Here is a 72089-nt window from a genome sequence, read left to right as displayed (position 1 = left end):
GCAGCACATAACATCGGGCCTTAATGTTCAACCCTTTATCACAATCATTGCCTTGCATAAGAACTCAACTAAGCCATGGGAGTGATAATATCCAAGCGTTAGCAGTCTTTGGGTAGTTATGAGAAGAAGATATCACTCAGTAGTATGTCTAATTCTTATTTCTAGTAGGTCTGAGAGAGTAAAATCTGAATGAAAGGAAGTGGAAATGAAAAGGCACTTTAATGCAGAGTGTACTTATATCGTTGGTAATAAAGCAGGGAGAAAAAATGGTATGGTCTCTAAGAACCGACGTTTGTTCTTCAAGGAGCATGTGCATACATGTGTGTATATTCTGTGTTTCTGAGAGAAAAAAAAAAAAGGTCTACACTGAGTAGACTCAATGGGTTATTTACTTCCATGCTAGTGGGAATGCCTCATGAGAAACTGCACTGTTACGTACCAAAGCGCCAGATAGATTCTCCTGCTGTAGGACCTAGAAACTTACCATCAACTACTCGGGCCTAAAGAGCGTTTTGATGAAGGGGAAGGAGAAATCCCAGAGCAAACTTAAATTCTGTAGATGTAGATGTTTAAAAAGTGAGTGGATAATCACATTATGGAGGTCTAAAGAAGATACTTTAGCAGGGAAAGAGGTAGACCTATGGATAAGTAAGGGAGTTCAGGAATTTTACCTTCCAGAAATATACTTCCAGCAACTATGTGTCAATATTTCATCTCTCTCCTACCCCTGGCATACACTTGTTCCTTAAAAGTTGGTTAAGTGTGAAGAAAAAACATCCTTTCAAACCTTAGAAAATATGTTAAAAGATCTTTGTTTTACAATGTTATTAATAGACTTTTCTGGAATATATTTAGCATTTCTGATTTTGATGAGTTTAAGTTTTTTCTTAGAAGTTAAATTTTCCTTACCCAGCTAATCATCATCATTCTCTTAGTAAGCCAAATGACTTTTAACTAGACATTTCTTATACCTAGCTAACAATATTTTCTGTCCACTTTTAGTTTCCCATAAAATCCACCCAAAGAGAAATGTCTACTCTCTTGCAGCAAGTTTGAAATAAAATTTTGACGTGTGTTCACAATCAATTTGTCTGAAAAGTTGCTTTAAAAATAGACAAGTATCTATTTTTTATTATAAAGAAAACATATGGTAGAATTTACTTTATGACTGCAACCACTTTCCTATAGTCAAATAGAACTCTCTAATTCAAAGTGTGGCAGAGAGTGCTGGAGAAGCAGGAGAGGATAAACTGTTAGGTCAACAATTGCTCAAGAGTAGAGGTTAACTTGTGGGATTGGTCCTTGCACATGTGTGTAAAAGCATTTAAATCTCTATCTGTCCATTTAGGCATATGTAGAAAACTCCTGTATCCAACTTGGTAATTGAAAGTTTCCTATACGGCCCTCAGGAAAAAAAAAAAAAAAAAAAAAAAAAAAAGCCATTTAAGGATTGGAGAAGCCTCTTGTAGTCAATTCATGGCCATCTAAAAATTTTCTCTAAGTATATCAAATAGAGTTCATCAGCTACAGTTTTTAACTGGAAATAAATTTGCCCTCCATCCACCTCTTCTGAGATACTTGGCAACGTCTGGAGACATTTTTAGTTGTCAAGACTGGGGAGGCAGAAGGAGTGTCATCGATATGTGCAAGAATGCTGCTAAATATTTTATAGTGCACAGGATAGTCCCTTACAACAAAGAATTGTCCAACCCAAAATGTCATTAGTGCCAAGGTTGAGAAACCCTGAGCTAAAAATGTGAATATAATAACTTAATGGTGACAGTGTCAAAGCTGGCCTGGGTAAGTATGTGAAGTGGGTGAGAATGGTTAGAAGTGAATGACAAATGAACTATCATGTTTCTCAAGGTTTGACCAAGAAAAGTCTTATGGAAATGATGTTATCCAAACACAAACTAAACTTTAGAAGAGTAATAGTACATCAAATAGTAGACTCTTCCCTCTTAAGTGGCTACTCTTCGAAGAGTTAATTTGAGTAGGAATGGAAATGAATATCATAACTACTGAAGGTGAGGGAGGGAAGACAGAGGGAAAGGGAGAGAAAAAGAGAGAAAGGAAGAGGGTGAGTCTCCCGCAATTAATAATATCCAGCCAAATGGAGTTAGCTGGGTTAAGATTCTGGCTGCTATTGCCTGGGAAAAAGGTCTTTCTCTCTCAGGGAGGAAACCAGTGACCAAGTTCAGGACAGTGTCAAATTAAGGTTGTATTCCAATAGAGGGGCTATGAGTGGGAGCCAGAGAAGCAGATTATTGGGGAAGCTGGGGGGAGGGGCGCCAAGATAGCCAGCTGAGTGCAAAAGAACTAGAAGCAAAGCCAGGATAAGCAGAAAGTCACATGGAACACAGCACAGGAACTGAGTGGTAAATTTGGCAGCTGGTTTCAGAATCCCAGGAGAAATACTCTGTGGATCAGTCTGTGGGCACAGCCACATAATGTGCTTGTGCCCACGGCCCTCAGTCGTACTCTTCTGGCTCATCAGACCTAGTCTAATTTTATCCCAATGAAAACTAAAAGATCTCATTTGACATTTCCTTGGACGTCCTTGTACAATGTGTAACGAACCCAGACAGGAATAAATCTTGTTAAGGCTTAATTCTCAATGGAGGCAGTTACCTGCTCTATTCATTCTGGACCCCAGAATATTGGTATAAAAATCAGGTGCATTCATATGTACAGGCATTTTTTTCTAGAATAATATCTTGAGAGCTATTATATTCAGTTAGCTATTAAGGCAACAAGAGGATTGATTGAAAATGACTGAAGTATAGCATTTAACTCTTTAATTATTTTACTCCAAGAATAACCCAGGTTACTCTTGTAACAAAAAGGAAAAGAATCCAAGAAAGTTTAATAAAATAACTTTACCAATAGGAAACAGGGAAAACAAACTGAACTGCAGAAATTTCGAATGTAACAGACCTTGAAAAAGAATAACAAATTGAACCAGTGAAATGGGCATTGTGTCATGCACATTATAGAACTTTGTTATTTTATTCAGTCTTTCTAACCTGCAAGAACCCATGTTGCTTTAATATGTATTGTAGGAAACCAACCTACAAATCATGTAGGTAGGCATGAGACCAGCAAAATACTTGGGAGCAGTATTGCATGTATAGTGGTTTATTTGTTTGGTGTCAATAAAAGAACCACATATGGGCTTCAGACTTTAAAAAGCAAAAGTGTTTGAGCATCATAGTGAGAAAATTGGGCAGTAGAAATAGACCCTCACCTCAAAAATAAAGACACACATCCTAAGAAGATACATGATCAATACAAACAGTGGACACATTTCTTGATCTCATGATAGCAGATTGATTCTCCTTACCTAGGTGTGGAGAATGGAGGATACTGAGACAATCCATAAATAGTGTCTGTGGGCAAAACCCAGATCTATAGATCTTTATTCAGTTAAAGAAGAGGAAAAAACAAAAACTCGAAGACATGGGGAATTTGAGCCATGAATAGAAAGGAGGCCCCGGAAGACACAGAAGATAAGGATGTTTCTGTAAATTGTTAACGACAAGCATCAAGATACAGGAAAAACCCATATATCATATTTAGAAGCTAGATTATGTGAAGTAAAAAACAATCAAATATCAGTGGCATACAACTAATAAATGTAGTTCTTGTTCATACTACTTATCTAACCCAGGTCAGCTTGAAAATTCTGCTTATCTTTGTGCCTTGCATGGCTTAGGCTGATAGAACTTCCTTTTCTCCTCTGGCTTCCTTGACTGCAAAACCAGGAAAAAGGAGCATGGAAAACTAAACATTGACTCTTAAAGCTTTCATCCAGAAGTGACATGCAACACTTTCACTCACATTGCACTTACTAAAGCAAGTCACTGAGCCAGGGCTTAGAGCAAGTTAGTTTAGAACAGTCCTACTTTGTGCTCAAAATGAGGAAATTGATATTTGTCACAAATTTCCCTAACAACTATCATAATAAACCTTTCTAATTACAAATATATGGTTGACTTTTTTCTTTTTCTTTTTTTTTTTTTTTAAGATTTTATTTATTTATTCATAAGAGACACAGAGAGAGAGAGGCAAAGACATAGGCAGAGGGAGAGGCAGGCTCCTTGCAGGGAGCCTGATGCAGGGACTCAGTCCCAGAACTCAGCATCATGTCCTGAGCCAAAGGCAGATACTCAACCACTGAGCCACCCAGGCATCTCAGTTGACTTTTCTATCAGTAAGTTATACTTGTCCCCATCCCAAGTCCTATCCAATTACTGTATTATACTTGCCTCCTTCCTAAGACATATCCAATCACCACCTTGGGATAAATTTCTATATGTATCTTTTCTTGGTTTGGAAATCCATGAACCAAAATGGCAATTATCTATCCTTCATTTTCTTGAAATGAAACTGCCAAAAAGATCAGGTTATCCAAATAAACATTCCAATTTAGAAAAGAGAGGGAGAGATTCTATAGACCCTGGTCCAAAGCAATTCTGAAATTCCTCTAGGTTATTACAAGGATACTCTATTCTGAAGGTAGAAAATGCTCTTTCATTAGCACTTGATTATTCTGTTCTCTGAAATAGTTTCCAAGTTCTTGACTTTTGAGGCCCCTCAGGGATGTCCTTCTTTTTATTATCCTCTTTGGCCATATGTGGAGAGATCACCAAAGCTCTACCTTTGAGACTGATTAGCTTTCTCAGGCTGCTTCCTAGATGTAGAATTTTGTGGGATCAAAGGATCTTACTTGCAATTGGCAAATATTAAGGTAATTAGGAATGATCAAGCGATAAATGTTCAGAATCTATATATGTATGTATGTATGTATCTATCTATCCATCTATCTAGAGATATCTAGAGATATTGATAAAGGTGTCTGTCTCTGCAAATATAGAATAGATCCTGGATATTCATTGTACCTACTTATTTATTTATAGATAGTATAGATACATTGAAATATATATCTCTGACCTTTATATATATCGTATATATACACATATATGTATATATATACATGATATATACACATATATACACATGTGTGTGTATATATACACACATACATATATACACATGAATAAATACACTATAAAAATATTTACCTTGATTTATCATGGAACTGAAAAGTTTTGTATAATATTTAGATAGAAGATATAAACATAAATATAGCCACAGACTTTTTGAAAACAAAATGACACTGAAAAGATACATCCAGATTGAAAACTTAATTTTTAAAAATCTGTAAATGTACGTAAATACATAGAAATGGAAGTAGAAGGACACATTCCAAATTCCTGAGAGACGATACTGTGAGAAGGGTAACTGGAATGAGAGGGTTTTATTTTTTTATTTTTTATTTTTTGAATGAGAGGGTTTTAATGCTACCATGTATGCTATGAATGTTTTATAATTAAAGTAAAAATGAATTGATGGAACTTCTAGTTCTGTCCAAGATGGCATTTCAGCAAATGGATTTACCTTGCATCCTAAACAACCAAAAAATGACCAAAATATATGAAACAGTAGTTCCAAGATACTGGACATCAGCAATGAATGATAATAACCCCCGAGGAAAAAAGGAACAAGTGAAATGAACACTATCATTGTCTCACATCACTGCCTTGGAAAGTTTCCAGGATACAGCAGAAGATGGCAAGTTGAGTCTGGTGCACTATTGAGGAGATAGAGCTGAGAGTTTAGGGAGACTTTGAGATAGGAGTCTGCAGGACAGAGTACTGGAGAGGAGAGAGCTGCACAATGACTACTCTAGACATTTAAGATACTTCCCCTCCAGTATTCAGCTAAGCACTGGTAAGTGTAACCACATGAGAAAACTCCCAGTTTGGCAGTAGGATCACACAAAAGATTAGCAATAATTGTGCCCAGCACTCATATAGGACTGAAATAGTGCCTATTCTCGCCAGCCGGAATCTCAAGATTAATGGGGCATTGGGCAGAGTACACATGAGCATCTTGCCTCAATAGTTGGGAATTATCAGCCCCAGATTGACCACTACTTTGATTCCCTCTGACAAATCTTAAAAGCAAAATTCAAAAGGCTGAAGCTGTTTCAAGGAACTTAACCACACTGCAGAACAAAAGCCAGAAATATCTATGAGAATACAAAAATATCCCACACCTCAAGTTGTAAAATTCACAAGATCTAGCCTTTAATCAAATATTACCAGAAATTCAAGGAAGCAGGAAAATATAACCCACAATGAAGAGGAATATCAATTACTCAAATTCAACACAGAACTGACACAGGTATTAGAATTAACAAAGAAATTAAAACAGTAATTATAACTGTATTCCATATATTCAAAAACCGTAAGTAGAAACATGAAAATATTTTTAAATACTCAAAGAGAAGTAAGTTTTAGAAATTAAAACTACAATTTGTGATTTTTAAAAATATACGGGAAAGGATCAATGAACCTGGAGATATACAATAGAAACTATCAAAAAAATATCACAGAGGGAAAAAAAAAAGAAAGTGAGAATGGTACATCTGTGAGCTGTGGGAAAACTTCACAGTTTAACATATATGGTATTGTTGTCCCTGGAGAAGAGAGTTAGTGACAGAAAAAAAATATTTGAATAAATAATGGCCAAAGTTTTCCAAATATGATAAAAATGATAAATTCATGGATCTAGGAAGATCTACAAATCCCAAGCATAAGAAACATGAACTATATCAAGGCACAATATATCACATTGCTCAAAGCTAGTGGTAAAGATAAAAATCTTAACAGCAACCAGAGGAAATTTTAAGTCAAGTATAAGGGAACAAAGACAAGAATTATATGAGGTTTCTTTTCAGAAACAATGTAAATGAGATAACAGTGGAGCAACGTTTATTAAGTAATGAAAAAAACCCACACACACATCAACCTAGAATTCCATATTTAACAAAAAAATCCTTCAAAAAGTTCAGATAAAGATGTTTTTCAGACTTGACAATATGAAGATTCATGTAAATAAAGGAAGGAAGGAAGGAAGGAAGGAAGGAAGGAAGGAAGGAAGTCCTTTACACAGAAGGAGAAATTCGGGTCTATACAAAGGAATCAAGAGCACTGGAAATGTAAACTCCATGAGTAAATCTGTATTTTTTTCCTATTATGTCAATCTCTTTATAAAATAATCAACCTTTTACACAAAAATCGAATGAGGATTCATAATATTTAGTATACAAAAACATGTAAAAGTAAATATATGACAATAACATGGGAAGGTCAGGAAGGGGGAAATGGAAGTTACTAATATAAGTCTTTTATACATGAGAAGTGGTACCACACCACTTAAAGGATACTGTAATAAATTAAAGATGTATGTTATAATTATAAATGACAAAGTTATAGCAAATTTCTAGCTAATAAGCTACAAAGTAGATATAAAATTATGATAAAAATATTAATAAATTTTTAAAAGGCAGAAGATGAAGAAACCTGGAAGAAAGAACAAATGGAACAAATAGAAAGCAAATAACAAGATAGGATAGTTAACTTTAAACATGTTAGTACTCACATTAATTGTAAATGGTCTAAATACCCCATTTAAAAGGCAGAAATTTTCAGGACAAAAATAGCAAAACAAGATCCAGTTGTATTTTGCCTATAATAAATGTACTTTAAAACAAAGACAAAAATAGGTAAAAGTAAAAGGATGGAAATATACATATATTATGCTAATATTAATTAAATCAAATCTGGAGTAGTTATGTTAATATCAGACAAACCAGATTTCATAACAAAAAATATTATCAGGGATAAAGAAGACAATTTTATAATGATAAATGATACAATCAATCAAGAAAACGTAATTGAAGTCTATTGACCTAATAACAGAGCTTCGACATACATAAAGCCAAAAGTGATAGGACTTCATGAGAATCAGGTAAATCTCCAATTATAGTCAAAGATTTCAGTATTCCTTTCACCATAATGGAGACAACAAATAGAAATTTAGGAAGATCTATATGAATACTATCAACCAAGTCACTTCTTGACATTTATAGTAAACTCCACCCAACAACAGCAGAATATTCATCCTTTTAAAGTGCATGTAAGATACTTACCTACATAAACCATAATTTGTGTTAATAAATTTAAAATAATTCAAGTTATACAAAATAGTTCACTAAACACAATGGAATCAAATTAGAAATCAGAACAGAAAGATAACTGAAAAATCTGCAAATATTTGTAAACTAAAAATAGTTCACAACATTTTTAGTTTATAAAAATAGACTAATATACTACTTACATAATTAAAAATTATTTAAGATATTGAAAAGAAATGAAACTACTAGAGCATCATTAACATTACTCAAACATGTCAGGAGTTAAAAAATAGAAGGAACATAATAGAAAATCAGCTGATAAAGACAAATAATGTTTCCAGTTCACAAAGAATACAGGAAAAAAAAAAAGTGAGCAGAAATAATGATAGATAATGTAGCATGTAAATGATTAAGAGCTAAGTCTAAACTTCAAAAAATTGTATTTCTGGAGAAAAAAAATGGTACAAGTCTAGAAACATGTGTTCACATTAAAAGAAAACACTTTCCTGAGTGGACTTTGTTCAACAATTTTGCCAGCCTGTAGGAATGATGCCATTAAAAGCCATGGAAACTATCTATTAAAATCACCTCAAATGATGTAATGGAGGTGTGAAATTGAAACATCATGGCAAATTACTTTTATGACAGAAGATAGTATATACTATTCAGATCACCTCATTCATATACAGCAGAAACCTAGCTATAAGGTTGTTTCTGTTACTATCTTCAAAATGGAGCATGTCTTGATATGCAGGCTTGTGAAAAATAATCATCACTTAAGCTGTGTATTAAAATCTATGTAATAGCCTGTATCAATATTTTTCAAGATATGTCTCCTGAGGCAAGGGAAATAAAAGCAAAAATAAATTATTGTGGCTACATCAAAATAAAAAGCTATGCACAGTGAAGGAAACAATCAACAAAACTAAAAAGCAACCTGCTGAATTAGAGAAGATATTTGCAAATGACATATCTAATAAAGGATTAGTATCCAAAATATATAAAAAACTGATGCAATTCAACAGCCAAAACTCCCCAAATAATCTAACTGAAAAATGGGCAGAAAACATGAACAGACATTTCTTCAAAGAAGACATTCTTTCAGATGGCCAACAGACACATGAAAAGATGCTCAACATCACTCATCATCAGGGAAATGTAAATCAAAACCACAATGAGATATTACCTCAAATCTGTCAGAATGGCTAAAATCAAAAATATAAGAAACAACAAGTGCTGGTGAGGATGTGGAGCAAAAGGAACCCTCATGCACTATTGGTGGGAATGCAAACTGGTGTAGTCACTGTGGGAAACAGTATGGAGATACCTTAAAAAGTTAAAAATGGAACTACCTTATGATCCAGTAATTGCACTACTGGATATTTACCCCCCCAAAAATAAAAAAAAAAAAACAGTAATTCAAAGGGATACATGCATACCTGTGTATAGCAGAATTATTTATAATAGCCAAATTATAGAAACAGCCGAAGTATCCCTTGATTAGATGCGTGAATAAAGATGTGGTGTGTGTGTGTATGTATAATGGAATATAATGGAATATTATTGCACCATATAAAAGAATGAAATCTTGCCATATACAACAACATAGATGGAACTAGAGAGTAAACTGTTAAACAAAATAAGTCAGTCAGGAAAGACAAATATGATTCCATTCATATGTGGAACTTAAGAAACAAAACAAACAAGCAAAGAAAAAATAGAGAAGGACAGCGGGAGAGAGAGAGAGAGAGAAAGAAAGAAACATGTTTAACTATAGAGAACAAACTGATGGTTACCAGGGGGGAGGTAGGTGGGGGGGAGGTTAAAAAGATGATGGGGATTAAGAAGTGCACTTGTGATGATCATTGGATGATGTATGGAATTACCGAATCACCATATGGTACACTTGAAACTAATATAACAGTGTACGTTAACTATTCTGGAATTAAAATAAAAAATTTAAAAAGTAAAAAAAACCTCCTATAATAAAATCTGAGTGGTATGTGTAATGTTATTTTGAGTACACAGTAAGAGGACAATAGGAAAACCACTTTGACTAGTCCTTGACTTTCTTGAATGATTTCAATATTGGCCTCACTTCGAAATTAAAAGAATAAAATGTTAGTCTGACCTAGAGAAGACAGTCACTTCCAAGATTCTGGAAAATGCTCAGTAGAGTTGGCAAAGTGGTGGACAGAGTGCAATGTGCTAGATCTGTGGTTTTCAGTTCGGGGTAATTTTGTCCCCCAGGGTACATTTGGCAAGGTCTGGAGACATTTTTGGCTGTTACCACTCAGGGTGGAGGGGGTTGCTACTGGCATTTACCAGGTAGAAGCCAAGGATACTGCACAGCATTTAGCAGCATATCCACAGGTATGAAAGAAATTAAATATTATAAATGAATGCTATATAAAAATCTATTTGTAATACTAGTTAAGTAAAAATTTTATAATACAAAATAATATGGTGTATTTTTATGGAGGCATTTATACATAATCAAATATAAAACAATATTATATGCAGCCTCAAAATAGGGATTCCCTCCAGGGAATGAGAGAGGGAAGGATGGAGTTGAGACTTTAGCTCCATGTACAATAATTTATTTTTAAAAATAGGATGTGAAACAAATTCAACAGAATGTTAACATCTATGAAATCTGGGTGGTCAGTATTTGGGTGTCTGTTATTTCATGTTCTGACCTTTTTAGAGCATATGAAATGTTTCATAATTCAAAATAGAGAGAAAAATTTTAAATAGCTCTTGTCATAGAGTTTTGGCAATGGTCTTTTAAACAGCTACATAAATTAAATCTGCTGATTTTTCTCAGGCTATTTTTGCAAATAATTCAAATGGATTAATCAGTGATGATTTCTATTTTTAAAAAAGATATTACCTCGTGATTTCACTTTGATAAGCTGTAGTAGGTTAAGCATTTTCTGAGAATACTCATATCCAATAAATGTTACAGATTTAAATTATGAATCCCTTTCAAAAGAGTTGAGGTGTTTGATCTTACTGATTATTGGACCACCAAAACCAGGTATGAGCCAAAAAAAAAAAGAAAAGAAAAGAAAAGAAAAGAAAAGAAAAGAAAAGAAAAGAAAAGAAAAGAAAAGAAAAGAAAAGAAAAACAGGTATGAGCCAAGCTCCTAGTCTGTGGCAGTTACCATTAGTACTATCTCTCCTCTCATTAGCCATGTTCCTGCCAAGCCTGCCCTTGCCATCACTCAGGCATGACACTGTGTGAGGACAGAGTTGTCTGCCCCAACAGTCCTGTTGCCAACCCCAGATCTAATCACTAAAATCTTCACTACTGTTCTCAACACCTCTTGGTTAAATAGCTGACCTACATCTGTACCTTGCAGGCGCTCCCCTCTCCTCTTCTCGCTCCAAGTTCTGTCTGCCATTTACGGAAACTATCTAAGGCCTCTTGCTTCTCTCAGTCTGTGGGGATTTTCACCAACCTCAGGCAGACCACATTTTTCCCCTCTTTTTTACCTTCAGCTTTCTTCTCCTTCTTCCTATGAGCCATTCAGTTTAACTCATACCAAATATGCCTAGATTCTCCCCAAAAAGAAGTTTGGGTCAGGATCATGGTTTGAGTTCAATTTTCATTTCTGACTTGCAAAAGCTGTTAATAACTCCTTGGGGGCAAAAAAGCTCAGAATTCAGAGCACAAAGCTTGGCTTTTTTTCCTTGTGAAATCTCAGACATAGTACCCCTTAAATCAGCTTCTACAGCAGCCTGAACAAAAGTCTCAATAGATAATTCTATCATATTTTACATAAATATCACATGATCCCACCTCTTGTATGTAGTTTCTCTCAACTTTCCAGATATAAAATCAAATCCCGTTTTTTAGAAGAATCCTCTGTTACGGTTGCACATTTTGGTTGGGGAGAGCTCTTTGTCTCCTCCACGTTTTTCAACAAACTTGGTTGGGTGCCAGGATGCCAAGATACAAACCATATACCTTCAGTTTTTCAATTCATTTTAGCACACCTTGTGCTTTTAGCATCATTTTTTCTCTAACCTCTGACCTAGCTCTGTCAAAAGACAATTTCAGAGTAGGAAACTCCCTAAAGCCTTCCTCAGAAATGACTGAAGCCAAGAATTAATTGAGTGTTTCTACTATCTCCTTTCTTATTTCCTCGATGAACCTTTTGCACTATGTCCATCTCACTGGTTTTGGCTGGCTTGCTCCCTCCAATTTATTTAAAAAACTGCATATTCTGGGCTTTGCTGTTGCTTGCAGAAAGCCCTTTACATTTTTTTTGGTGGGGTCTGTTTACTGTTAAGTTTGCATTTGACTTCCCATGTTTCCTGGCTCCCTTATTGCTTTCCTAGGGCAGTCTTCTTACTTTTTAAAAGATGCTTTCCTCCAGAATAGTCTCTTGGATATTTAGCAGGAAGTATTAATAAAGCAGGAAGCATTTTATTCCAATGTCTGACTTTTAGATACATGGCCTTTATCTCTCCTGGCCTTCTAGCTTCCAATAGGTAACTGGTATTTTTAGAGGTCAGTAGGGTCTCCATAGGTATTTGGGCAAAAATATATGTCTGTATGTGTGTGTGTGTGTGTGTGTGTGTACATGTATGTGTCTGCATCTCTTCCTTTTATTTTTTTCCCAAAAGAATGCCTAAAGTTTTGTTATTGTTCCCTTTTCTAAAATTAAGTAATCTACTGCTTTTTTTCTTTTTCTTTCCCTCTGAAACATTGAATTCTTTTCTTTTATGATCACCACTGAAAACATGCCATAGCACTTCCCGAAGTAGCTCCTATTCATTTCTTAGAATCTAATCTAGCTGGTGTACTCATTAGTTATCGCTGTACTACAGGCTAACCCCAAACGTGTGGCTTCAAACAGCCAGCATTTAGAAATGTTCATGAGTCCAAGGGTCAGGTGAAAAATTATTCTGGTCTTGGCTGGGCTTACTCATGTATCTGTGATCAACTGTAGGTAGAGTAGGCAACTCTAGGCAGGGCTTTCACATATTTGGAGGTCAGCTGGACATAAGCTGGGGTGGAATGAACCTGGCTGAAACAACTGAACTTTCCTTACATGACCTCTCATTCTCCAGCAGACTGGTCCTAGCTGGAGATGATAGTGACAGAGTTCCAAGAAAATATGGAAATAGAAATTGCCTCTTAAAGTCTAGACTGAGAACTGGCAATTGTCACTTCAGCCACATTCTGTATTGGTCGAAGCAAATCACAAGGCCAGCCCAGATTCCATGAGTAGGGAAATAGACTCTAATTCTTAAAGAAAAAGCTACAAAGCCATGTTATAATAGTTGTAGATACAGAGAGGGAACTAATTGAGCTCGTTTTTATACTTAATCTGCCTGCCACACTTGGTTTCCTTTAATTCTTACTTCTAAACGTCAAATAAACCTAAAAATATTTGTTGACCACTTACTATGAGCAAAACACCTCATTAGTCACCAATAGAATCCTATTCCAAAGAAATTTAAAATCTTAGGTAGGATATATGAGGGTGAAAATTAGACACTAATAGTCTTGATTTATGAGTAGACTGTGACATAAAATTTCTTTTTCCAAGTTGATTATTTAAAATCTGGAATATATTTTCCCCTTAGAAATATAAATGGTGATTTGGAATACAGAAAAAGCAATTTTTAAGCCATAATTCATGGTATACAATATAATGCCCAATTAAACTATAAATATTTTAGGAAACGATTATCTTTGGGAGAGGTTTATATTTAAACATTTGAAAACACCAGTAAATTTCTCACCAGCATCCTTCCAACTCTCTAATCTGGGGATAAAATTATAAAATGAATTACTTTGAAGGTAAAAATAAATTGCATTGCAATCTTTATATACTAAGCACTTTTGGATGTATTATCTATTTAATTTTTATAACATCCCACTGAAGACAGCATTAGTATATTCCTTTTAATAGTTGAGAAAATTAAGAATAAATGATGATATGTAACTTGCCTAAGATTACAATGTAGGAAATGATAGTTATGAGTACCCATCTGACTTCAAGGGTCTTGCTCTTCCCACTATTTTGCTCTGCTAAACAAATAATGTTACATATAGTATCTGAAATGAAATGAAACTCAAAGGCTAAAACTGAAGATATCTACCATATGCAAATATCACAGTTTCAGGGATGCCTTGTAAATATGCCACTGAAATGCCATTTTGCCTCCCACATCTGTATTAGAAGATGTGACACTGTCTCAAATGGAATTGGAGGATCAAAGTTATCTTTCAATTGATTCAATGTAAACAGTGTCTAACTTTATCCATTGTGCATCACTCAGACTATCAGAGCAATTGATATAAACATAGAAGTATTGGTGTGGAGGTTTAAAAAAAGAGAGAGAATTGAATAATAAGAATCTGCCAAAGAATGATCAGTTTAAAAATCACCAAGCCTAATAAATATGTTTTCTGGCTACTGGTATGGCATACAGTGCTGCTCAAAGTTTTCCATGGAAAAAAATAAACATTTTTTTATATTCAGACATTTCTTTTTACAACCCAATAGTCTTTCTTAGCCTACTTGCTGAGCTTCTCTAAGAAAATATATTGAAATTATTTTGGTTTTCATGTTACCTTGGAAAGAAGGAGCCCTGACTAGTTAGTACTCCAAATCCTGGAACCTTCTCTCATGGACCTAAATACCTACTTTTTTGTGTGTTTTATTGGCATATCTTAAAAATCCTTGTCTAATCAACTTATGGACTACAAAAGTTTGTTTCTAAGGGCAATTATTTGACCTTGAGATTGAATTGGTTTTGCTGCAACAATATTGTAAGTCAAAGGTCTCAAATTTTAATATCTACAGAAGAACAGGTAATGTATGTAAGTGAGGCAGAAGTAAGTGTCAAACAATAGAGGGTAATAGGGACAATGGCAAATAGAAGAATACAGGTCTCCATGGAAGGCACTCTAATCCTCAAACAAAATAAGCCTACAGATCAAGTTTCTTGCCAACATGCCATCTTGATTATTAATGCCATGTGATTTGTAGAGTAGACCAAAAAACCTTTCTACTCCTTAGCCATTAAAAAATAGAATAATAATCTTTTACTGAATCTTTAATACTCTAGAATTAAAAGTTCTGATCTTGCAAAGCTGAACTTCATACTCAAAATTAAAATGATCTCAACAAATACTGTCCCTCACAGTTTATGTCTAAGTAGCCTGCAAGCCTTCTATTGTTGGGCACATTAGGTCCATTAAACCTAAATATCAATTTTGGGAGAATATACATCTTTACTATGTACATCTTTACTATTCTTATAATTCATGAACATGGTATGTTTCTTAATTTATTTTTTAAAGATTTTATTTATTTATTTACGAGAGACACAAAGAGAAGGCAGAGACCTAGGCAGAGAGAGAAGCAGGCTCCATGCAACTCAACCACTAAGCCACCTAGGCATCCCTCTTAATTTATATAGATTCCTAATTTCTTTCATCAGAATTTTGTCATCTTTAATATATAAGTCCTGAATATATTTTGTTGAATAAGAGTAGTAAGAGCAGACATTCTTGCTTAGTTCCTGATATTATGGGGGAAAGTATTCAATCCTTCACTATTAAGTATAATAATAGCTGTAGAATTTTTGTAGATGCACTTCATCCAGTTGAATAATTTCACCTCTATTTCTTATTTTTTAAGAGTTTTTTAATGAATGGATATTGAACTTTGTCAAATGCTTTTCCTGCATCAATTGATACAATCATGCCATATTTCTTCTTTAGTTTCTTAATATACTGGATGACACTAAATGACTTTTCAAATATAGAACCAGTCTTACATCCCTGGAATAAACCACAGTTGGTCATGGAGCCATATAAGTTTTTTTCACATGTTGTTGAATTCTGCTTATATTTTGTTACAGATTTTTATTCTATAGTCAGGATGGACATTGGCCTGTAATTGTCTTTTTTGTTGTTGTTGTCTGAGTATCATGGTAATACCAGCTTTATGAAATGAATTGGAATGTATACTCATTTTCTGGTGGAGTGTCCTAGTGCACCTGGGCTGCTATAACAAAATACCATAGACTATGCAGCTTATAAGCAACAGGAATTTATTTCTCACAGTTCTGGAGGTTGGAAGTCTGAGATCAGAGTGCCAGGATGGTTCGGTAATTGCCCTCTTTTGCTTGCAGGCTTCTCCATGTATCTCACTTAACAGAACAGGATAAGAAGCTCTGTGGAATCTCTTTTTTTAAAGAACTTTAATTCCAGGGTGCCTGGGTAGCACAGTTGGTTAAGTGGCCGACTCTTGGTTTTAGCTCAGGTCATGATACCAGGGTCCTGAGACCAAGTCCTTCATGGAAGTCCATGCTCAGCAGGGAGTCTGCTTGAGGATTCTCTATCCTCCTCTCCCTCTGCCCCTACCTCCTCACCTCCGTTTGCTCACTTGCTCTCTCTCTCTCTCTCTCTCAAATGAATAAATAAATCTTTAAAAACAAACAAACATTAATTCCATTTAAGGGCTCAACCCTCATGACTTAATTACCTTCCAAAGGTCCAACCTCCTTACATCACCATATTGGGCATTTGAATTCTAAAGTGAATGTTGGGGATGGGGAACACCAAACATGCAGACTGTAGTAAAGAGACTGTGTAGAATTGGTGCCAATTCTTCTTAAGTTTGGTAAAATTCCCCAGTGAAAGAATTTGGGCTTAGAGATTTCTGTTTGGGGGAATTTTTAAATTATAGGTTTAATATTCATTATAGTTGAAAGATGATTCAAATATGTATTTCATGTTAAATGAGTTTTGGTAACTTATGTTTTCCAAGTAATTGGTATATTTTATCTAAATTGTCAAATTTATACATGTAGATTTGATGTCTGCAGAGTCTGTAGTGTTATCTCTGTTTCATTTCTGATATTGGTAATTTGCATCCTCTCTTTTTTTTCTTTGTTAATCTTGCTAGAGGTTTTCTAATTTTATCAGTCTTTTCAAACAATCAGCTTTGCTTCATTGATTTTTCTCTGTTGTTTCTGTTTTTGATTTCATTGATTTCTGATATTGTCTTTATTATTCCTCTACTTGCTTTGGGGTTATTTTGCTTTCCCTTTTTTTTCTTTTTAAGTTCTTTAGATGAAAGCTTAGATCATTGATTTGAGACTTTTCCTTTTCTCTAATGTATATATTTAATTTCTTTGTCATCACTGCTTTAGCTATGTTTCACAAATTTTGATATGCTGTATTTTCTTTTTTTCATTTAGTTAAATGTATTTTTTAAAACTTCATTTGAGACTTATTTTTGTTCTATGGATTATTTAGATGTGTGTCATTCAGTTTCTAAATGTTTTGGGATTTTCTTATCTTTTTTATTATTGGTTTTCAGTTTAATTCCATTGTGGTTAGGGAATACCTGTTATAAAATATATATTTTTCAAATTCTATTGAGGTTTGTTTTATGTGAATTTTTCTATTTTTACTGTGAATATTTCTTTTCAGTTCTATCAGTATATTTTAGAGTTCAATTCTGTATTTATTTGTTTACTTTTACTGTACTCATAGTTCATCATTTCCCTTTTTTTCTTGGTTTTCTTTGGTTTGAATATTCTTCTTTAGTATCCCATTTTTTGATACATTTGTAGTGTTTGGAGTATATAACTTTTTATGTCTTCTCTTTCTTTGGTGGTTGCTTGTTTTATTAAATAATACATACACAACTTACAGTCAGCTAGTATTGTCATTTTACCCATTCAACTGAAATATAAAAACCTGACCTTTCTTTACCCTCTAGTGGTTACAATATAATTATCTTAACTATTTCCTTTACATACATTTAGAACCACATGATGATGCTATTTTTTTTTGTTTTATATATCAAACATAATTTAGAAAACTCAATAGGAAAAGGAAGTCTATTGTATTTACTCATATTTTGCTTATTTTGCACTTTCATTCTTGCCAATATTCCAAGACAACTTCGTGTATCATTTCCTTTCTGCTTAGAGAAATTCCTAATTTTGGGGGGTAGGTCTGCTATCCTAAAAGTGAAAATTATCTTACTTTTTTAATCTGAGAATGTATTGAATCTATCCTCCATTTCTGAAGAATAATTTCATTGTATATAAAATTCTGAGTCAAAGAATGTGCATCACTTCTGGCTTCCATGAGTTCTAATGGAAGCCCGCTGTCATTCAAATAGTTTTTCCTCTATAGATAAAATGTCATTTCTTTCTCACTGCTTTCAATATTTTATTCTTTTGTCTCCATTTTTGTATGTTTAATTCTACTGTTTCTGTGTGTGGAATTTTCTGTTTATCATTTTAGGGATTTATACAGGCTTTTGAGTTCATAGGTTTGTGTCATTTGCTAAATTCAAAAGTTTTAAGCATTTATTCTTCAAGGGACATTTCAGGCCTACTCTCTTTTCTCCATGCAGGAGTCTGATGAAATGAATGCTAGATCTTTGCTATAATTTCACAGGGCCCTGAGACTATTTTTATTTTAAACCTATTTTTCCTCTTTTGTTCGGGCTGCATAATTTCTTTCTTTCTGCATTTCTCAAAAAAGGAATTGGTCCATATAGTATTGTTGAATTGGTGTCTCCATTATGCCATTCATTCTGTTGAGCCCATTCACTAGGTTTTTTTGTTGTTGTTTTTAATTTCAGTTATTGTATTTTTGGGTTAGCAGAGTTGCCTTCCAATCATCTCCTTCTTGACATATTTTTTGTTGTTGTTGTTAAGAGAGAGAGCATACCTGTGTAAGCCAGCAGGGGGTCCGGATGGGGGCACCATGGGCAGGAGGGCAGGGGTAGAGTGACAGAGCAAATCTTAAGCAGGCTCCACATCCACCCTGGAGCCTGAGGAGGTGGGGCTCCATCTCACGCCCCTAAGATCATAACCTGAGCCAAAATCAAGAGTCAGAGGCTTAACCAGCTGAGCCACCCAGGTGCTCACCCTCCCTCCTGACATTTAGTTTATTATTTTTCAGTACTTTGGTTTCATATTTATTTTATTCCCCCAAACTACTACTACTTATTATTATTTTATATGGTCACTGCTTATTTAAATTTACTCATGTTTATCATTTTTGTTATATTACTATTATTTCTCGTGTGCCACACTTTGATGATTTTATATTTCTTCTTTCTGAATTAGATGGTAGAGTTGTTCCTTCAGCAAAGGTTTGAGTACAATCCTCTAAGTCTGTATACGAAAATATTTTTATTGAACTCTCTCTCTTGGCCGGGAATACCAGGCTGACAATTATTTGTTCTCAGCTCAATAAAGAAATGACTCTATTGTTATTTGGCTTCTACAGTTGTTGTTGGGAAATCTGTTTCTATAATTTACATTCCTTTGAAAATTATCATTTTACTCTCCTTGCATTGAAAATTTCTTCTTTGTCAGTTATGTTCAGAAATTTTAGTAAAATGGTTTTGGGTGTGGATTTGTGTTTATTCCATGTAACTTCCTGCACTTCTTAAATATTAGAATTTTTCCTGTATGATAATTCTTGAAAATTTTCAGTGACTATCACTATTGTTCCACTTACAGACCCCTTTTCCCTCACGCCATTTCTTGCCTGTCTGGTTTTATTCCCTATCTTCAAATGATCGATTCCTACAAGGTACTTTGCTCAATTCCTTAATTTATGACTTTAATAATTTTAATATAGTTACATTGTAATCTTTAAAACCAATTTCCATTAACTGAACTTCTTGGGCATCTGAACTTTATTTCTTTGAATCTTTCAAGTCATATTCAAGTTGATTGGGATCATATGTATGTTGTAATTTAAGAGTGTGGCTTATACCTCGACAACCTGGGCCCAGAGAGTGTCTCTCTGGAGAGCTTTTGTGTTTCATGTTTTGAAGTGTAAATAGATAAAACAAAATCAGCTGGAAGATAATGGCTCCTGAAGTGAGATGGTGGGTACTTAGAGGTTATTATACAATTCCCCCTACATTTGTATATATTTAAATGATACTAAGATAAATAATTTAGCCAGTTCACTTCCTCCTGCAGTCATTGAAATCAATTTGATCTCCTAGGTAGTTTCGGTTTCTGTGTATAGATAGGGATGAGTTGCATTCTTAGGCTAATATACTGCATGATAATGAGAACTCCCTATACCTTTCTTTATTTGCTTATTCAACAAGTCCTCATTAACTGCACTATGCTAAGTGTGAATGACACTGACACAGTCCCTGCCCTTGTAAAGTTTATCTAGTAAGGCCATCAGATTATCACTAAAGACTATATGCCAAGAACAGAGGAAGAGAGTTGGAATGTGAGGGAGCAGTTCAGGCATGCACAGATATCGATTAAGGGAATATTAACTGGAAGACTAGTATGTGTTAAACACTGTGTGAGGTGCTGTCACTTGGATATGTTATTTAGAAGGATCAATGTCTTGCTGAAATGACTAAACAAATTCAGTTCAAGCAATGGGGTAAAATAATTCCGTTTTCACGAACAGAAAACACCCATCTTGGTGTTATTCTTGATCACCACCATCCAGTAGGCACGCTGCTGTGTAGTTTCTGTCACCATGTCCAGTCCTCACAAGACACTGCAAAGTAGGTGTTTTTGAAATGAGAAAACTAACTGAGAGAAGTGACTGAACAAGTTTATGGAGCTGTTAAGTGTATGAGCTAGGATGTGAATTCAGGTCTATGAGCCTCTAAATCATGTTCTTTCCACTACATCATGCTGCCTCCCAAGTAGACAAGTGCCTTCTCCATGGAAATGTGGGATCCTTAACTGCCTAGATATTTTCATATTGTGAGTTAAAGGCCTGCGTGATGTAGGTGCTGGGAAGCATTTAATTCATTATAATAACGGCTTTTTGTCGTTCAAATATTTTTATATTTTTTGATGACTTGCCTTGGTCCCATGTGAAGGAACTTTTGGAAGTGTCCTGCTGGAGTGTCAACATCATTGCTAAATGTTAGGCTCTGAATTTTATGATGTAAATATTTACAGGGTATGTGCCAGATCACCAGGGTAACCAGCCAGTTCTTGTCCTGGTTTTGGAATATTGGGGTCTGAAGACAGAGGAAGAAGGTGGAACAAACTTCCAATGGTTGGTGACAGCATAGTGTGGCTCAGAAGTTTGGCCCCTTTCATGTTCCATGGGTTTACCTTCTTGACCGGAATATGGTTGGTAATGACCGCAATCGTGATGCCCAACACCAGCCTCTCAGAACCTGCAGCTGTAATTTACAACTTTCCTCATGTCAGATGACCGGCTTTGACCTTGCCATGCTTTAATCCTACTGCCCACCTTGGGAGACTAAGGAATAGCCCATTTTTCCTTAGCAGAAAATTAGAAAAATAATCACATATTTGAATGAAAAAAATCAAAACCTCTACCAGTTCAGATCTTTCTCCAAGCAAGAGATTTCTGGAAAAGGAATAATCCACCAGACATTTTTCCAGAAACTCTCACTTCATTATCCCTGTAAAAGAGTTTAAATTGCTGAATTGCCTCCCTCTGTGCTGTGCCTGTTTAATTCTGTCAATGGTGTTATATAGAAATGCCCAGCATCCAAAACTTGGGATTTATTAAAACATAGCTGAAAATAATACAGACCCTTGCCAGTTACCAAAAATAGTTTTTTTTTTTTTAATTCTTAGTTTGACCTCTCACAACCCTATAATTTAAACCATTTCAAAAACTTTCAAAAGATATAAGAGCATGGTCTCTTATGCAGATTCCCTCAATTTTTCTTACCTGACACAGTATTTTGTAGAATAACATATTTCCTTAGACTGTCAAATACATAGAGAGGACATTACTTCATTTGGGCTGTTTTCTGTTATTTTAATTAGAAAATTTTTCAATAGTTTTAATGGATATATAATTCCCTCATTGGGATTGTTTTAAAGTCCTTATGTAAGAAAGATACATATAGGGGATGATGTGCTGAATCTATACATTCTCAGAAATTTTCACATAAGCTTCCAGAATAAAAAAGCCTGTAGGTGAGTAGCCCTCATGAAAAAAAAAAAAAAAAAATCACAGTAAAATCATTTTAAATTTGAGAACGTGCACATTTCTTGATTTGGTTCCACTTCTTCACATCTCAGGGGAAATTCTCTTTTGGTTTCAGTACTTAGTTGAGGCGATTTTCAAAATATTCTATTAAGCTGATTAAGATAATTCACTGCTGCAGGTGTTACCCTTATACAGTGAACTGTTAATAACATAATCATTCACACTTGCAAAGTGATTCAGCATCTGGTTCAAAGCTCCCTCTTCTAGGGGGCCTGATAAGTGCTAGAGAATTATTCTGGGGAAAAATAAGCAATATCACTAATGGTATGCACCACAGTTGTCACAGAATGTTTATTGTTTCCATCCCAACTTCACTGTGTTTAACTGGGGAAGCCCTTGTGAAATGTTGGTGGAGAAGCTGATGAGAAGACATCGCACTTCCATGGTCCCCTTCAGATCACGTATTGTTATTTTGAGCATTAATTAGCAAAATCACAGGCATAGTCAGGAAGAAGGGAGTGGGCATGGAGTTGAAACACACTTCAGAGCAAGACTCAAGGCACCAGTTTACAAGAGGAAGCAAAGAAGATTGTGTCTAATTAGAACTTCAGGGGTAATTTCAAAAGGCCTAGTGTAATTACCTGAGCGGGAAGTTAGCCAGATGGAGGATAACACCTCTAGTTAGGAGAGAAAGTTCTATTTATATTCACGAACTCATTCAACTATAATTTCTAAGTACCCATGAAGGAAAATAAGATTTCTACCTTTCAAAATGTTGTGTTAAGTATATTTCAAGTTTCCGTGAGCCATGTTTTTACTAAAATCTGACATCATTAAACAACAAATGATCTGCTAATCCAATATTAAATCCTGTCTCATTTTGAGATAAAGGTGCAAACTCTGAAATCTCTGTTTTAAGGGGTCTTGCCTTAAAACCTAATGAAAAATATCTAAGAAGTCATCACAGTTTTTTGATGCTTTGATCATTGTGTATGTTAAAGATGGTTTTCAAATTCATTCTTTTCTAAACAATCTTTTGAAATTTAGTTGGTAGAATATTATAACATAAATTATTTGGTAGATTTGGGGAGCCCAGGTGGCTCAGCAGTTTAGCGCCACCTTCAGCCCAGGGAGTGATCCTGGAGACCTGGGATCGAGTCCCACGACGAGCTCCCTGCATGGAGACTGCTTCTCCCTCTGCTTGTGTCTCTGCCTCTCTCCCTCTCTGTGTCTCTCATGAATAAATAAATAAAATCTTTTAAAAAATAAAATAAATAAATTATTTGGTAGATTTAATTTAAAATTTAAAAATACGCTAATTTCCATTAGTTCATGACAAAAAGAAAATATTATTCTTAAAGAGAAAATTAATGTGAGAGAAGTGATTAGCTCCAATGTTGCATAACAGTGTGGTCAAGATAACTTAGAAACACAATCTATTTTTTTCTGATAGGCACACATGTAGCATCTTCCATGCATATGCTTCCAGAAAAGAAAAGCTTGCTCTGAAATTTAATAGAGCCATGTTGACAAGGAATAAAATGTTAGATTTCTTTATATTCAACATATATGGCACATTTAAATTATTCTAGGCAATTTATTTCATATGCTAAGCCTAAGAATAGCAAATAATGAATATTTTAATATGCTATGTAGTGTAGCTGCTTGCTGCTTTTATATTCCAGGTGGGAATTATAGAGTCCTCTGCTTTTACTCATGAGCTCCTGAAGATGGTGTGGCCAACCATGATGTGAGTTTAACTACTTTCTCTTGTCAATGATTTTAACCTGACACTAGGTCAAGGCCATGGAACCACACCATTCTCTTTGGAGAAGCCCGACATTTGCTTTGTCTACTAGGTCATGCTTATTGTATGGAGCAACTCTACAACATGAATTACCTTCGTCTGCTAGTCACTGGAAAGTCTGCTCTAATCAGCAACGGTAAACACTGTTACCCTCGGGGATAAAAAACAGAGAGGAGGAGGAGCCCAGCAGCTGCCTATGCATCCTGCTAACCAGTAGCAGGCATTGGGCCATGCAACAAGGACAAGTGTTGTGGTCAAGAACTTTGAGCAGAAGAACGATAATAGAAACTAGAATGGTCATGGCAAGAAAATGAGAAGGTAAGAAATGAGACAGAGGTATGCTTTCTCCAACCATGTCGTATGGTTTTAGAACTCACAAAAGTGGCATTTCCAGGAAGGACCTTTGTCTTTAGGACTCACTTGGCTACTGTCTCTCTCTGCCTTAGAGGAGGCTCACTGTGTGGAGAGGGGTGGAAAGGAAAAAAGTTTGCAGAGTCCCAGGCAATACCCAAATTCCCAAGTCTAAGTTATATTTGAGTAGCAAAATAAGTAGATCTCTGATTCTATGAGTTTCCGTGTGATGCTTGGTTCCCTGGGCTTCTGCTCAGGTGCAAACACCACTTTCAATTACCTGCCGGCAAGCTCTGGCACTTGGCTTCTCAGTTGCCATAGAAAAGGGCATGTGGTGGGCAGGGATGGGAAGGAACCCAAGAAGACAGTCAAAATATTGGCTTTGTGGTCATCTTCTGGCTTCATGAAATCAACTGTTGCATATCTGGTTAGGCAGAATTTAAGTTGCTGTTACTCTGACTGAGACTTAGAATCAAGGAGAATAAGGTAGACATTCTCTTTTTTTCACAGGCTGAGTGTCTTCTTTAAACTGAGCCTCTTTGGCTTACAATTTCTGATTCTAATTATCCTTTCTCTTAACTATTATTAAAGCTTATATTGATCGGCCATAGGGTATGTAATAGCATTTCACTAAAATCAGAGGAAAGACTAGAAGTATTTACTGGAAATCTAATTTTGCTAAAAGCAAAGCATCTGGTGAGTTCCTGACTTCTTTAGCTTAAGATTTCTAGACCCAAGAGGTAGAGAGATTACAATGATCTGAATGTTTAGATCCTCTTTTTGGCGGATTGGGATAATGTGACCATGTAGCCTTTAGTAACTTGATAAATCAGGGAGGGAGAGGCTAAGCATAATGAGATAGGCACACTGATAGAGGAGGAGGGTAGGAATGAAAAAGGCAAAACAAACACACAGAAAAAGGACTACTTCCAGGGGCTAAAAATACCTTGAAAATAGAAGTGGCTGATAACAGTACAAAGATGTCAAAATTTAAACATGCCTGATCACAATAGGGAAAAAAATAGAAGCACATAAAGCAGGACGATTTATTGGAGGCATATGTGTAAAAGGCAACCAGGAAGCCTTCTGACCAGGAAGACTTTAGAAATGACACAAACCTTAAGAGAGTGTCAGAGATGCTAGATTGTAGGATACGCAGAAGCACTGAAAAATTAGGGGGAAAATGTAAAAGAATGCTTTAAAACCAATAAAATTATTTTTCAAGTTGAAACAAGCTTTAGAAGACAAAGAATTTTATTCTCAATAGTAGGAATAGAGTGTACTTTTGTTTTAAAGATGTGGAAATGGAGCCCCAGAGGCAAAGGTATAACCAAGAGCACAGAGCAGATAAATGGAAGAACTCAGACCACAATGTAGTTCTTCTGAATGTGTGTCCTTTGTTTTCCCCACTGCTCAAACCATGACCTTCTTACCAGGTGACTTATAATATCTCAAGTGCTGCTCTTAGGACTAAATCCCAACTCAAGAAGTACTGCATAAGTGATCCCTGGCTGAGAAGCAGCAGATTTGAAAATAACTTCGCTTTTGGGGCCCCTGGGTGGCTCAGTGGATTAAGTGCCTACCTTCGCTCAGGCTCAGGTCATGATTCCAGGGTCCTGGGATGGAGCCCCACGTCTAGCTCCTTGCTTAGCGGAGAGTCTACTTCTCCCTCTCCCTCTGCCTGCCCAACCCTTCCCCTCCGCCCCCCGCTCATGCTCTCTTTCTCTCTCTCAAATAAATAAATAAAATCTTTAAAGAAAAAAAAAAAAAGAAAAAAGAAAAGAACTTAGTTTTTCCCACAGACTTACTAGTCTATTCCTTACTCAATATCGTGTAAACAATCTTTGATGATACTTGTTCTACTATACTTTGGCTAGACAACTTCAAGAATGCTGTATCATTTACAAGTCATAGTTAAAGCAAAGAGAGGCTATAAACCTCATTCAGAAGAGTCTAGAATTAAGAAGATTTGAAATGATGTCATCTGAGCAAGTTCTAAAGCATGAGTTGCAAATTCAAGTACTTACAGTACCGAGGCTACCAATATAAATAACTGAAATGGGATAGGAGCAGAGAAATATTTCTCTACTGCTAGGGGAAAAAATCAGTGTGAGCCTGATAAACAAAACCTGGCAGTCTACCTCAGAGCACATACTCCAGGAGAGAATGACAGGGCTGTGGCACACCAACCCCAGGCCCATTCTAACAAAGGCAAGTACATCTACCTCCAGCCAATTACTACAGTATAGGAACGCTTACCCAGTGCTATCAGAACTCCTCATTTTTTCAAGGGAAAACCGAAATTTGGGTATTTGTATAAAATTGCCTAATTTTTATGTATTGGCACAATTAATAAATAAGCCAGTAACAACAACAACGACAACAACAGCCACAATCAGTGTGTGCAATGAATATGCCATTTCCAAACTTGATCAGGTCCCGAAGCCAACAATTTACTACCTCTGAACTGAAGGACTTAGGGATGTTTATTCTGAACAAGAGACATTGCTAATGGTAATTTCCATTTTTAAAAAGGGATATTAGGTAACAGAAGGAATCAGTTACTCATTCTACATGCTGAATGCAAACTGACACTTACTATGTGTAGAGGTAGAATCTAAGGAAGAACCTTCTCAGAGAGATGGCCAAGGATGTTCTCCAGAGGCATTGCCTCAGTGAACTGATTCTGTTGCCTATTGAACGACATAATACAATTAAGATGATAATCAGGAGAGATACACAAAACCACAGGAACATTGCCCTGTGTGTATCCAAACCACAACATATCTTTTTCTCAGATAAACATAGAGCTTCAACCACTGGATTTCAAGAAATGTCTAACTTATCTGAAGGAGGTGAAGAAAAGAAAGAGTAAAATGATAAAGGAAATGGGGCTACTCCTTTCTAGGAACAAATATAAAAGATGAAAAATCTTTAGTCAGTAAATAAGATGTGGAGGTGACATGATTATAGATCAGTCCTTAATATGCTAATGTGTAATCTGTATCTCTTAAGGTGTTATGGTGCTCTGACTTCCCTGGACTTATTTGCCCTGGTCCATTGGAACTTCTTGGCTCCCTATGATGTCTAGGGATGTTTATGGGGTTCCTAATTCCATGGAAAATGAATCTTTGGAAGCTTTGCTGTGGCTCATAATTTTGGAATATTTGAATGACAGGAACTCAGAGATCACCTAGTCCAATTTCTCATTTTCTGATGAAGCAACTAAGGCTTTGAAGAATTAAGTGGTTTTTATCAGTTTCCCAGATAGAAGCAATGAAACTGGAACTCATTAATTCAACTCCACACCATTTCTTTAGGCCACGCTTCTCAGTCTTTAATCATGGACGAGGGCTCCAGCTGAATGTCAATTTCAAATCAAGGAGGAAGAAGGTGAGCACTCCTTGAGATTAAGAGAGAGAAAGAAAGTAGTAAAAAAATGGCAACTCTACACCAAGAACACTGAGAAACAAACATATAAATATTATTAGTAAAATAAATATTACACCAGGTCCCCGTGCCTGTCTGCCTTCTCAGTATACCTGTCACCACAGATCTGTTCTAGAGCTAGCTTCTTGTCCAGCCTCATATTAGGTTTAAGTAAATAATAGGACCCCTGAGCTCAGGCAGATGTAAAAGTGTTGAACAGAAAGCATTCTAGTGTTCATATTTCTGCTTAGAAGGAGATCAATTTACAGATTAGAAGTTAAGCAGGAAATGACTCTTCTCATTAAATGGTGTCTTTCAGCATTGCTGTGACTAAAACCACTGATCCCACAGGAAAAAAATGCATGGTCCAGGAAGAAGGCAGACATAGTGTGGACTTAGAGACAGCTATTGCTATGCAACCGCACAGATGTTGTCATTAGCAAATGAAGCAGCTTTGGTCAAAGGAAGTTGGATGTAGGAAAATTTCTCTTATTCATTCGTTCATCAAATACTTATTGAGCATACATTCTGGGTGTGTTAGGGCTACTATAGTGGATTAAGTTCCTGCCCTCATGAAGTTTTCACTCTTGTTGGGAAAAGGGAAAGAACAATGCACAAATATAAATCAAAATATATAATATAAAGTCAAATAATAATAATTGTCAGGAAAAAATAAGTAATGTGAAGCAAGAGGAGACCAGGAAGTATGCAATTTCAGAGGTGATATTTGAACAGAGATCTAAATAAATTAAGGAAATGAAAGAACAAATAAATGGTGGAAGAATTTCTGGGAAAATGTATGCTCTGGAATAGCAGGGAGATCAGGAAAGTAAGCCCACGAGATACCAGCTATTCAGAATGATAGCTAATGATTAGAAAGGCTATATTTTTAGTAAGTTTTTGAATAAAAATGAAAAGTTAGCAATGATAGCCCCAAAGCAGGATGTGAAACTCCAGTTTAACACAGATTATGGAGAAAATTTCATGGAGCAAAACTAAGAGCTGTCAGAACTAAAACTAACTACTCAGGCAACTGGATGGCTCAGTGGTTGAGCATCTGCCTTTAGCTCAGGGCATGATCCTGGGGTCCTGGGATTGAGTCCCACATCAGGCTCCCTGCACAGAGTCTGCTTCTCCCTCTGCCTGTGTCTCTGCCTCTCGCTCTGTGTCTCTCATGAATAAATAAATACAATCTTAAAAAAAAAGCTACTCATCTTTACTACTTGCAGATTACTAACAGCTTATGTGGAAGAGCTGTACATTAATATTATATACACATTTACATATGATAAAAATGATTAGAATTTTAAAACACCATTTGAGTATAATAATTGTGAATAAATTCTTTATCTTCATAACACTGAGGGTAAAGAATTCCTTCAGATACTTTTATTCAGAGATGCCTACACAACCACGGTCATTATCCCAGTGTCTACTTTCATGATCCACTGGAGTGTAGATTGATAAAAATATTCTGGCAAGCTATTAGGGTTTAGTGTATAAAGGCCTTGAAAAAATCCATGCCATTAGACACAATAATCCCACTTCTAGGAACCCATCCTAAGGAAATAAACAAATACAGACAAAGATTTATGTGCAGGGATATTCACAATAGCTCTATTTATAATAGTGAAGAATTAGAAACAACCTAAATGTCCAACAACAGAAATTATGGTGCATCCATATGATGGGATATTTTGCAACCGTTGGAAACTGTGATTTCAGAGATTTTTAATAAGAAGGGGGAATTCTAATGAGCTCAGATAAAATGGGAAAACTTTTGAAAAGTTATGTATATAAAATGTACAAAAGATGTATGTGTCCATACCTATCAAGGAGAAAAAACTGAGAGGATAACTCCAAATAGCTGAGTAGTAGACGGACAGATAGTTTTTACTTTCTTCATGCTATTTTTCTCCAATTTTCCACATTAAGAACCTGTCACTTCTATATACTAAAAAGCAAAGAATGTGAACATTTGACTCTCCTCAGACGGCTCCCCTTGGTGAGGGTGGAAACTTACTCTTTCTCTTAAGTCTTCAAGTTGGCTCTAGCAGATAGCATCTTGGTATATTTGTCCTGCTGATGTCTAGGGCCAGAAGTTATACTTATATGTCTTGAGTCTAAGAATTTAGATTCTTTAAAAAAGGATACCTACGTCCCTGCCAAAGTTTTCCACAGTTCATCTTATTGTATTTCCAAGAGATGCTCTTTGAAACAAATATTTCCTTGGTAAAATATATTTGGGAAATGCTACATAGTATATCCTCCTCTTAGAAGCCACATTGCATAGTAAGATATTCAAGTTTCCAAGATGTACTATGATATAGACAATGAAGTGAAGTTGTTTACCCAACATATACCAAACATGATGAGAAAAAGCTTTTTTGTTTGTTTTTTTGTTCATATGCTTTCTTGTAACATTTCTTCAGCACTAGAGTTCCATGGGAAACACTTTATAAAGTACAGGATTACATGATTTTGAGAAAAACAAATGGTCAAAGGACTCTCAAAAATGGAGTGCTTGGGGGAAATGTTTTCAGAATTATTAAGGACTGAAGCCTTTTAAGTTGATAGTAAAAGTACAACCATGATTTAACTTAATGTTTCCATTTTACTTCTGTTAGAAACCTGATTCTCAACAGGATCAAATCATATTGCCTGTTTACTCATAAGCCTGGATATAGACTGAGAATGATTCAGTTTAGTTCTTTGAATTTAATCACTTTGTTTTGGAGGAAGAAACCTCATGATTTGGTTATAGCTTCACTTTTTCTTTGTGCCTGCATATAGAGATAGAACAGCCTAGTAATAATTTAGCATCTATGGATAGAATGAGTGAGTTGAAAAATGTGTTACTGCTATCCATCGCCTTGAATACAGCAAGAAGGACACAAACCTTGCTACGTTTTTGTAATAATTTTATCACTGAAAAAGACCTTAAAGTAGTCTCCTTCAACCCTTGTGTCTTCATAAAGCTGAGCATTTTTTTAAAGATTTGTTTATTGGGGACCTCAGTGACTCGGTGGTTGAGAATCTGCCTTTGGTTCAGGTCATGATCTCGGGGTCTTGGGATCAAGTCCCTACCCCCTCTGCCTATGTCTCTGCCTTTCTCTGTATGTCTCTCATGAATAAATAAATCAAAATCCTTTTTAAAAAAAGATTTTTATTTATTTATTTGAGAGAGGGAGAGCATGAGCGGGGGTATAGAGAGAACGAGAGGAATCCTCAAGTAGACTCCCTTTTGGGCATGGAGCCCAATGCCAGGCTCATCTCAGAACCTGGAGACTGTGACCTGAGCTAAAAGCAAGAGCCAGATGCTTAATGGAGTTAAAGTTGAGCATTTTGAATCTCATATTCAAGGGAAAAGCAAGAATGTTAAGTGACATGTTCAGGGTTACACAGCAATGCTTAGTCTTCATCCAAGATTTCTTGGCTCTTTGCTTCCGGAAAGGAAGCAACGGCAGTGACTATCTGAGCTGACAGACATGACTGGGAGCAGGGCCAGCCACCAACTCCAGCACAACATCTCATTTTCAGTCACTGTGATCCTGTGTCCACCTGTGGGAGCCCAAAGTCACCAAGTCAGCCACTAAAGATGCAGGACTCAAACGTAGCTCTTCAACATCCCCTCTGCTCTGCTGTCCTTGGAACTGGTATTTGAACAATGTTCAGGTTTTTAAATCAAGGTGTACTGTTCTGTCATGAATAGAGTAATTAAAGAAAGCCAGGGTGACCAGGATCTCCCCTACCTATTTGGAGCAGATAAGTCTCCCCATTGCATGAATCAGAGACACTCAGGAACAGGACACACAGCTCTTAGGACTTTGCAGAATCTCCTTCGGCAAGTTACAGCTTCTAAAGAGAAATCTCCCTTCTGCCTTCTTCGTCAGGATGCCTCAATGATTTCTTGAATGGGTTTAGACTTTACAAAAGACAGAAAGAGCCAGAGTCTTTAGGTGCTTCTGTCTTTAAATCTTTCGAAATTCCTTAAGTAGGGAGTTTAAAAGCCCAAATGCTGCCTTAAATTATAAGGAGAGGGGTGCCTGGGTGGCTCAGTTGGTTAAGTGGCTGCCTTTGGCTCAGGTCAGGATCCCACAGTCTTGGGATTGAGCCCATGTAGGGTTCCCTACTCATCAGGGGAGTCTGCTTCTCCTTCTGTCCCTCCCCCACCTCGTGCTCAGTTGCTCACTCTCTCTCTCTCTCTGTCTCTCTCTCTCTCTCAAATGAATAAATAAAATCTTGAAAAAATTATAGGGAGAAAAAGTAGCAATAAAATAAAATAATAATCATTATAGCTACTATTTACTGAGTGTTTTTTGTCAGTCCCTCAAATACTTTTTCACAATTTTATGTAATCCTACCTTATGAAATAGATCTTAGCCCCATCGTATAGATGACAAAAATGAGTCTTAAAGGAGTAATAAGTATCCAGCCCTACCGAGGTCACCCATCTCATGAAGCATCAGTGCCAGAGAGTGAGGCCCCCCATTTAGTCCCCCCTAAACCCACACACTTAATATCGTATTATTAACTTCCAGAACTTCAGAATGGGATCCTCTCTCCTCACAAGCTAAGATGGTAGTATGTTTTGTATCAGTAAAGTTGGTTAGTTCTTAAATTAATGGCATCAATGAAGCCAGATATCAGAGCTCTAGTTCGTGTGTGGGCTTGTTGATTTCTTTCCTCTGGCCACAGAGTGGGTCTCTAATCTCAGCCAGCTGGCCACCACTTAAAATGTGCTGTTAAGAGACTAGATAGCAAAACACTCTAGATGGCTTTGTGAAATCTACCAGAATTACACACACAAAAATGACATAAGGTCAAAGTACTGCTATTGTTGGTCAGTGCCATCATCTCCGCACGAGAAGGACAGGGTTATATAAAATCTCAGAGTTAAGTCCAACACTAAGGAACCCAGAGGGTCAAGCACAGAACTCTGTTTGTTTATGACATGACCTTAGTGGAGTAGCTTGTTTCTTGTGGATATCTGTCCAGATTTCGAAAATTCTGGTTATTACATTTTACCAAATGTGGTTGCAGGCACCAAGCATGCTATGAGGAGATGGCTGGCTCGCCCACTGATGAAAATGGGTTGACTTATTAAAATGTCCACTAACAAATATGTAGGAAATGGGCTTTTTCCCTTTGGTTCGATGAATATTAAATCAGTGTTAGAAATAAGGAAATACTGGTTTCAGCATACAATTAGAGAGTTTAAAAGGTCAGTTTGAGGTGTTTGTAACAAACTGGAGTCAGAGTGAGGCAAATAAGAAATAAGAAACAGAAATTTCCTTTTTATTCAGATAGAGATAAAAAGTACATGGGTAATTGCCTGAAGATTATGCTAGTTTTCAAAATGAAAAAAAAAAAAAGCTTCTCTGATATCACATGAAAATGTAGATGACACTAATAATATAGCACATAACGTTTCTTCTCAAAAACCTTTAAATTTTACAGTTGGTTGTAAAAATATGCACAAATATAATGGAATCAAAGTAGCTTGACACTGTAAACATTTTGCAAGTTTTAACTGGAAAATCCGTTAGCTTAAAATCCTACTTTGAAAAGTACTTGGTCGAAATAATTGCATACCTTGAAGGAACATGGCCATAGGTCCAGAGCCAGCCTCTTTCCTTCTCAAAATTAGTGGGTGATGCTGATTTACACTCAGCCATTGGCCGTGCACAACCTCTAATGACATCTTCACAGCTGTTACAATCTAGTGGTCCAATACACCATGAATTTCAAATACTTTGCCAAAATTACCACTCCATTCGAGCACCTCTTTTTTCATTAAAAGAAAAAGGTTTCGATGAAACGAAGAATGGAATTTTTTGTGTGCGTGCAATGTTGAAAATTAAAAGGAGAAGGACAGAGCACAGAAAGCACTGAGCGCAATTAATCAGATGGCCAAGTTCTTGCCAAGGGCATGAGAACCAAATGCTTTTCTTTACTAAATCTAAATCAACGTTTGTCTGGGGCTATCATTTCATAATTGTACTTCTCATCCTGCCTTAACTTCCTTTTCTTCCCCTTTAAACACCATTCCTCCGTAACTGCTGCTTCCATTCCCCCCAAGGGCCTGCCTCAGCAGGCACAAAAGCTCGCTAATGCTGGGTGAAAGTTGGCACTTCATTCGTCATTCACTCCCCTGAGCCTTTATATTTTTCACCCACAAAGACAGATCTTGGAGATAGATAGAGCCCTATCCTTCCTTAATTTTGAATTTCTTGGCTTTTGTCACTTGAAAACCAGATCCTTCGTGTTATTTAAATGTGACACTCCCCCCTTCCTTGGGGTAAGGGGAAGGGTAAAGAATTTAATGTTATTTTTAACTCAACTATCTTGTTAACCTTGGGGGACATCCCTGGAGCTGAAATCCATTCAAGTAATAATAGATCAGCAACTCATTCCCTGCCGAGAGCTCTCTGCCGAGTCAGTCTGGAAAAACTCTTTAAAAGCACAGTCTCTGCCTGGCGCTTTTCTTTTGGTTTCTGTGGAATTTTTCTTAGTAACAATTTTTAGCTGAAGGGGTTAGCGACAATTGTAAACTAAGGAGTACTGAAAAGGGAGTGTGGTGGGGAGGGCTGTTGGCCGCACTAATTAAAACAAAGCCTGCTTGTGTGAGCTGTGTCCCACCCTCACCCCCCTCCCCTTGGTGCAAAGGGGCAAACAGCACAAGATCCTCTCTCTCAGCACACGGTTTTCCAGTCTGCGGGGACTTATATTTTTAAATACAATTAAAAGTAATGCCCCTTTGTTGATTATACTCGCCTTGCCAAACTTGAGGACCTCCAAAGCTGCCAAACATTTACTTTCAAATTTTGTATGCCAAGCTGCCTTCCAAATGCTGTCAATCTCACAGAGGGCAGGGCAGCCTGTGATTACCAGCTTCCCAAAATTCTAGTAAGCTGCTCCGACGATATTTCACATGGAGGCTGGTTCGGAGACTGAGCAGATCAAGCCAGAATCTGGTGTCACTTTCATCTTTAAGAGGGAGATAGAATTGTTCTTGCTTCCTGATAGAGTGCATGAGCTTGAAAGGGGAGAACACCAAAGCAAACTTCCCAGCTCTGTGTGTGCAAGCAGCAGAGACTGTGTAGTCCAGACCCAATTCAGAAAGACTTGTCAAATGAAAGAGAAATGCACAAACATGTCTGTACTTTGTCCTCTGAATTTTAAAAGCATCTAATGTTACATAGCTCATGTGAACTTTATTTAAAGCACAGCCATTCACCAAGTACTCCCTTTACGGTTTTAGTGGCTGTCCGTCCTCTCTCCTTGCTGTTCACCACTGATTATTTTATAAGCTTTTTTGTAGGGGTGGTGGGGGGCAGTATTTGACTTAACCTTTTAAATGTAGCTTTCTTTCTGACAATACAGGAAGTAGAATGCCAAAGGAAAACTCTGCATGGGGCGGTGGTGGGGGTGCAGGAGACAGGCACACTATTGGAAATAAGTCTTGGGAAGACAGTAAACTAATTTGGGAGTTTGATTTTTCCAATGTGACTATCTATAAAAGCTAAGCGCCAAGTTTTGATTCCTAGGTTTTATGAGGTTGCAGAAGTACAAAACTAATACTTGGCTAGGTGTTTTTTTTTTTCTTTTTCTTTTTCTTTTTTTTTTACTGATGAAAAATGCAGGCATGAAAAACAAGGTGTAGCATCCGTTTTCAATTAAAAAATAAAAATTTAAACCTCTCCCTCTGGGCCTGGTACTGAGCCAGGTAAGGGAATGGGATGGGTGTAGTCACTGAGAAAGTAGTAAGATGAAAATACCCTCCTGCTTGAAGTAACTTTATATTTCAGAGGGGCTCCCCTGCCTCCATTCCAATAAAGAAAGTTACACTGTACTATCATTTTATTTCAATTTTTCTTTAAAAATTCACTTATTTTAAATTTTACTAATTCCCAAAGGCACTGGATTTGATTTCTATTTTTTTCTGTGCATCTCTGATTTCTGTTCGATCCCACAGGGGTAAATATTTGACATCCAGCCATTCCCAGGGGTGGCAGACCAATGTACCAAACACAGAGTCGTTTCAGTTCACCAAGAGATGAAGTCAGGCTCCAGGGGATAAACAACCGTCCATAAATAACCTCTCAGAAATAGCCTGAGGAACATGTCCTGCAAAGAAATCCTGGCTCAGTACATTCTATTTTGTTTATTTTGCATAAAAGTTTTCTTTGTCTAGATTTGCACCAGCATAAAAGCACTTTCAGCAAATCATGTCGTTAAAACAAAACAAAGCCAAGTTTAAGAAAAAAAAATCCCACCTGAAATTAGTTGCCCCTTGAAATGCCAGGAGAAAACCAACTTACCTGTCATTCTAATGACTGAAGAGTGGTAAGAAGAGGAAAAGGACATGGAGAGCATTCCATGCCAAGTACTAATATTCATAGCCTTTGCCTGAAGCCCAGGGCCTGAATGGCACAGCTAGCTGAACGCATTTTCAATTATCTGGCTCCTAGTGGTAAATCCAACTGTTGTCATTAGTAGGGAGACATGCTTCAAGACTTAATATTTGGCAGAGATGTAACTGACCCATCAGTCCTGCAAAATAGCTTGAGTCACTTTTCAATAATATGGAGGAAATTATCTACTTTAAGATCTTCTTTGGGAACTTATTTTACTGAGATGAATTCAGCAAGGGGAGGGGTGGTAGGGAAGTGTTAGATGGATCTGCACTCTATATTGTGTTCACTTTTGAATGCCGTCATTTAACTCAATTTCACCATTAGTGCCCAAAGAAGTGATTCAATTTATATGTTGGGATGACTTATGTATATAAATCACTTTCAGAGGGTTAATAAAAAGAATACAGACTCCAAAGACCCCATTCCCTACAGGGTGAATTAGTAAGAATAATTTTTATATTAACAATTACCTCCTAGATTTTTAACAGTCAAGTACTTTCATTGCCGTGAATCTTAATCAGTTTTTCTTCTAATTTCTTTGGGTTTCTGTCTTCTTTATTTTATTATCACCACTGTAGGTCAAATTCTTCTCATTTCAGAAATGTATCATTATAACATCCAGCCTCAGGACTGACTTGACTGCCTTCAAGCTCTCCCTGCCACTACATCCCCATCTCCACCTCTGGGTTAATTATCTGAAAATCATGCTTGACATTATGAATTCACCCTGCTTAGAATTTGTGTTGGCACCCACTTCCTAAGGGAGGAAGTCCAACCTCTGGCTTTTCTCCACTCTTTTAATTTCATGTCTACTTTCCTCACTAACCAAACTTGCTAGGGAGCAATCCTTTAAAATCTCTCATGATCCACTGCTTTCACCTTTATTTATACAGTGACCCTGCTTGGAATGTCCCTTCTTCAGTTTGAAGTCTTGAGGTCTACTTTAAGCCCACCCTTATTCCACTATAACCTGTTGTTTTTCTGAAGTGCTATGAAATAATGCATCACTTACTTTGGATTATTGGTTGATCACGCTGACATAGCTCATAACCTTAATTAGATGGCAAATTCCTTGAAGACCAGAACTGGGTCTTCCAAATTTTTGTATTTCCAAGCAGTGTTTGTCCACAATTAGTTTGAAAAAAACAATCCTTTCCTTAGGAATGTTTGAGCTACTTTATTAACATGTGGTTATCAAGAACATTTCTTCATGGAGATACTTTCAGCTTCCAAAAGAGTGAGGCCATTTTCAGCCTCTCTTAACTGATGGAGGGGATAACCTCTCTAAACAGAACCAGACATGGGATCCTGGGATCCCAGAGTCCTGGGATCGAGTTCTGCATAGGGGCAAAAATCTATGGAAATGAGAAGAAAAAAGACTAGCTATTTTCTCTTGTTCTTAACTCAAGATTCTGTACATCCAAGAAGGGATTCTTACTTATAGGGTTTCAAAAGCATATCTGTCACATAAAGAACTCAACAAGGAAAGAGTCTGTATAATAGATAGCAGACTTCAACAAATTAGCCTTATTATGTAGCCCAGATTGCCTAGATTCTGCTATTAATTTCCTTTTGATATCTTGAAGCTTTTGGTAAAGTCACATTGAATGTTACAGTCTTGTCTTAGCTAACCTACAGAAGTCAAAGGAATGGTCATCATTGTTAGGAGAGAGTTTTTCCCATTGGTGGCCAATATGTTGGTGGCAACAATGGATGGCGAGACAGATCAACCCTAGAAGTATGTTGTACAACTCTCCTCCTCAGCAGGAGAAGACAAAATCAAGAATTCTGAGTTTTACGTGATTTTTCATTTAAGTAAGAAAAGTGGCAAGTAACATTTCTTTTTAAAATTCTTGTTAAAATATGGGCAGCCTCAGTGGCCCAGCAGTTTAGCACCTGCCTTCAGCCCAGGGCATGATCCTGGAGACCCAGGATCGAGTCCCACATTGGGCTCACCCTATGGAGCCTGCTTCTCCCTCTGCCTATGTCTCTGCCTCTCTCTGTGTCTCTCATAACTAAATAAAAATCCTTTAAAAAATAAATTCTTGTTAAAATATGTATGATACTGAAGTTTTCTAAATATTTTTTATTTTATTTTATTGATGCGGTTGAAGCAGCTTAAAAATTTATGCTTTATAACAGATATATAGAGAGATGTTTTCATTTTCTATAGCTAGAACTTGTTCAGAAGCTTCTATTTCTACATAGTTGTGGAAAGAAGTTTAAATTTCCCAATCAATGGGATGCCTGGGTGGCTCAGCGGATGAATGTCTGCCTTCAGCTCAGGGTGTGATCCTGGAGTCCTGGGATCAAGTTCCACATAGGGCTGTCTACATGGAGCCTGCTTCTCCCTCTGCCTGTGTCTCTGCCTCTCTCTCTTTCTGTGTCTCTCATGAATAAATAAATAAAATCTTAAAAAAAAAATTAAAGGTGGCTAATTATTTGATTGGGAAATTTTTTTTTAAAGATTTTATTTATTTATTTATTCATGAGAGACACAGAAAGAGAGAGAGGCAGAGACACAGGCAGAGGGAGAAGCAGGCTCCATGCAGGGAGCCCAATGCGGAACTTGATCCCAGGACTGCAAGATCACCCCCTGGGCCAAAGGCAGGTGCACAACTGCTGAGCCACCCAGGCATCCACCTTTAAGTTTTAAGAGAGACTTTTCCATATAATCAGTCTTTTGTGGAAATTCTCAGTTGTTTGGCTTTTCTTCCCCATTTTTTCTTTTCCTTTCTCTTGAGGCAGCATCTGGGCACAGAAGAAATCTTCCATTATATTTTAGACTCAAGAGAATGAGGTGAGCCATTGCTCTGTGATTCCTTACCTCACATTATATAAAAAAAAAAAAAAAATAATTCAAAAAACGTAATCCTACATGTAAGTACTAAAAATTTTAAAAAATCTATTAAAAAATAGGAGAAAATTCTTTTTGATTTGAGATTAGTCAGAGTTCTTAGAAAAGACCTAAAAAATATAAACTCTTAAATAAAAATATTGATGTATTAAACTTCATCAAAAGTATAAAATCTCACAAAAGACACTGTGAAGAAAATAAATACATAAGTCCCAGACTGGAAGGTAATATATGCAAAGTATTCTGTATCCAGAATAGATCAATAACTATCACAACCAAATAATAAAAAGAAAAACCTTAAAAAAATGAGAAAAGATTGAAAAGACTCTACCAAAGAAGTGATACAGATGTCAACTAAGCATATAAGAAGAACCTTGGGCAGCCCGGGTGGCTCAGCAGTTTAGTGCCACCTTCAGCCCAGAGCCTGATCCTGGAGACCTGGGATCGAGTCCCACGTCAGGCCTCCTGAATGAAGCCTGCTTCTCTCTCTGCCTGTGTCTTTGCATCTCTCTTTCTCTCTCTGTGTCTCTCATGAATAAATACATAAAATCAAAAGAGCTATTTAAAAATAAATAAGAAACTCAACATCAGTAGTCATTAGGGAAATTAAACTTAAAACCACATGAGATATCACTACATACTTTTTAGAATGGCTAAAATCAGAGACAGGCAATACCAAGTGCTGTGAGGATGTGGGGATGCACAATGGGAAAGCTGCTCTGGAGATAGTTTGTCACTTCTTTAAAAGGAAGGAGAGGCTGCCTGCTTCCCTAAGTCTCCATTTCTTGATACTCCTTTAGCGATAGTTGAAGATGGCAATAGGCTTAGAACACTACATTCTGCAATCTCCCTTACTAGTTATCTATGGGACTAAATAGTTGTCAATAAAATGTAAGCAGAAATTGTTGGGTTGGAATTCCAAGGAAGCTCTTTAAATCATAACTTTCAACAGAAGTATAAAGCAAGACACAAATGAGACTCACATATGTAATTTAAATCTTTCAAGTAGCTGTATTAAAAAAGTAAGAAGAGGAGCACCTGGGTGGCTTAGTGGGTTGAGCTGTAGGCTTCTGATTTTGGCCTGTGATCTCAGGGTTGTGGGATTGAGCCCTGTGTCTGGCTCCATGCTGCTTGCGATTCTGCTTGGGATTCTCTCTCTACCTCTGCCCTTCCCCCTGTTCATGCTCACTCTCTTTCTCTCTCTCTCTAAAATAAATAAATTAAATAAATAAATAATTTTTAAAAAGTAAGGAGAAACAGGTGAGGTTAACTTTAGCAATATACTTTATCTAACCCAATATATCCAAAATGGCATCATTTCAACACAAAAATCAACAAAACAAAATTATTGAGATAATTTACAAACTACTTTTTATATGAAATCTTCAAATTCTGGTGTGTATTTTACACTTTCAGCACATTTCAGCTCAGACTAGCTATATTTCAACTGTTCAATAGCCTCATGTAGCTGATAGTTACTGTATTAGAGAGCACAGTTTTAGATAGATAAGCATTTTTTTTTACCCTCTGCCTTACTTCCTTCTGAGATGGAATAGATTTGTGTTGGCTGGAGTTTCGGCAGCTTTTCTAGACCATAAATTTTCTTGAAGTTGGACACTGTGGAACAGAAAGGTAAAAGGTATTTGTTTCTGGACATCTATGTAATTGCCTTACTAGTCCTTAGGCTGCCAAATTATAGAATTTTTTTTTTACATGGCTGTAATAATATCAAACAGCATAAATTATCCAAAGTCATTCTTAGTAATAAAGAAGGCTACTAGATAATAACAGATGACAGAAAGTGCATTATATTGGTTAAAGGCTTATTTTTAGGAGCTATGTATCTAGTTGCAATCCTGACATTGCCACATACTGATGTGTGAACTTGGGGAAATTACTTAAGCTCTTCTAACTTAATCTCTTTACTCAGCTATAAAATGGAGATAATAATATCTCCCTCTTAGAGTTATTGTAAGGACTCAAAAAAAGTTCATATATGTGACATCCTTAGATTATGTGTGTCACATAGTAATTACTTTGTTAGAGTCAGCTGTCATTACTTCATTAAGAAAATGTAATAATTCTGAACTTGTATGCACCTGATAATGTAAGCTCCAAATATACAAAGCAAAATTGACAACAAAATTATAGAGTGGTTGATAAATCTACAATCCTAGTTCAAGAGTTTGACAGACACATTTCCCAATACCTGACAAATGGAGGAGACAGAAAAATTAAATAGTACTTAAATGAATGAATGTGATTAATGTGTCTTGGGTAAGCTTCACATTTGATGATTTTTCAAATTTGAATCTATGCTTTCTGAAAACTATTACAAATATGAAAACAAGTCAGCTTAAATAATTTTTATTGGGGAAAAAAGAATGCTATTTTCTTATGTTTACCATGCTATTTATATTTGGGGATAAAACATCTATATGCTTAACTCTAGTTTCCTTCCAGTGAATTCACACACTAAATCTATAAAAATGTGTATTTCAATTTGACATAAATCATTAATTTCATTATTTATTTATCATATAAATATTCAGATTCTGGTTACAAACTCTTAACTTACAGTGTATATCCCTTAGCAAAATAGCATAAGCAAATAGTGGATAATGCTTTCTTTGGAGGTTGATGAATGTTCTCTTCAGTAGGAAGTTTCTAATACAGCTTTTTTTTTTTACCCTAAGCTATTCCCTTAGTCCGTCTTCCAGTAAGACACAGCAGGTGGAAATAAATACAAACGTCCTAAGTGTTAAAACACTTTCAGTGATTCCTATTTATAATATCTCCTTAAAAGTTTGGATATTTTCACCCCAACTTTTTACTATCTTTTTAAAAATTACCTCTGTTTACCTGTTTGTTTCACTGAGATAATTTGTCTCATTTGTGAAGAATCAAATCGAACAGGATGTGTTAAAAAAACAAAAAACAAACAAACAAAAAAAACAGCATTAGCTAAATATTAGACTAGAGCCTGAGAGATGGAAAGAGAAACAGAACTCAGCTCAAATTTACTAAACAATCTCAATCGTACAGAAACCCCAGGCAACTAAAATACCCTCTGGAGAGTAACATTTCATGCTTAGGAAGAAGTTATTTACTTCATGCAGGAAAGTACTTTGCTCCAAAGAGGGGCCCTGGCTCACCATAATATTGGGTTTGGCCTATCATGGGACTAGACCTAAAATATTTTATGTTCTTAATTTATTTTCTCCCACATCTGGATTAAGGATAATTTTTCTAGACCTGAATTATGGAAAATTTCTCTTGTCAAATATATATGCCATATACTTGACTGTAAACATATTGGTCTAATTGCAAAATTTACCACTGGGGAAGCTAATTATTTAAGGTGTGGGTCCAAAGTAGAATTTCTCCACCTTTATGCAAACCACAAACACATATCTCTGGTAACTTGAAGTGCTGAACTCCCCTGCAAGGCAAAGAGGCATTTCCTGCTGGGCCCTCCCAGGGGGAGGCCCAGGCCTTTGGCTGGGGGTTGTTTCCACAGGCTGGAATCTTTTTTCCTGGATGTGGGGGTCTTCTTAAACACAAGGGAGTTGTGGTGGCCCTTTGAGGTTGCACAGGGAATTATTTGAGTGCCTCCTTTCAGTTTCACTCATATCCCTTAGAGTTGTTATAACAAGGAACTCATTCTCTTGTTAAGCGCTTCTTTGGCCATGCCCTAGGCTGGGCTATTGCTGAACTGCCTCCTGTCTATACCCCCCAGGTTTGCTGGAGCCAGGAGAGCAAAAGCGAGGGATTCCCTTTTAGCTTTTTGTGCCAGGCACTTTTATAGCTCTGACTCATTTTTATTTTTCTCCTGGGAAAAAATTAGGAGTTTTTATTGTCTCAGAGCACAACTTCTCAAGCTCAAACTTTAATGGCAAAAACAAAAACCAAAATCATGCATATTACTAAAATAGAAATGTTATTGCTTTTATTTTTTAAAAATGTCAATGCCAATGCAGAGAGCAAGTATGAATGCTTATGAAAGAAATTTTTAATTGTACCATATATAGAAAAAAATTTTATATATTCAGTATATATTCTTCAGTCCACAGTGTGTACTAGCCTGTATTAGTCACAAAGACTGTGAAAATAAATAACACTACTTAGTTCTACTATGAAAATATTCACACTCTCTCCTGGGAAATGTATGCAGCAGGGTGACAGGTATGTAAATATATAATTATAATGCAATGTATATGCTACTGTAGCTCAGAGAAACAGTAAACTCTGACTGCTATGTCTTACAACAATTGCATATGGTAAACAGTATTTGATGTGGGTCTGGAAGGAGCAAGGAGAAAAAGCACTGTTTCTAGAAAGTGGAGACAATATGTAAAAAAAAAAAGGAACAATGACAAAAATAGCAAGGCATGTTTGGGAAATAGATAGTATTTTGGTATGGACAGGAGGCAGTGTTCAACTGATGGAGTAATGCTAAGTGAGTCTGGAAAAGAAAACATTATCCAGGTGATAATGCATGTTAGATGAAATGTTAAGGCTTTGGTATTTTGTTCTTTAAACAATGGAGTTTGCCTTTGAAGTCTTAAAGAAGGAGAGTAATAGGATTTTTTATTGAGCACTTACCATTTGCCACACATTGTTCTAAGTGCTCTAGATAAACTTACTCATATAATCCCCATTAAAACCATACAAGGGAAGGACTACAATTATAGCCACTTTACTGATGACCCTGGACAAGTCATCAATTTCTTCGTATTTTCAAATTGATCTATAGATCCTACACAATCCCAAGCAAAACCACAGCTGTCTCTTTTTATTTAATTTTTAAAAATAAATCAGCAAGCTGATTCTGCATTCATTTAGAAATGTGAAAGTCCTAACATAGACAAAACAACTTTTATAAAAAAAGAACAAAGTGAGAGGACTTATACTACATAATGTCAAGATTTATTGAAGCTATAGTAATAAAGACAATACAATATTTACATTCAGATTGACAAGTAGAATAGAGTCCAAAGCTAAAGCCTCATATATATTCATATATATGGACAACTGTTTTTTGTTTGTTTACAAAGATGCAAATGCTATGCAGTGAGGAAACTATAGTCCATAGTCTTTCCAATAAATAATACTGTAACAGTTGGATATCCATAAGCCAAAAAAAGGGACTTTGATTCATATCTCACACCATATAAAAACTTAATCACATGAATCACTCACTTACATTTTAAACCTAAAACTATAAAACTTCTAGCAGAAAACATAGAAGGAATTCTTTGTGACCACAGATTTGGCAAAGATTTCTTAGATACGATACCGAAGTTATTATCTGTGAAAGAAACACATGATAAGCTGGGCTTCATCAAATTTAAAAACTTCTCTTCAAAAAAATACATTAAAGTAATAAAAAGACAAACCCCAGATTGGGAGAACATATTTGGAAAGCATGTATCTGATAAAGGACTTGTATGCAGAATATATAAAGAATTCAAAAATTCAGTAATGAAAGCACAAACTGCCCAAAAAAGAGATGGCAAAAGATCAGAAGAGATACATCTCCAGAGAGGATATGAAGGTGGTAAATAAGCACATGTGAAGATTTCAACATCATCAGTCAATATGGAAATGCAAGTTAAAACCAAAATGATATACTGTTACATGCTTACTAGAATACCTTAAATTAAAATGTTTGACCACATCAAGTGCTACCAAGGATATGGAGAAACTAGAACTCTCAAACACTGCTGGTGGGAATGAAAATTGGACAGCCATCATTGATTAACATTTTGGTAGTTTCTATGAAGCTAAACACACACCCATCATATTATCCAGCCATTTCTCTACTAAGTATTCACCCAAGAGAAAAAAAAGCATACATCTGCGGCACCTTGGTGGCTCAGTTAGTTAAGTGTCTGCCTTCAGCTCAGGTCTGATCCCAGAATCTCCAGATTGAGCCCCACATTGGACTCCCTACTCAGTGGAGCATCTGCTTCTCTCTCTGCCCCTCATCTCGCTCGTGCTTTCTCTCTCTTGCTCTCTCACTTTCAAATAAATAAATAAAATCTTAAAAAAAAGAAAAGAAAGAAAGCATACATTCATACAAAGACAAGTACATGAATATTCATAGAAGCTTAGAACTGGGCAAAACTCGAAAGGTAAACATGGATAAACAGATCACGGTATCTTTATACAACGGAATGTTGCTCGGTAACAAAAAGGAATAAACTACTGATACACACAACAACACAGACAAATCTTTCAATAATTACTGTGAGTAAAATAAGTCTGATAAAAAGAGTACATAGTCTCTGGTTCCATTTCTATAAAACTCTGAAATGTAGATGCTTCTGCGGTGACAGAAAGCAGATGAGTGGTTCTTAGGGAGGAGAGCTAGAGAGATAAGAGGTAGAGATTACAAAGGGGAACAAGTAAACTTTTGGGATGATGGATGTGTTCATTATCTTGATTGTGGTGATGGTTTCACAGGTGTACACATATGTCAAAGCTGATCAAATTCTACGCTTTGAATATTTGCAGTTTATATTATGTCAATCATTCCTCAACGAATCTATTAAAAGAAAAAAATTTAGTGGAAAGATGTCTGAGTCGACTATGTGATTTAACATTAAGCCTGGGGGCAGATCTGTACACGTGAAAGCCACCACTACAATGAAAAAAGGATCACTAGTTAGTTATTTATATGATTCTTTTATTTGTTCATCCAGCAAATATGTATGAAGTACCTGCGGATGGCAACAGTGCTGGGTAGGCCTATACCTAGACAGATGGCAGAGGAGAAGCTAGAGTCCCCCTGCCCTCTATTGTTTAGTCCACAAAAGCAATATAATAGAAAGGCTGAAAGAACAAACTTCAGAGTAGGAAAATCTCTCCAAGAATTCCCCAAAAGACTTCCACTTACTTTTTCATTGGCCAAGACTGGATCGCAGAGTCAATTTATAAGTTGCAGAGTCAGAAGTCAAATCCAATTCCAGAGATTTTGTTTTACCTTCTCCATTGCCATTCGATATGGAGAAACTCAATGCTAATTAGAAAGGCTGAAACCGAATTGAAAGATATTAACTCTCTTACTAGGGATTTCATGCTGTTGAAAGTCATATCCGTGTACCACGTAAAATCTTCCTTTGTACCACCAGGGTGATATGTACCATCCTGAGAAACACTAGACCAAATGTTCTCTAGACTCTTGTTTGGCACTAATACCTTAAACTCTCATATTCTGGGTTTTGTCCGCGTGAAAGTAGAGGAGAAGTTGTGCCAACTGTAATTGCCTTAGCCTTCTTTATCCTACTGGGAAAGGATAACATGTTTCTGTTGGGTCATGGGATATAATGTAAGGTTCCACAGGGTGCATAATAATTAATCATTGTAGTCGTCACTTTTTTCCTTCTATATGTTCCTGGAGGTTGGTGGTGGATGTGAGGATGTGGGGGACTAGGATGTGGGAGGCAGCAGGAGACTGGTTCAATCCTCCTTTGGTGAGCTCAGTACAATAGAGAAAAACTGCTTGCTGAAAAGGAGTGCCCGCATGGGCAAGTGTGTGAAGCACAGTGGCTCCTTTAAGTTTCTTGGGCAGGATCTTGACTCTTTTTTTCTTTTTCTTTCTTTCTTTCTTTCTTTCTTTCTTTCTTTCTTTCTTTCTTTCTTTCTCTCTCTCTTTCTTTCTTTTTTTTAGCTTTTATGTGTTTATTGATGAGAGACACAGAGAGAGGCAGAGACATAGGAGAGGGAGAAGCAGGCTCCCTACAGGGAGCCCAATGTAGGACTCCATCCCAGGACTCCGGCTGGGATCACAACCTGAGCCAAAGGCAGACGCTCAACCACTGAGCCACCCAGACGCCCTGATTCCTCTTATCTGGTGTTGGATTAGCCCCAATTTCTAGCATTACTTTCACTGAAGAAGAGTTTCTATCCAGCACCTTACTCAGATCCAAAATTGCCAGTTCTACCATCCAGCAACTTTCAAAGGAGACAAAGTAATTCCAAAGTAGAATGTTTTGGTCTCATGGTGAAGATTCAGAGTTATCTTTGAAAGTTGTATGCAGAGCATGGAAGTGTGATCACTCTGCGTCGTACTCAGCAACACGCATGCATACAACTGTGACAGGCCTGAGTCACCATTTTGTTTTATTCTCAAAGGGGCTATTTCTTAGGGCAGTTTTCTACTCTCTCTCAAGAAGATGAGACTGAGAATTTATCGGGCCTCTCTCCTTCTTCAGATTTGCCTGTTTTCTCCCCAGCAGGTTATATAACAGAAAGAAGGGCTTATTTATTATGTTCAACAAAAAGGTCACATCCATCTTTTCCCCCAAGGCCAACAGCCTGCTTCCCTTATAAGTACAAAATTAAGCAAGGTCACTTAAAATCTGCTCCAGAGTGATGACCAGAACCCATGGCTGCTTCTATTAGTGGTGATAAAAGAGAAAATAAACTCTGGGAGGGCATCTCATTTCATTACAGTTTTACTGGGGATCATATTCCAATTGGCACTTTTTCTTTTCAGTATGGTCTATTATAAATAAACCACACAGAGGCTTCATTTTAATTTTTTTTATTTTAAAATATTGGGCCTTGGGAGGCTGAATACACTTTTCAATGATAATCGCAGTAAGAGAAGCATACCGCACCCATAGTGATTCTACAAATCGAATGCCTAGATACCCTCCTGTAAGAATACAGTTGGGAGAGGTAAGTAAACAGAAGGTAGTCTTTCTGTGTTTCTTGAAACCAACTTTATGAGAACAAAGGTAGTAATTAGGATTCATTTTCTCTCCTCATCAAGACTGTGCTTGGCCCCTCTGCTGAGCCAGCCTTTGCAAGAGATGGCATTTTTAATCAGTGATTGATAGCACCCACAGCTTTCAGGCAGGAGAATGTTCTTAGTGACCTCTTCAGGGTTGAGGTACTGAGTTATGTTTCAAAAACTTGACAGTGCCAAGATGTCTAAGCTTGTGAAGTTTCAAGACCAACATTATCCCGAATTGGTTGATGATTTCAAAATGTAGATTAGCTTTGATGATGGATTGGAAGCTACAGGAAGAAATTATGAAGGAACGGTACTTCTAAGTTAAGAAAAGCCTTTTGAATTTGTTTTTAGAAAACTGACCCAGCTTATTTCATTGTCTAAAATCTTACTTAAATTGACCCCATGGGATTTTCCCTGAGTTTCCCAAGGTTTGTCCTTGACTCCATATATTTTCTGTCTTTGGTTTTTCCTTAGTGTTCCCATATACTTCCACCTCTTAAAATAATCCTTCTATACCAGACTCTAAAATCTCTCTCTTTGGGGGGGTGTCTGGGTGGCTCAGCCGGTTGGGATTCTGACTTTCAGTTTTGGCTCAGGTCATGATCTCATGGGTTGTGAGATCATGGGTCATTGGATGGAGCCATACCTCAGGCTCTGTGCTCATTGAGGGGGTCTGCTTGGATATTTTCTTCTTCTCCCTCTGCCCCTCCCCTGCTCATGCTCACTCTCTCTCAAATAAGTGGATAGATCTTAAAATAATAATAATAAAATCTATCTCTTTGGCAACCACACCATGCCTTTAATTGTCTATTGTTTGCACCATTTGGTGTTGAATACTTTAAACTCAACATACCTAAAACTAACTAAATACCTTGCCTTCCAAATATCCTCCTCTGATATGAGAATATTGTCATATACTCGCCATCCATGCCTCAAATCAAGGACTCACTGCCTTTCCTCATACTGGCAGGACCTATATTTCCTCCCATTGTCAAGGACCACATTTCATCATCTAATCAAGGACAATGTTCTGGAGATTCTGTTTCCTAAATTCTGTCCAAATTTGCCCATCTCCAATCCCACTGCCACCCAGCCTGCCTTTTGCACTGGCATCTAATTTGGCCTGTCTGCCACAACTGTCTCATGTATCCTCTCATCTTGTGCATCATTACAGAAATCACCTTGTTATGTAAAACAGATCTGATTGTGTCACGGCCCTGCTTTGATATTTAATGGTTCCTTGGACCATCCAGCTCTTCCTTCTCATGTATTGTAAATGAGGCTCTTACTGACTTGAGGGAAGGCTCAGAGGCCACCAGGATTAGATCTTCTGTTTCCTGGTTCTCATGCAGGTTGGGTTTTTGCTCTCCATTCTTTATAGAGCTACCCACATTCCAAATAGAGCTACCCACATTCCAACGTTTTTTAAAAACTTTTTTTCATTAGCATAGAACCTCCCAATTAAGTTCATTTATACAATGTGCTCTCCTAAGCACTTTAGATATATTAATTTATTTAAGTTTGAAACAACCTAAAACAAATTTTCCTGAAACTTGAAAGTTGAAATATGCATGAGAGGCACTATATAGAGACACCCTTGAAAACATTTTTACTGCAAGATCTTATCCATCACCTAAGTGAGAGTTCTTAGAAACCCCAAGAGGTTGGGATGATGTCAGGACTTCATTTGAGGGTTCTAAATTCCCTCTACTAATATGTTTGCCGTCCCTTTTTCCATCTGGCAGGCTTTAGCTTATTAACTGTATATTGAGGATACTGAACTCAGTGGGTTATAAATGCAAGGCAGTCATATATTTTCTGAGCACTGCTTTAAAAATAAGGTGGCACGTGATTTGGGGTATGTAATTCGACCTCTGTGTGTCTCCATTTCCCTTCTTAAAGACAGGACAAATAATGTTACCTACCTCACAGAGTTGTTTTAAGACTTAAATGTATTAGTACGTATAAAATGTCTAAAGCAGTACCTGGCATATAGTAAGCACTCAATAAAAGCCATAATTTTTATGCCTCTATCTCCCCCTCCAAACCAAGCTCTTTGAATCCCAAGAGCTTACATAGTGTCTGGCACATTTTGGGTGCCTCCAAAATATTGGCATAATAGTGGAGATGAAGTAATCAAAATAAGGATTCAAGGAACTAAACAGAATTTGAAGTTGATTTGATCACATAATGCCTTTTTTCCTAAGGATTTCAAAATAGCATTCAGACAATACTTGATTCTCCCGGGAGACAATGACTACAGATAATATCTCTATGACAGAATAATTTAGCTGGATTCAATCATGGAGAGATTCAATTACTTTCCTGTGAACTACTAGAAGAATTTGAACAAAGACTTCACTGGTAGACAGTGAGAATTCTAAACACACTAAGATATCAGAATCAACCTTTGCATATTTCCTTTAACTGGTTTTATCCCAAAGACCAAGTTTCAAAGATAATAATTCCACAGAACTCTGAAGGATTTTATAAGATGCTTTTATGTCAGGTGCTTTGGAGAGCAAGTAGATCATGTTACCTACTTCCTAAAGGCATGTTCCAGTTGTATCAGGATGCAAAAACAAAACAAAAACAAACCAGTATTTCTTTTTCTGCATTATACCAAGCAGAACTGCTGAGTAGGTGTGGCTTAATTTGTCACCAAGTAAGTGCCCTCCCTCACTGTTTATCTGAGGGTCAGAAAAACAAAACCAAAATTAAAAAGGAAGAGCAAAATCAATCATCGTTATCTTTTATCTTGCCAAATAGTCAAGTATTTAGCACCATGTAGACTAAACATCTGGGTGATGTTTAAATTTTTCCCCACTTTTTATCCACATTTCTACCCAAAGATTGAACTCTGCATGGAAAGGCGTAACCATTAGCTTACAAAAGCTGAATTAACAGAGTTAATCATCACAGAAAGTATAGTTATTTGTGGAATTAGAGGTGGTCATAGGGGAAGAAAATGAGGAAATCCTAACCAAAGTCAGTGGTTTTGTGGCTGGCTTTTTCTGGATTTATACTAATGAAAAAAGAAATGTGCTTCTGTCCAGAAGATCAATTCCAAAACAAATAAAAACATTGTCACACTAGCCTTAAAGAGATGCCCTCACTTTCAACAAGAGCCTGGGAGGAGGAAGGTCCTTGGAGAATTATCTAGGAGTGGATGACATACAATTTTGTTTGCTAAACATTCTTGACCTTGTGTCCTCTATAAAAAAAATCGTTTCTTTCAGTGCAGCTGAGAAAGCTGTGATTTTGCTGTCTAGTCCATGTAGGCCTGCCTCCTACATCCTGGTGAACACGGGTGTGACTTAATTTCCAAGGATAAAAGCAAAAGGTGGCAGGCTTAGCCATCTCCTATCCCAATGACTCAAATCCATTGCCTCCTGCTTTCTCATGTAGAATCCTCCACCAGGAAAGCCCATCATGTGATTTGTAATTTTTTTTTTTATTTTTTATTTATGATAGGCAGACAGTGAGAGAGAGAGGCAGAGACACAGGCAGAGGGAGAAGCAGGCTCCATGCACCGGGAGCCCGACGTGGGATTCGATCCTGGGTCTCCAGGATCGCGCCCTGGGCCAAAGGCAGGCGCTAAACCACTGCGCCACCCAGGGATCCCCCATCATGTGATTTGAGCTCAAAGTTTTTGAGTGTGTCTAAGGCGCTGCATGTAAAACCTATCTCTGGTCCTGTCTTGTTTTACCCCCTTTGCCTACCCTTTGACTTATTAGGTTCCACACTGCCAGGGCGCCCTATGGTATCAGGAGGCACATTTTGATGTAATCCTACCACTGTTGCCGGAGCTATCTAAGCTAGAGGATTTATTAGTTGTGAACGTTCATTTTTGTTTTTCCTGGTCCACTGCCAGTAAATAAGTCACCCAAACCATGGCTGAGTGTCATTTGATAGGAAAAGGCTGGGATCACAAGGAAGCCTTCTGTCTTTCAACCAAAAAATAAAATAAAATAAAATAAAAAAATAATAAAAAAGAAGAAGAAAAAGAAAACGCACCACCACCACTACCACCACCAGCAGCAGCACCACCACCACCACCACCACCACCAACTGCTGAGGTAAGCGGTGTCAAACCCAGCTGCATCAACATGACGGTGGTGAGACGAATGAGAGCTTTCCCTGCTGGATGTGGAGCTAGCCAGCCACCGGCCTGCAGACCCACTGTCACCCCCCGGGGAACAGATGTATTAATGCAAGTGGCAAGGGACAGCCCCGTCCATTTCCATCTTTCCAGCTCACGAACGCGGCTCATCTGAAAGGTGCCTAGAGAAGACAATCTACACCCAGGCACAAATGCACACGCGCATATACACACATGCACACACCCGCACACTTGCACACGCACACGCGTGTTGTTGGGACGCCACTGGAAGAACCTGATGGAATTATGCCGCGCGTGGGTCGGCGCCCCGCAGGCTGGCGTACGGGGCCGGGAGGCCTGCGCGGGCTGGGGCCGGGCCGGGCCTCGGGAGGCCCAGGCGAGGAGGAGGCTGTGGGGGTGGGGGGGGCTCCCGCCCGGCCGCCCGCTCCCTGTGGCTGTTGCCCGGGCGATGGCTGGGGATGGTCGGGAATGCCTGGAGCCGGTATCCTTCTTTTGGACTCCGGGATGCAGCAGAAGGGGGTGGATGGCTTTTCTCTTTCTGTGTCTCCCTTTCATATTCAGCAGATTAGAGCGGCGGGTTGCCGTGGCGACCACGCGGAGGAGGCTGCGCACACCTGCACCGCGGCCCCGCAGCCAGCGGGCACCCGGCGGCCGGGCAGCTCCTGGCGCTCCTGGCGGGGGCCGCGCAGCCACAGCCGCAGCAGCAACAAGGGCGACCGGAGTAAAGGGGGAGGGGAGAGGCCTGAGGAGAAGGAACCCCGGAGGCAGGAGAGGAGGAGAATGCGTTCCCAGCTCAGAAGTGGCAGCGTTGCTCTTTGACCCGAGGGGGCGAGGGATGCGGCAGCCCAGAAACCCTGCCCGGGCGGCCGGCGGAGCTGCTGGGGGGCGGGGGGGACGCGGGGGACAGTCACCCGCGCTCTACAGCCCCCGACTGCACACACCACGGAGGAAGCTTCAGCTCTTACTAAGTAACAGGGGAGATGCCTGCGAGGAAAGTTAGCCTGCGATTATGCAGAGCATCTGCGGTGGGAGAAATACCATTACGTCTTTTCCTTGTAGTTTGCAGAGACCCGGGAGAAGGAGAGGAGGAGGGGGCGTGGGGAGGAAGACCCATGAGCTCCTGAAGTTGGGGAATGCTCTGGCAAGGCTCCAGGTTGCGCTAATGAAGAAGTCAGCTCCACGCAGGGTCCGGGCCTCACCTCTCCCTCGCACACCCCGGGCTCTGCCTTCAGCCTGCCCCTTCCTTTCTCCATCTGCCTCCTCCTCTTCCCGTCCTTCTGTGATTGCCTTCTGCATTGTTGTCTCTGTTTCCATTAACAAAACAGCCCGGCGCATTAGCCTGTCCTAAGCACTCCACAATGACAATATTTACAGAAGGTTAAATAAAATATGTATAGAGAGATGGATAGTGAATATGCAATAGACCTTTTGAACTTAGAGCATGCTGGGTTGGTTTGTTTGTTAAACTAGATTCTCCAGGCTGCTTCAGCTATTTTAATGTCTCTCAAACCATCCACTTAAAGGGAAAGATGATTAGAGAGAAATAGTCTTTAAAAAAATGTTCCCCTCTTTTCCAAGCAATGTGATTAGCAGGCAGTGCGCCTTATGTCTTCCACTCTCCAGTATAACTGAAACCAAGAACATTTCCTTGGGGTGACTGTGTCACAACAGGCCGAGATGAGACGACTTCCCATCAGCACGTTTACAAACCACACTGTACTGTTGTTCCTGAAATCTTTACATAGCCTCATACTGACTCTCACTGAAGGAGTTTTGCAAGATGACCTCATCTTGGAGTATAGCATCTTTCAAACCCATGTTTATGGGTCTCTACCTTTAATAGAAAGTTTATAAAAGCACTATACTAGGTCAGGGATTGGTAAACTTTCTCTGTGAAGGGCTACATATTTTAAGCATTGTGATCCATACAGTCTCTGTAGCAACAACGAAACTCGGCTATTGTAAGATGAGAAAAACCCCAGACGACATGCAAATCAAAGGCACAGCTATGTTTCATTAAAACTTTATTTACAAAAACAGGCAGCAGGCCCATTGGGTCTGTGCGCCAGTTTGCCAACGCCTGCACTAGATCTCTCCCCTTCTAAGTGCAACATATTGAAAAGGTTAGAATGCTCGCTAACTCTTAGAAAATTTCACTGTTCCGATGCCATCCTTTTCTGTCCGTAATCTTACAGTGATATCTAATAACGGAGAACAAACAAGCAACAGGGTAGTTCAACTGAAGAAAGTCTCCAACCTGCTCACGTGACTAGAATTTCTTGATTCCGTTAAAAAAAATTAAATAACCCTGAATGTAAACTAAGAGTATGTATTTGAGCTGTTACAGTATGTTTGCCTCGTCTTGTAATGCGCGATCTTTTGGCAAATGAATGGCCAAGCACATTACATTTAGAAAGAGGAGAATTTGTGTTTCTTGATGGTCATGGATTTCAAAGGCCTATTTGGTGCCCAATTTCCTATAGAGTCTTGTGCCAAAATGCCTTTTATCACGGGGAGGCAAGCAGTGCATTTAAACATATTTTGTCGACTGGGCACCATATGTAGAAGTGACAGCCAGAATTCCGTGCCAGTTCTCTTTCAGAGGGGAGGATGGGTCTACAGAGGTTCAAGCATCTTACAATGACTTATGCCTGAGAAGTCAGCAGGTAGGGGGTTGACTCCACGATGCTAAGTTTCTTTCTGAGAATGGTTTCTTTCCTAAATGTGGATTTTAGGAAAATTATTACTGTCTCTGAAATTTATTCTTTATTTTTAGGAGTTGTATATGTCATTCTTGCTATGACTCTGTACACAGACAGCAGAAGGAAGTGGGAACATATGCTCACCTCATTCCAGTGTATGAATTCCAACGTGGATTATAATGTTGAGGCCCCATATGTGGTCTTATTCAAGACTGAAGAGCCCATTCTTTGGGAATTACACTGATATCTGATTAGGAGTTCTGAAAGTTTGCCCTGATGCAAATCCTTGTCTGTAAGTGGTGAAGTTTGTCCAGGAAAAATATTTCTGTTGTCTATCACTGGGCGATAAATGAGGATTGGGAAGGCTGAATCCCAAGCTGAGTAATCATATTCCAAGGCTTTCCCACAAGACCTGGGGGCAAGAAGCAACAAGATGGATCAGAAGACTAAATTTTAATTTTTTATTTTTTTTATTTTTTTTATTTTTTAATTTTTATTTATTTATGATAGTCACAGAGAGAGAGAGAGAGAGAGAGAGGCAGAGACACAGGCAGAGGGAGAAGCAGGCTCCATGCACCGGGAGCCTGATGTGGGATTCGATCCCGGGTCTCCAGGATCGTGCCCTGGGCCAAAGGCAGGCGCCAAACCGCTGTGCCACCCAGGGATCCCCTAAATTTTAATTTCTTGAGGAACATCCCAGAAATAGCTATGGTAAGAAACTCGAAGAAAGGCTAAGCTTTGTTTTGGTCTGTCCAGTTTGGGGCTCAGATTATTGTGATTCTTTCCAACCTGATAAAGCCAGAGACACAAAGATATGTTATTTATTATGATCCAATTTAAATGTATTCCCTTGTTACTGCAGAAAGACCTAGCACTACTTTGTTAGGGACATGAAGGCAGACAAATTAGCCACTCAGTCCATAAGACATGAAAATGAGGATTATCTAGAAGAAAAGGATGTGGTTCCATTTTCTACAAAGAGTAAGTATGCAAAAGGATACAGAATGAATGGGAGATTCAAAAAAAGGGGGAGAGATTCCCCTCCCTCCAGAGGACAGCTTTTGTTGAAATGGAAAGATACAAATGATCAGTCTTGCTCTTCTATTCCATCAGCAGCAAATATAAGGTGAAACTACCAGAATGTCATGCCTGAAAATCCAGTAACAACATTACGCTCTCATTTTGTTTTAATTTGTGTTCAATGCAAAATAAAATAATTCAGGATTAAGATTAAGATTAGACCGGGACAGTGCCCATAATTTCATGTTAAAATGATGAGGAATTTTCACCAGAGTAATAGGATCCATTCCAAGAAGCCATTTCCCGGATGAATTTACATAAACAGAAACTTTTGTTGTTACTGAGAAAGTCAGGTATCAGTAAACTCTCACTCAGGGAAATATCATGGGGCCCTCATGAAACTTAACATTCCCTTTTACTCATTAAGACTGATTGGGGAAGTGACCATCGGGTGCTTTTTTTAGAGCTTTGCTGGGGGGAGAGGTTGTTGCGTGGGAATGTTATAATTTATGGAAATGGATTATAAGAGAAAATACACGGGTTCGAGTTTCTTTCTCTGTGTCCTGCCAGGTTAACTTTGGAGCAGATACCTGGTGAATCTTTGTCTGACAGGAGGGACTGTTTTGGACAAGTGTACTCTGTGATATTCAGATCATCTTCCACCCAGTTCTGCCGCACGGTGAGGCCTTGCCTGCCACGGAGTGTCAGGACGATAACTGCCTCTAATTGCTATTCCCATCTGTTGTAGAGAAGAAATAAATGTTTGTGGGTGGTTTTGTTTTTTTTTTTTTTTTTACAAAAGCAGAAAAAAATGATAAATAATATGCCTGGAGAAAAACCACTTCTTTATCAGCCCTAATATCAAATAGTCAAATCAGTGGCAAGGGAATCAATTCAGAGACAAGAAATAGGTTTTTGGTAACTGAGGCTTGACTCTTCAACTTTAGGGCTAACATCAAACTCAGATTAACATCTAATGGAGAACATACTGCTGGGGAGAAGAGAGACAGCAAGTATAGGAAACCACGCTTACTGTTTACCAACAGCGTGCCACGCCAGGCACTCTAACTAATATCTCTAATGCCTATTGGAACCCTGTAAAATAGGTAAAACTACTCCATTTGCAGACGTGGAAACTGAGCCTCAGAGAGCTTACAGAATTTGCCCAAACCTATGGCTGGCAAACAGGAATTCAAGGAAAATCTGTGAATTGGACATCGTTGAGACGGCCTGTCAACAAGAGTAATGATTCCTTAGCTTACGTAAATCTTGTAAGAATGTAACTACCTGCAAAGAAATTTTAAAAACATCATCTCTGACAGCCAATCAGAACTACCATAAAAAACAAAAAAGTTCTAGTTTCATAGATATAGGATTGTAACTGACAATAACAAAAAATATAAATATGTTCCTGGTTCCTTAATTTGCTAATAATCATTACCACATTAATGACCCTACCCCAAGTTGACCATTTTCTGAATTATAGTGACATACATAAATAGACATAAATAGAAAAAAAAAATCATTGTTTTTCAGGGTGAATTCAAGACCAAAAAAACCACACTTTTTTTGGAATTGTATAATTAACGCAAAAGAATATGAAGTCGATATAATGAGTGCCCTGAAAGGGAACGAGAATTCAGTGTGGTTCTATTCAAAATAATGATTGAATTTAAATGATTGTAGTTTATGCTGGAAGGAAGGAAGGACAAACAAATGGACTTAGTGGGTCATACAGAAGACATTGGGAAAAAGTCCACTTTCCTTCATATGGTAAAAATTGTGCATTGAAAGGATATTATCAACAGTCCTTTAAAACTTCAATAAAAGAAGCAATAAACTTTTCCTGAATACTTGATGCCCAGAAATATGAAATTAAAAGTTCTGGAGCCTTTGTTGATTTTCTTGAGAGGGGACAAAAATGGCCACGGGGAATTCAAACTGCCTTATCCTTGAAATGCTAATCACAGCTCAGCGAAGTTTCCTGGGACCTGGGTAGTATATAAAGCACGGCCTGCAAGGTCATAAAATATTGGGAGCAGCTGTGGTGACCTTGTTCATAAGGGCTCCAGGTTCTAAGTCTGGAGTATAGTTCCTGAATATTCCCCTCTGTGGTGAGAAAGTCAAGTAATTGGGGAGATTGATGAAAAGTCCAACTGCTGAAAATATTTGCCTCTCTGCATTTTCCTTCAATTCAGTTTGAGTAACCAGGTATGTATGAAGCATCTTGTCAGGTATAATAAAAAACACTGGAGAAATAAGGTATAGTCTTGCTCCCAGATATCTCAAATAGCCTGGAAGGAGAAAGCAACAAGCATGCCTCTAGAAATTTGCCACCCAAAGGCAAGACCTCTTACCACATGCTTAAATATTTCAAATATGTAAATTATGCTAATAGTGTTTACATTAAATCTGTTCTATCTTCCAGTCTTGAAAACAAAGAGTCCTTTTATTAATCTGGAAGACCAGATTGACATTACAGGTGTTAGATTCCTCAGAGCTCTGCAAGAAACATGGTGGCTTTCAGAGAATGGGACATGGGTTCCCAGTCCTTTCAGGACTCCATCCTGCCTGGGAGCCTCAGGCACTAGCTGACACCCTTGCCTTTAATCATAGGCTCTGCCTACCTACTGTCCTCCACATACACCCTGCAGCCAGTCCTCTCCTTGGGCTTCTTGGGCCAGGTATTGGTAGCACATTCCAACTTCTGGAGAGAAAGACCCAAATAAGAGGCTGGCACAGGTCTAAAAGTGGCCTCGGGGAACTCTAGGAAGAAAGTTCTGGAGTTTCAGGTGCCTGGAGTATGGTCTAGACAGGGAGGCATAAGCTACAGGTGAGAATAACCCTTGGAACCTCAGATACCTGCCTTGGTGGAGGGGCACGGCCTGAGGAAAGCCAGAATTGGGCTTTTCCAACATGGTGCCAGAATGGGGGCTGCTCTTGCCAGGATCTGAGGGCAGTATTCACAAGGAAGATGTTAAAATTGGACGAATATAATATGAATTCCTCATAAGTATTATCAAAAGATTTTATTTCAGGTTAGATTTCATTGGATTAGTATTCTTCAAATACTATGGAGAATAAGAAAAAGCAAATGCTAAGCATTTCCGATTACTTATGTTCTTTGACAAAATAAAAACTATGGAAAGGGCTCATTTTAAGTGTACCAACTTTTATAGCTGAATTTGTAGCCACTTACTGGTCTATTAACTCATTTTTAAAATAAATATAAAAATCACTATCATCATGTTATGTTTTTTTTAACCGGAAACTTTTTAACTGGAAATTCCAAAAATTTCATTTTTGGAATCGTCTTCATGTATGAGCCTTCTACATTTTTTTCCATTGTAACTGGCAAAGAAATTTCTTTCAGGAGTCTCTATTTATTTCATTGTGCATTTCTTTTTCTGTTTACCATGACTGTTAATCATTTATTACTTTAGTCTTTACCTAACCAAGCCTTTGATCATTGTGTTCATATTGACTTTCAGGTACATTAGTCACCAAATGGTACAATCACTCTATTGCCCTTGTTTTGAATGACGTCTTTTTTTTCTCTACATTTTTCTGAAAACTCAGTCTTAGCTCCCAACATGGACTTTTCTCTCACCAGTTCCTAATTGTATGGTATATCCTTTTCTGCAACAATACATTGTAAATCAATTAAAGATGAGTTCTATTTTATTCCTTTTTTTCCCAGATATAACTTTTTGTATTAATATATTTAAGGTTCTCTACCTGGAAATGTATTAACCTATGATTTGAGATAAGTTATTCAAAACTTTAAGTAGATTCTTTCAAGTCATTTATTATTTTTGAATCCCAACTGTATAGCTATGCTTTACTAAAAATAGATCTGCAAATTTCATTAATTCTTTGGCATATTCAGGCTCCTTACTAAGTGCATTAAAATGGAAATGAGATGATTTCTCATTTTGTCAACAATTTTCAAAGTGACATTGGATAAGACCCTTCTTACTAATTATAATTTAGTCTCATTAAATTTGAGCCTATCCAGTTCCTAAGTCACTCCCATGTGTAGTATATTACGAACCCAAGGAAGGTAGATTATTGTTGTTCACTAGTTAGCATGGAGTTAGTATATGAGATTTGGCTCCTTAATTTGGAAAAGTAAATTAGTGGAAATACCACGCCAAGTCCAGATTGAAGGTTGGCCTTCAGAGAAAGAAGATAGGTAATGTGGCAACCTACAGACTCTTACCTCGGTGTGGCTGCTGAACACTCTCTTTTGTTCCCTTAGCAGGTGGCAAAGGAAGATTATTCAACTTAGATCCAGGTCCCAAGTTTCACTTCTAACCCTTAGAAACTTCCAGATTTAAACAAATTACCGACCCTCTTTGGGTCTCAGTATTGATAGTTTATAAAAATAGAATAATATAATATCTTTAAGGTCACTTTTAACTTTTATGATCTATTCCACAATGGTTCTAGAAGGTCTGAAACTTCTCCCCATCAGTTAGTTATGAGTCCCTGAAAGGCTAGACCATGAAGATTGGAGCATTATCTCTAAACGCCCACAGTGAAGACGCGCTGGCCACTTTAAAAGAAGTATGTACTTTCCGCACAGTGACCAGTGACTAGAAGCAGAGAGTAAGTCTGAGAACATAGGAACTTAATGATGTAGAATCAAGGAGAGTGGGCATGGGTAGTGAAGAGGAGAGTGTCAGAGGAAAATACGAAGCCGCTGAAGGCATGTTGGCTAGGGACCTTCCTGTGAACATGGCCTGCCAATCATTGCAGAGCTCTGAGGTCACTAAGTTAATGTGGACTGAGATGTCAGTAGTGCGTGTAACAACGTTATACAGGTCTCTTATCTTTCAATGTGGAAGAGAATTGAATCAAGTACTAGATGGATAATGTCCCCTTGAGACTGCTTGATCCCACACTATCCATCTATAAAGAATCACATCCATCATTAACACTCAAGTCCAAGGCTAACTCCTTCAAGTGTCTTCTCTGATGTCACTGGGCAGAGCTAATGTCCTCTTCCGCCACATGCTGAGGGCATGTTACCACCACTTCTCTGTGTTCTGTCTCATTTGGCATCATGTTAACAGGAGGTGTTCCAGTTTGTGTGTCTCTCTTTCACGTTCCCCACCCCTCACCTGCAACCTTGTGAACACGCCAAGGACAGTAATCCTTCTCTTCTATTTCTAATCCTTTCCAATGTTCTGCTCCCCTCCAGACCTTGCCTGAGGATTCTCTAGAGTCTCGCCGGGAAACCAGAAATTGAATGCCAAGGTGTCTTTTCCTCTACGTTCCTGGTGTTATAATCCAAGTTTGCCTTCGGGCAACGTAAATAGTCCTAATTTGAGGAAGGTTGTCAAGTGAGGGGAAGCAAGAAAAATAGAACGACTAAGAGTTCTCTGTCTTATCTTGCTATACTTGAGTGACAAACTTGGCTCCTAGTTGATAATAATAATTATCATTCTCATGTGTAGTTTTTGTAGGCAGCACCTTAAATGGAGATTTCCATCAAAATCACCAGATAGGTCTTTCGCATCTATGTACCTGCGCCCAATGCTGGTGTTCCTGATTCAGTAGGTTCAGGCATCTGAACACAGAAAGGCTCTCCAGGGATCTGGTGCACAGAACAACTTTAGGTGGGAAGCTCTTATCACTTACAACTCAGGGCTCTGAAACCACAGACTTGAGTGTGACCTCGGGCAAGTCATTTAACTTCTCTGAAGATTACATATATACACATTCACAGCATTTTATGCTTTAATAAATTGTGGCAGAATTTTCATCTGGGTTAGAATGAATGAAAATGCCACTGTATTTCAGAGAGCATACTCTGTGTTTAAAGCCAATATCTGGACAGCCCGGGTGGCTCAGCGGTTTAGCGCTGCCTTCAGCCCAGGGCATGATCCTGGGGACCCAGGATCGAGTCCCGCATCGGGCTCCCTGCATGGAGCTTGCTTCTCCCTCTGCCTGTGTCTCTGCCTCTCTCTCTCTGTCTCTCATGAATAAATAAATAAAATCTTAAAAAAAGAAAAAAAAACAGTATCTGGGAACAGGTGCTAGCTTTTTGTGGTTGTTGGTTTTTGTTTTGGTTTGGTTTTGGTTTGGTTTGGTTTGGTTTTGGTTTTACTGAGATATAACCAACATACAACTAGATTTTATTTATAGCCAAAATTTTGATTTGATCTGTTATCTAGCACTACTAATCAGTTTTGGAGTTAAGAAAATAATATGGTTTGTTCAGGTTCAGCTCCCTGACAATCACTGTTTCACACTGTTGTCTCTACCTAGAATTAATCCACCAGCTTTCACATTTTGGGAAATGTTATTTTCTTCCCTCTACCACCCCTCAAGATTGTAAGAGTTATTCTGTAATATTTGTGACTTTGAAGGATGATGTTACTTTATAAGGAGGAATATTTTTCTTTCTGAATCCATTTTAATTTACTTTCTCAAATGTTTCACACTTCCCAAGAACGTTCTTTCCAGTGAGTGTGTGGATGTGTATCAAGAGATGTCTTCTGGCAATTGTGTTAATAGTTAATTTTCTGGTTCCCTGATTTGAAAACATGTTACTTTTTAAAATCGTTTTTCCACACCTTTGTAAGCTTTTCTCTTCTAACCTAGAATGTTCCTGCCTGATCTATCTCAATTCTCCCCATTCTTCAGGTCCCAATTTATATTAAGATCTTCTCTGATCTCTCCTGCTCTTTTCATAGCTACCTTTCATTTTGTCTATGAGTTATTGTCTATGCTGTGTATTTAACACTTACCATATGCTCTGGTGTTTTTTAATATGTTGTTTTAAGAATATATCTTGTCTCCCTAATTCTTTAACCATCACATTAATGGAATCTCTGTGGAATATTCTTGTGCTTCCTCCTTAGTGCCAAGGAGTCTTGCAAATAGCACATGCTATTACCCTCTAAGGAATAATGATTGAAGAGTATTGCTCTTATATATAGTAAATAATTATGCATGGTGTTATTAAAGAAGATATATCAGAGCATTATTTATTTGGGCAGAAACAAAAGATTCCTTCCTACTAATGTTGACCAATGTTTTGGCCTTACATTCTGCTACCAGGGAGAATTACTTCAAGAACTTGATGACTGGAAATACCAGGGTATCTTCCGTTGACATTAGGATTAACATGGTTTATCTCAGTTATTCAGAAATAAGAGAACCAGGTTGCATATTCTTTCCTTTCCTGTAAAAAAAAAAAAAAAAAAAAAAAAGACTTTCAAGTCTAGTTCCCAGCATATTATTTCAGTTAGAGTCCAGTAAGATTTACTGGTCTTCCTAGATGTCAAACACCTAGGTCCTGGTTTTGTCCTAATTGGATTTCAACTCTGTCTGTCCAGAGTTGAAGCTTCCCAAGGATTCCTAGAAGCCTATTTCTTATCTACTTCCTCTCCCAAGGTTTCTGGCAGCTTCACACAGTGGCTAGAGCTTCTCATGAAGTTCCTGATATTGTTTCATGCTCCTTTTCAGAAGGCAGGAGAAAGCAAGGGGTCTGAGTGTTATTCAAGGTTCACCATTGCTGAGGTGGGGGTGGGGCTTTGGGCAATGGCTCACTAGGAAGTGAGAGTCTTTCTCACTGAAATGCTATTCAAAGCTTTATCTACTTATAAAGACAAAGACATTGTTCTCCTCAGCCTTGTAATCCTAGCTCCTGTCACTTTGCATACCACATAGTTGGCAACTGATAAGTACTTGTTGAATAAATACAGGAGATGAGATGCTATCTCTTCCAAGAAGCCTTTCCTAGTCCACTGAGTAGAACCGATTACTTCCCTCATTGTGTTCCAATGCACCATGCATCCTCCTTCTCTTATTAAATTTATCTTAGTGAACAGCACTGATTTGTATACAGTAGATTTACCTTTCTCAGTGATTCTTTGATAACAAGGCCTGTTTTACATATTTTAGTATTTCCAACACCAAATAAGCATAGTGCTTAAAGAAAAAGCTCTGTGAAATTACTACCTATCTTCTGTAAGGGTATCATCCGTAGCATTATTTACTACATTTCATAGTATCCTTTTAAGAAGATTTTTTCCAGAAATTTCTCTCCATAATTATACCCAGAATATATGTGATTCCCTTAGACAATAGTTTTGCCTTCCATGAACACTATATTTTGTGTCTTTCCAGTAATATTTGGACCTATCCATAGTAAGGATTCAGTGGCAAATGCTTTTGCATTAGTCTTACTCTTGGCTCCTGTAAGTATCAGCATTTTTCGCCTTTGCATTTCCTGCCTATTTCTGACAGATGCTATTTGTTGTATTTATGTGTCATATAACCTCCCTTGGATCCCTCTTTCAAAGTAAGATGGAATAAAAGTATACACATATAAAATAGTATGTGTACATTAAAGTTACTCATGCAGTCAACAAAATGAAGCCAGAAACCATTGAAAAATCAGAATTAAATACAATACACTGTTCTAAATTTCTTTGACCTGAAGAAGTTATAGTCATTTGAATTTGGGATAGACTGAACATGAGTAATGGATTGGAAGGTGTCAAACTCATGCAACTCTTTGGATGGTGCCATTCTCTGAATTAAGGAAGAGAGGGGGAAGTCCTGATTTGGGGAGGCACTGACAAAACTTAACAGTAATGCAAATAATAATTATCATAACTCACAGCCCTGGATAGCTTCATGTGGTTCAAGAAGCAGTCTGACACAAATGACAGTTATAATAATGAACGTTTGTATAGGGATCTGAAGTTTATAAAGGCTATTTCCATTTGTTTCTTACAACAAAACAAGCCTGTGAGTTGGCAAGGGCCAATATAATGTTGTTCCTATTCTGCAGATGAGGAAGTTGAGTTTCTGAGAGGCTCAAGGACTTAAAGGGTGTTGTTGAAAGGTGTGGGGTTCTGATTTGCTGTCCTGTGGCCAACCCATTTTATTGCCACTTCTAGGTTGGAAGCACATCATAGCCAGAGTGAGGGGTTGAGGGGTAATGTAGCTTTTTGGTTGTGTGGTAGAGGAAAACAACCACTAAAATAAGCATTATTATTATTTAAAATCTCCCCCATTCTTCAGGCTTTATGACCCCATGATTATTTCCTGTGAGCTGCTGGCAGCGGTGACCTGAAGCTCCAGCTGCCTGATTTATTCAGTGTAACTGTTCCTTAGTCTTCCAGGTGAGAGCTCCATTGAGAAGAAGTTTGATATACCTGAACATTTAACTGGATTCTTTTTTTTTTTTAAGATTGATTGATTGGTTGATTGATTGATTTATGATAGACATAGAGAGAGAGAGAGAGAGAGAGAGAGAGAGGCAGAGACACAGGAGGGAGAAGCAGGCTCCATGCCAGGAGCCCAACATGGGACTCAATCCTGGGACTCCAGGATCGCGCCCTGGGCCAAAGGCAGGCACTAAACCGCTGAGCCACCCAGGGATCCCCCATTTAACTGGATTCTTAATTCTAAAATAATCTTAAACAGAAGTAGTAAAAGACATTTCTGACACAATCTGCCTGTTTCTAAGTAAAGTATGAGCAATCAGCATGTGATAGGCATTAAATATTGATTGACTGATTGATTAACATGTAGGTTTCATAGAGAATAGTAATTGATAACCAAGGCTTGGAAATATTGTCAGACTTCTGGGTAGAGCTATTTGTACACACCATGAGCAAATTATAGCTCACAGCACGCATGTATTTGAATACAAAGAGATAACTTTCCAGTTTGATCTCGTGTGTCTCGTGGAGGATAACCAGAAAACCAGAGGCTGGACTCAGGCAGGAGAGGGTTAAGTCCAAGACCACAACATGATTGTACCTTAAGTGTGTGGCCTCTTCCTGAGACTGACATTTCCTGATTTCTCTATCTTAACCACTTTGCTGGATTAAATGCTGAGTAGTAAGGCCTTGACACACCTAACTGGTTATTTGTCACAAACCCCAAGTACACGCACCTTCTGATAAAAGATCACAATTATCACAAGATGACCACCACTGTCAAATTGCCCGTGGAGTTCCTTCTCGGTGCTCTGTCTAGTAAGAAAGGTTTTAGATGGGCTCCAGCTCTGAAAAATAGGTAACTAAGACATACTTGCAAGTGCTAGTTCTTGTCCCTAAATCAAAAAAGACCAAGGAGGCATTAGAGAAAACATGACGCTGACTCGGTTTTCAGACAGATTTTCTGGAAATCTGTGACCTCCACCAATCTTCAGGGGAGATAAAAAAAAAAAAGTACCATACATTTCTGACTGTTTGGGCCAGGCTCCCTTAGTCAGTTCTCTATTTTTCTTACCACCCAGAGACTGAAGCATTTGGCATACGTGGGATCCTAGTATTTTGGAGCTGGAAGGGAAGCTCTCCCACCCTGGTTTTATCTGTAGGCTGGATAAAGGTTTGGGATTTAGCAATAGGCTTTGCTAGCTCAGCTTGTGAAAATCACATTCTTTATCAACTCCCCAGATGGTTTAGATCATTAAAAACACAACAAAACAAAACAAAAGCCCTTCGGAGTGTACACTGTGAAGATATTCTCTAATTTCCAAGAAAAATAAATATATGTCGAATTTCTCACAGATTTCTCACACTTTCTCAGTATACAGCCTGAATTGCTGTGCTGAATGGGGAACTTAAAGCCATCGTTTTTGAAACTGCAAAGCCTTGTGCTGAATACTTAACTTCCAGCAGCCCCTTTGCCTTTCTAGCTTGTCCATCAGCCCAACCCTAAGTCAGTATTTATCTATTGGGGCTTAGCTTAAACTGAAAAGTGGATGTCTTTATTCAATGAATTTGGGGCAACTGGCTCTCAATAAGCAACAAAAACAAAAAGGCTGTTTCAAGTCAAAGAGACCTCAAGAAACTATCCCACCATCTGCTGAGGAGAAAGAAATGAGCCTGTGGGCCAATAGCTCTTTATTGAATAGAAGAAATAGTATTGTCGTCTAAATTTTCTGCAACACCCTTTGGATCAAAATATTATAATCGCCGCAAATAGATGCAGCATAAAGATGCGGCCACACTTAATGGATCCTCAAAGGGCCAGACCACTGCTCGCTTGGAACGTGTACTGTCATTTGGAAGTAAAACTGGGGGGCTAAGGGGATTGGGGTTGGAGGGAGAAAGGGAGACCTTACGTTAAGCTGGCATGCACCAGTGGATAAATGGCTGGCATTTGCAGAGCTGCGTTGCAGGGGAGCTTTTAGCAGTTTGCCACTGCCAGCTGATGTCTCTGTGAACATCAGTGCCAAGAAGCCAAAAATGAAAGCAGGTGCAGGGACAGAGGAACTGAGTGTTAGGGAGGGGGGCAGGGAGGGGGTTTTTCAGCAACAGAACTTCTGTTGTTAAAAATTGGTTGCCTTCATTAAAACCTAAACAATGCCTCACTTTAACTCTGCATAACATTTTTAGCCCACTAGAATCCTGCACACACACTTAAGACAAGCCTCTTACATTTATGCACTGGACTAAGAGACTGTTTTTTTGTTTGTCTCTCTCCAAAGCTGTGGATTGTCTGCGAGACTGCTGAACTCTGATTAGAGCAGCTTTCCTTCCGAAGCCAGGAGCATCTGCTTCTGCAAGGGCCCCCTCCCCTCCCCACCCTCTCCAAGTGCCCCTCTTCAGAAAGTCCCACTTCTACAGAACCAGGGCCTGGGAACCAGGGGATATTCCTGAACTCGGCCTGTCTCTGCGGAGCCCCTGGTGCCAGCTCAACTCTCCGAAATTCTACTTTCCGATGAGAAAGCAGACGGGACACAGTGCTGCCTGCAATTTGCATTCCCTCAAAAGCTCTAGGAGCCCACGACGTTGTTCCTGGAGCCCACCCCAAGTGACAGCAGGGAAAAACAATAGGGGTAGCCCAAAGGAAAAAAAAAAGAAATAAAGGTAAGGGTGCAGGACCAACAGAGGCAAAGGACTAAGGCTTGCCACAGGGCACAGTAAAAATTGAGAATAAAACAGAGACATCTGCCCCCCACCCCCACCCCCTGCCCTGCACGGCTGAGCCTTCTCTGCATGGACTTCGTCAGCCACTGTCCTCCCACACTGCAGAATGTGAAAGTCATCTTACAGGGAGATAGGACAAAAATACAGATCACACGCAGCCCTCTCACAACTGTGATAGAGGGAGAGGAAACCCTGACAAGAGGAAACAGCAGGCAATCTGTGCTTGGTTGAAAAGACTCTGTGGGTTTTCTTTTCCCCCCTAATGGACATTACTGCAAAGGGAGAAATATAAAGTATGTCGGTTTGTTTTTACAGGCTTTTAGAAAAAAAGAAAGAAAGAAAGAAAGAAAGAAAGAAAGAAAGAAAGAAAAACCAGAAGTAGCAAGTCCATCTACAAGCCAGATGCTCCACACGAACTAGAAAGAGCTCGATCTCTTAAAATGATGATGCTACAACGTTGGTGTCAACAATTTTAATTATAATTTGAGATGGATGAGTATAGTGCTTCTTGGGGAATGGTAGTGAGAATTAGGTTTGTTCCTGGACCTTACGCTCGGGGAGTTTATAGTCAATCTCCGTTGCTTCTACCACCAAGTGCTACCGTCTTGTCCACCGTGGGTTTGGTTATTATCAGCTTTTAAAACCCAGAAGGAAGTTTATCAGCTTAAATCAGAAACATAGTTGGGGTCACATGCCAAAGAGTCAGTGGATGAAAAGGAACTTAGTTCATAAAGCAAGCAGAGTCGGGCTTTAATCTGAATGCAATATTAGGTTGGGACAATAAGAGACTGCAAAGCTTCGAGAAGTCTGAGGGAAGTGAAATTCTCTAATAGGAAGAAAAAACAAAAAACAAAAAATTGGCCAAGAGTAGGGAGACACATTCCAGGAAAAGAAGAAGAGATAGCTAATAACATAAAACAGCTTTTGAGCTCAGGACTGAAAAAAAAAAAAAAAAAAAAGCAGCATTAAAAAAAAAAAAAAAGCATGTTCAACTACAAAATGTGCAGATTAAAAGATATATGTTCTCAGTATTATTGGGGATTTCAGTGAAATGAGCTCAAATCTTGAAGGGAAATTGAAAAATGTGTACCAAAAACTTTTTAAGTTACAGGAATTTATCTTGCTCAAATGTTGAGAGATGTAATATATTTATGTGTAAAAGAGTCGATTGTGGCAATATTTAAATGTTTAAAAATGGAAATATGCTAATTATCAAAATATAAGAGATTTACTAAGAAAATCATGGAATATACATATACTACATTTTAAAAAAGTATTCTCCCACAAGGGAAACTCTTTGCATATATTTGCTTAGTGAAGAAAAAAAAAAGAGCTTGTAAAACACCATATATAGGATGATCGTAATTACATGTGAAGCATCTATTCCAAAATGTTAACAGTAATTATTCTGAATTTCAGGATCATGTGTGATTTTTTTTCCTTAATTTTTCCCCATATTCCTTATGTTTTTCAAAAATTGTAAAATTAAAGTTTACATATTTTGAACTTTGTGTTGAAGAGTATTCCATATATAGAAAAGTGCACACATAAGAATACAGTTTAATGAGTTTTAATAAATGGATGATATCCATGTAACCAGCACTCTCATCAAGAAACAACATCACTAGCCCCAGGACAACATCCCTGCCCCTTCTGGTTTTCTCCCACAGGGATAAAACTCTACCCAACCTCTAACACCTGTAGATGAGTTTTGCCTTTTGTGTATTTTAAACAAAGGAAGCATGCAATATTTGATCATTTCTGTCCAGATTTTTTCATTCAACATTGAAAATATACTGTTTTAGCCAGGAGGTGCTAATAGGAAGTTAAGACCATTCATGCAGGACAGTTTGCTGGATCAGAGCTCTTGTGGTAGTTCCAGGCTCCATACCTATCCACCTCCCCAGTGTGTGCCTTGAATTTGGTATTGGACTTAAACCTGTCAAGATCTTTCAATTGCAAATGTTCTTTCCCTTCTGGAACTCTTCTACTATGTATATCTTCTATTAGGAAATTCATCAGTGCCATATTATTTATTGTTGTACCAACTTTTAATTATCTCCTTCGAGTTTACTTTTTCATGACTAATTCATATTTAACTACCAGTTATTGGATGCCTACTATGCACCAGATACACTATACCTGTAAGATAATATCCTCATTTTATAGAGAAGCTAAGGGATTTCTCCTAGGTCATAAAGCTGAAAGGTGGCAAAACCTGTCCCTACCTTGGTCCTTGGTTGCTATGCCAAATGGACTTTTCACTGCATGCTATTCTCTCATTTGCTCATATTTTATCCCTTTACTGGACTAGAAGGCCCTGGAGAATAATAATAATAATAAACATGTATTTACCTTTCTTTGGATTTTCCCTCCTAGGATAGTGCTTGGCATATAATAAGTATAGTGTGTGGTTACTGAGCATAATAAGTGTGATGACTTTTTATTTGATTTTCTAGCACCACAGGACTCTTTATAAAATATTTTCGTTTGGTGATCTGTCATAATGGTTTATAGTGTTAGCCACCAATATGACCTGAAATTCAGATTCTAATCATTTTGTGAAGAAAATGGGCTTGATAACTGGCGTGGCCAACAAATATAAGTAGAAAAGTGGACAAGGTGGGGCACCCGGGTGGCTCAGTTGGTTAAGCGTCTGCCTCTTGATTTCAACTCAGGTCATGATCTCAGGGTTGTGAGATCGAGCCCTGTGTGGGACTCTGTGCTAGGTGTGGAACCTGCTTGGGATTCTCTCTCTCCTTCTCCCTGTGCGCCCGCCCCCCACCCCCCACCTAAAAAAAAAAATAAGTACCATAAAAGAAGAAAAGTGGAAGGGTAAGCCAGACACAGTATTATAACTAGTGTATCTGATATGAAGAATGAATCATCTTTTAAATATTATCCTCCTACATATGACAAAGTTACCTTATGCAATAACTATGAGATGAATTAAAATAATGATCAGAACATACCTGTAGGAAGAAAAAGAAAATAAATATTTTAATACAAAATTAAAAGTAATAATTTGTATCTTTTTCATTACATTAACAAATATTTTAGAAAAAACTTCTAAACATTTCTATATGGGTCTATTGACCCCTGACCAGGAAAGAACGACAATATTACAGCCTTTTCCTTTAACTTTAAATAGTGCTAATTCATCAATGACTTTGTCAAAATTCATCTTCACATCTTCATGTTTAATATATAGAATAGGCAAACTTGTCCATCTATTTATATGCATATTTAATCCAATAACACATTTTATTAAATTTTAAATTCAATAAGTTTCTTTCACATAAAGTAATATGAAGTAACACATCAAATACCCGATATTACAATACTGTTCATGTCTTTGGTTTCAAATTTCAATTTTCAAATATCTTAAGTCAAATAATTTTAAAGACATGTTCCTATCCTTTGGTCTAAGAATTTTTCTGACCACTAGTTATTGAAGTAACTTAAGATTTATAACTTCATGTTTACAGTCACTGGACTTTCATTCTTTTTTTTTTTTTTTTTAATTTTTTATTTATTTATGATAGTCACACAGAGAGAGAGAGAGAGAGAGAGAGAGGCAGAGACATAGGCAGAGCGAGAAGCAGGCTCCATGCACCGGGAGCCCGACGTGGGATTCGATCCCGGGTCTCGAGGATCGCGCCCTGGGCCAAAGGCAGGCGCTAAACCACTGCGCCACCCAGGGATCCCTGGACTTTCATTCTTTATTTTGTATCTGCTCTGTAAATTCAGGGAAATACAGTACCACAGGGGCTGAAGAGATGAACTTTGCAAAAGCAAGCTCTAAGAATTCCAAACTACTACAAACTTGAGTCAGCCCGTACTATGGCTCACTGTATAACTGAGACTCTTGAATAATTTCCATGGAGAATACAACATTTATAAAGGAATAATTAAAGGATAAGTGCTAATTTAAAGTTTATATACAGGGGCACCTGGGTGGCTCAGTCGGTTATGTATCCAACTCTTGGTTTCGGCTCAGGTCATGATCTCTCAGGGTCCTGAGCTCAAGCCCTGAGGTGGGCTCTGTGCTGGACAGGGAGTCAGCTCAAGGTTCTCTCTCTTCCTCTGCCTCTGCCCCTCCCTCGATCACATTCTCTTTTTCTCTCTAAAATAAATAAGTAAATAAATGAATAAATAAATAAATCTTATTTTTTTAAAGCTTGTATACAGTATTAAAACTCAACAATTGCCTCTAAAACTCATATGTTGAAGTCTTAACCTTCATTACCTCAGAATGTGAGTTGGGTCTTTAGAGAGAGAATTAAATTATGCTAAAGTGAGGTTAGCAGGGTGAACCCTCATCCAATATTACTGAGGTCCTTATAAGAGGAGACAGACATAGATGAGAGATCATGAGAGCACATGTATGTTTGGATGTATGGGTGCAGGCCTAGGGAAGACTGGAAACATGCTCACCACCCTCTAATGGGCAGTAATCCTTCACAAGAGGAGAATAGTGATTTCCATTTTTTACATTCACGCCCTTTCGTGTTGTTGGGATGATCTTTGTGACATGCATGCATTACTTATATAATTTCAAAAGGTAGTAAATAAAAGTGGGATCAATAAATGAGAGTTCTATATAATATAATATGAGTTCTTATTTATTTATTTATTTATTTATTTATTTATTTATTTATTTATGATTGTATTCATTTATTCATGAGAGACACACACACAGAGAGAGA

General features: G+C 37.8%; 1 long non-coding RNA gene across 3 annotated transcripts; it reads right to left on the bottom strand.

Annotated features, from left to right (window-relative positions):
- Nucleotides 1–40283: 40283 nt before the first annotated feature.
- LOC111098043 lies at nucleotides 40284–60016 on the bottom strand. Of its 3 annotated transcripts, XR_005366392.1 has the most exons (5): nucleotides 59694–60016; nucleotides 56062–56210; nucleotides 54596–54863; nucleotides 45782–45917; nucleotides 44884–45252 (listed from the first exon to the last, which is right to left on the bottom strand). It is a non-coding gene; the product is annotated as an uncharacterized LOC111098043 (long non-coding RNA). The 3 variants fall into 3 exon arrangements; XR_005366391.1 differs by lacking the exons at nucleotides 44884–45252; nucleotides 56062–56210 and adding an exon at nucleotides 40284–40497; XR_005366390.1 differs by lacking the exon at nucleotides 56062–56210.
- Between the last annotated feature and the right edge of the window lie 12073 nt (nucleotides 60017–72089).

Source organism: Canis lupus, chromosome 11 (assembly GCF_011100685.1).
Source record: "Canis lupus familiaris isolate Mischka breed German Shepherd chromosome 11, alternate assembly UU_Cfam_GSD_1.0, whole genome shotgun sequence".
Lineage (NCBI taxonomy): Eukaryota > Metazoa > Chordata > Mammalia > Carnivora > Canidae > Canis > Canis lupus.
This window is presented reverse-complemented; position numbering and strand designations above follow the sequence as displayed.